General features: G+C 42.7%; 1 protein-coding gene across 2 annotated transcripts; it reads left to right on the top strand.

Moving 5' to 3' along the window:
• The first annotated feature begins 23,908 nt into the window (after positions 1–23,908).
• Positions 23,909–57,834, top strand: CCR3 (C-C motif chemokine receptor 3). 2 transcript variants are annotated; one of them, XM_061397023.1, is made up of 2 exons: positions 23,909–24,006; positions 54,185–57,834. In XM_061397023.1, exon 2 carries the CDS (start codon positions 54,196–54,198, stop codon positions 55,270–55,272), a length of 1,077 nt encoding a protein of 358 aa, XP_061253007.1. In that variant the 5' UTR covers positions 23,909–24,006; positions 54,185–54,195; the 3' UTR covers positions 55,273–57,834. The 2 variants fall into 2 exon arrangements, with proteins under 2 accessions (XP_061253007.1, XP_061253006.1); XM_061397022.1 differs by lacking the exon at positions 23,909–24,006 and adding an exon at positions 42,805–42,988 and having other exon boundaries at positions 54,185–57,833.
• The last annotated feature ends 14,255 nt before the right edge of the window (positions 57,835–72,089 follow it).

Genomic DNA, 72,089 nt, shown 5'->3' with positions numbered 1-72,089 from the left:
TCAAGGTTTCTTGGTTAGGGAAGCTTGTGTCGGTGTTCTGGTGGGTGGAGCTGTATTTCTTCTCTCTGGAGTGCAATGAAATGTCCAGTAATGAATTATGGGATGTCTATGGTTTTGGGGTGACTTTGGGCTGCCTGTATCTTGGAGCTCAGGGCTGTGTTCCTTGCTGCTGGAGAATTTGCTTGGTATGTCTTGCCCTGAAACTTGTTTCACCCAGAGAGGTTTACAGCGTTATGTGGAGAAGAGAAGAGTGAGGAGGGAGTTAGAGGTGACCTGAATGAGATGAGGTGGAATCAATAGAGGAGAGAGTGGGCTATTCAGTAATCTCTTCCTTATGTGCACTTCACAACTGGACCGCTCAGAGTTGTTCACAGAGTTATACAGAGAAGAGAAGAAAGAGGAAGGTGGCAGAGGTGGCCAGGAGGATAAATGGGGGGAATGAAAAGAAGGGAGACAGATCCAGCCAGTAATCAGTTCCCTAAGTGTTCTCCACCATCTGGAACACACAGAAATTCACAGAGTTGGGTAGAGTAGAGAGGGGTTAGGGAGGAGACACAGGCGACCTAGTGGAGAAAAAGGAGAGTCCAAAGGGAGAGAGAGCAGTTAAGCCAGTAATCTCGCTCCCTAGTGAAAAATGGGTACTGAAGATTGGGTTCTTAAAGGTACAAAATTGGTAACAAATACATAAAAGCAAAAATTAAAAATCTAGAGTAGAGTTTGGAATTTTAAAAATACGATGTTAAAGAAAAGAAGAAGGAAAAGAAAGAGAAAAAATGAACAAACAAAAATAAACAAGGTCGCAAAAATTATAAAGAAAATATAGGTACAAAATTGATAACTAATACCAAAAAGCAAAAGTTAAAAATCTAGAGTAGAGTTTGGAATTTCAAAAATACAATGTTAAAGAAAGAAGAATAAAAAGAAAGAGAGAGAGAAAAAAACAAACAAGAACAAACAAAGTCGCATAAATTATATAAAACAATACAGGTACAAAATTGATAACAAATACCAAAAAGCATAAATTAAAAATCTAGAGTAGAGTTTGGAATTTCAGATATACAATGTTATTTAAAAGAAGAAGAGAAAGAAACAGAGAAAAAGAAAAAGAAAAAAGAAAAAAGGGTCACAGAAATTATATAAAAACAAAAACAAAAACAAAACTATAGGTACAAAATTGATAACAAATACTAAAAAGCTAAAATTAAAAATATAGAGTAGAGTTTGGAATTTCAAAAATACAATGTTGAAGAAAAGGACAAAAAAAGGTCAAAAAAATTATAAATATATATATATATATATATATATGAAGTTTGCTTTAAAAAAATAGGGTCTTCTTTTTTTTTCTTTTTGCAAAGTAATCGGTTATAAAAGTGGAAATTAAAGGAATAATAGACGACTTAAAATTTTTTTTCTAATTAAAAAAAAATAATTAAAAAAAAAAAGAAAGAATGATCGTACAAATAGTAAAAATATATCTAGGACTTTCTCTGGTTTTGTTGTGAGTATTGTGGGTTCAGTTCATTTTTGGCTACTTCCCTGGTCCGACTTATATTTCTCAAGATCTATAGGCCCCTTCCTATGTAGATGGTAGTAACCACAGGGTCTTAATCTATAGCCTGTAGCTTCCAAGGCGGTTCCCTCTGTTATAGCTTCTTCTGTTTGCTGGTCTCTTCAGTGTCTGGTTTCCACCCTGACACAAAGGGGACGGTGGAGGACATTTTTTTTTTTTTTTAGGCTCACTTGTTCAGTCGCGCTGAGGGGAGGTAGGGAGGGATGCTGCAAACAAATAACACTGGCGTGTGCTTGCAGTACCTCAGCCACACTGGGTCTGCCCCCCCGTTCACGGCGCGTGTAGCCTCTGCCCACGCTGCTCAGGCTCTAGGTTGTTCCGCAGGGAACCATCCACGGCCGGCCCTGGGCTGCCTGTACTTCCCAGGTCCAAGCCGCTCAGGTTCAGGCACTCGGGTAGTCCTCAGAGGCCCAGACTCTCGGTTGGGCCTGTGTTTTGTGCCCTTCCCAGATCCGAGCAGCTCAGGTGATGAGGTGTTTTGCGTGCGCGATTGCTGCGACTTATCACCTCCCCGCCGCTCGGTTATCTAGTTGTGCACCGGTACACCTTCTCAGGTAGATGTTGACCGTCCAGACCCCCAAGAAGTTTTAGTTAGCAAAGAAGCCTGCTTACAGTTTTATAGATAATGTCTCTCTGGGGCTGCGATTGTCCCCTTCCGGCTCTGGCTGCCTATCACCGGAGGGGGATGGTCTGCCGCTGGCTATCTCTGTTCAGTCCTTTGTTCCGTGCGCGGGCCTGGCGGTGTCATAGGTTAGGGCTGGCTTTTCGCGTGGTAGATATCCCACAGTCTGGTTTGCTAGCCCAAATTATTTCGCTCAGATAGTGCTCGGGGTATTCAGGCCAGATTCTTGTGATGCAGCCCGCGCGGCGCCTCCCTGCCCAGCCCCCGCTTGCTAATGGCGGATGCAGGCGTCTGCGCTGCTTCTCCCCTGGGGGAGTTACTGTAGGGCTCGCAATGTGCGGGTTTTAATTATTTATTTTTCCTCCCTGTTATGTTGCCCTCTGTGCTTCCAAGGCTCGGCACAGATTCGGCAGTGAGGAGGTTTTCTGGTGTTTGGAAACTTCTCTCTTTTTAAGACTCCCTTCCCGGGTCGGAACTCCGTCCCTCCCTCTTTTGTCCCTTTTTTTGTCTTTTATATTTTTTCCTACCTCCTTTCGAAGACTTGGGTTGCTTTTCTGGGTGCCTGATGTCCTCTGCCGGCATTCAGAAGTTGTTTTGTGGAATTTACTTGGCGTTTAAATGTTCTTTTGATGAATTTGCGGGGGAGAAAGTGTTCTCCCCGTCCTACTCCTCCGCCATCTTAGCTCCTCCTCGAAAGTCTGCTTTCTTCCAGACCAGAGGTTCTTAAGGTGAGGGCCCTAGACCAAAAGCATCAGCACCTTGGGAACTTGTTAGTGGTGTGAGATTTCGGCTCCTCCCCAGACTTACTGAATCAGAAATTCTGTGTTTTAGTATGCCCTTGACTGAATGTTTGAGAACCACGGATCTGGTTTTCCACCAGGCATTTGGCCCAATGTTTTACATGATCTCTCTCTAGGAGACCTGGGCTGGCCCTGATGTGAGTTGAGAATTCTTTTGCTTTCAACTTGAGGCTGAAAGAGGAAGCTGCTCAGTGGCCCATTCTGTTCCCTCTTCCTGTCACCTACACCCAGGGCCCCATGACCTTTCAAAGCTGAAAGGCAAACTTGTTAGTGCAAACACACATACGTACCTGCACACACACACACTTGGTCTTTTTGTTTTTAAAACACAGGTGAGCATATGATACACATTTTCCCCCATCTTCCTTTTGTCACTGAACATCATACCCAAGAGATTCTTCCCAACCAGCACACAGGACCCTGCACTTAGGCAAAGGTCCTGTTGTAGTGGAAACGGAGAGAGTAGCAGTGAGGCACACACCACATGATTCTGACCCTGACTTTGTCTAGGACTCTGATTCCATGCTTCAGCACCCCGTCCAGTGTCAGCCCCATCCTGGCCCACTGGTCCCTCCAGTTTGATCTCACAGACTTCCTTTTTACGTCTCACCATGACATCTAGTCCTAACACAGTCCTGTTTCTGCTTCTCCTTTCCTGTCACAACAACAACATCCCAGAAAGCTTATGCTTTGTGTAACCAACACAGGGTGAGGCCAGGCTCCTTGGCTCCAGGGAGCCCACTTGTCAATGAGGCACACTTTTCAGATTCAAATGCTGCACCAGCAGATTAATTTCCAAGAGAGGGGATACAGTGTCATGACCTTGGAGAACTCTCTGTTGTCTAATCCTGGGATGTACTCTCTATGTGGGGAAAGGAGGTGGCTTCTGCTCCCAGGTCACATTCAGACTCCAAAGGCCGGTGAGTGTCCCACAGATGAAGAGGAGGGCCTTTGAGGCACAAGAGTGGATCTTCGGACGTAACCCACCCCTGTCCCCTCCACATCACCTCATTTCATCCCAGGCCCTCCTACCCTGTTTTTCTTTGTCTAATTTCCTTCCCTAGTCTCCTTTTTCACCACCCTTCCTCACTCCATATTTCTCCTCTCTCCTTAATCTCTGCCTCTCCCTACCGACTTGGCCTCTCCCAGGCTTCTTGCACGCCCCCAGAATTGTACAACCCCCAACCTGACAAACCACAGGGAAAGGTCTAATAGTCCCTCTGCTCTGCTCAGCTGCCCCCTTGTGCTGGGTCTGCTCCCAAAGCAAAAGAGGGTGTTGGACATGTCCCGGGTGATGCCTCTCATCTTGCCTGGATTACCCAAGAGGACACCTCCTCCATGAAGCCTTCTGACCCTCTACAGCAGGAAGTCATTAATGACAAGTAGATGCTGGAGCTCGGAGAGTTTTAAGTTTTTTTGGGGTGGTGGTAGATTTTCTCTTATTCACACCTAGTTGTATAGGTTGGACATTTGGACAATAAACAGCAAGGCATCAAAATAACTCAAAAATGAGAAGGACTACAACCTATAATTTTCTGGGCTTTTCTGGTTGTTCAGCAGGGAAGAGGGTTTGATTCCTGGTCCAGGAGGATCCCACATGCTACAGAGCAACTTAGCCCCTGCACCACAACTCTTGGCCCTACCCCAGCTGCCGAAGCCCACATGCTAGAGCCGGTGCTCTGTGACAAGCAAAGCTCTCAAAGGAGAAACCTGCACACTGCAACGAGAGAGTAGCCCCTGCTCACCACAGCTAGAGAAAGACCAATCAGCAATGAAGACCAGCATGGCCAATGAATACATAAATAAAAAGAAACTTTAATTTTCTAAAAACCTTGGCTGGTAGCTCTTGTTTGGTACCACTCTATAAAGTTCTCTTATACAATTGTTCATTTCACTATCTATATACCTCTCTGTCTTTGCAGCCTAATAAACAATCTCAAAACTTTGGGGCTTAAAGTCACAAGGAGATTGTTCTATGATTCTGTGAGCTAGGCAGATGTTCCCACATAGCCTCAATCCTACGTCTGATGGTGGGCACTGCTTGCTGACTGGAGTGCCTCAGTTTTCCACGTGGCTCTCGTCTTCCAGTTGGCCAGGCTGGCTTTATGCATGATGGACGGTCTCAGGTATGAGAAGAACCTATAAAGCATCTCTAGGAAAAGTCTCTGAGGCCACAGAGGATCACCTATGCTGCAGTCAATCACTCACAGCAAGTCACAGAGCCAAGCCACAGACAACGCAGTCAGGAAATAGAATCTGCCTTTTCAAGGGAAGAAATAAAGCCACATTGTAAAGGCCAGTGTGTACTGAGATGGAAGGGCTCTGAAGCCATATTTATCTTCTAGCAAAAGCACAGGCTTCCTCTAGTTGCCTCACCTGGGGTTCCTGGAATTCCTGTCCTCTGATGGGCGTGTCTTGCCCCATCCTTAGCCACTCACTCCATTGATCCTCCCTAATCCTGGGATTTTACCATCATCCACATCTGTGTCCTTTCTGTCTCAGGTCCCGACACCCCAGCCCCTCGCGCCCCATCCACATTTACTCCTCACTACCTCGAGCATCTCAGCTCCAGTGGTTCTCGGGTCCCAACACCCCAGCCCCTCGCGCCCCACCCACCTTGACTTCTCACTCCTCGAGCATCTCAGCTCCAGGGCTTCTCAGGTCCCGACATCCCAGCCCCTCGAGCCCCGCCCACCTTTACTCCTCACTCCTCGATCATCTCAGCTCCAGGGGTTTTTGGGTCCCGACACCCCAGCCCCTCACACCCCTCCCACCTTTACTCCTCACCGCCTCGAGCATCTCAGCTCCAGTGGTGCTTTGACCCCAGTGTAACCACTGACGTGTCAGTTTCTCCTGACCCTCAGCCTCCTCGTGCCCTTACTTCCATCACCTTAGAGTCCAGGGGCCATCGTCACAGTCCCTCCCGTACACACATCCTCAACGCCTTCAATCTTTTCTGATCTGGTTGTGTCCACCTGGCACAAACCCAGTCCTGATCAGATCTGAATCCCCACTGGCACTGTGAAGTTGAACGTGGCTGGAGGAAACCATACAATGGAACTGACTGGGACCCCCCTAAATTACTGATGGCCACATGCAAAGGGTCCCTCATGCCCATCAATAGCTTTCCCCCTCTGAGACATTATGTCACACTTTCTGCCTTTTCCCTGAACCTCCAGCACCACCTCCATCATCCTCAGTCTTAGCTGATGACCTTGTTCCCCACGTCAGTGAGAAGACAGAAGGCTTAGAAGAGACTGTTTACACATCCCACCTCCCTCCTTCCCATCCACCCTTCCCTGGCCCTTCTACCTGCTTCCCTCCTGCCATGTGGATGGATTCTCCATGCTCCAAGTCCATCTCGTCCACGCTGCCTGGGATCACATCCTCTCTCATCAGCACGAGGACATCATTCTAGTCATCTTCTCCTGTATCACCAGTTTTCCTGCTTTGTTGGGTTATTCTCATCAGTATACACTCATGCTCTCACTTAATCTGAAACATATAAGCAAACAAAGAAGTAAGCAAGCACAGTCTCCTTTGATTCCACTTTTGTCTTTAACTACTGAGTCATTTCTTTAAAAAAAAAAAAATTGTTTATTTATTCCACTGTGCTGAATCACAGGTGTGGCACATGGGATCTTCACTGTGAGGTTTGTACGTTGTAGCATGTGGGATCTAGTTCGCTGACCAGGGATTGAACCTGGGCCCCCTGCCTTGGGAGCAAAGAGTCTCAGCCACTGGACCACCAGGGAAGTCTCATATGATTACTGCTTCACTTCTGCACAGCTTTTTACAATACAGCGTTGTGTTTATTTGTATCCAGCTCCAGTCCACCCAAAGTTTCTGGACCCTGCTCTCCCCCTAACCACCAATGATTTTGGGAGGTTCACCAGTGACCTCCAGGTGGCTAAATGCAATGGTCAGTTCTCAAGCCTCGTTGGACCTGACTGCTCAGCACATTTTACACCATAATTGATCCCTTTTCTTGATACTCTTCCTCTGTGGATGCAGGACACAGTTTTTCCCTGGTTTTTCCATGATTCACAGGCAGCAGGCAGCCCCTTCTCCACACCCACTGCTTTCTGCTCAATATTCCAACTTCCTAACCTTGGCATGCCCCAGGCATGGTCCTTGAATCCTCCCCTCTTTCCGATCTACAGTCACACCTTTGGTGGCACCATTCTCTCGTGGGTCCAAACATCACGTTGACACTGAGGACGCCCTAATGTACATCTCCAGCCCACCCCACCCCTCAAATCTAGGCTCATACCCAACACTCTGCTCAGTGCTTTCACTTGGGTCTCTCAAAAGCATTTCAAATCAAATTCCTGATCTTTTCCCCAAATTTTGTCACTGTCATGAACATCTAGAGGTAAATGGCAGCTCCATTCTTCTGATGGAAGCTACCAAAACCTTGGAGTAACACTTGAGTCTACTCTTTTGAACCTGACCTGTGATCTTCTTGCAGAATTTGTTGACTCCATCTTCAAATATATAAAGACTCTAATACCCTCTTACTTCATCCACTGGCCCCACTTTGATCCAAATGAACTAAGACCACAGTTTCTTTCCAATACAGCAGCTGGAGGGACTCCTCAAGGGTTACTTCAGGTCAGGCACACCTCCTCCAAGTCCTGACATTGGCCTGCAAGGTGGTTCACCGCCTGCCCTCCTCCCCTCTCTGACTTCATCTATTAGTTTCTCCTTTGCTCACTCCGTTCCAGCCAAACTGCCTCCCAGGGTGCCCCTGAACATGCCAGGTGCCTTTCCACCTCAGGGCCTTTGCACGTGCTGTTTCCTCTGCCAAGATGCCCCTCCCCCACATGCCCAGGAAGCCTGCTCCCTCACCTCCTTCATTTCTACACACGTGCAATGCTTTCTGAGGAGGTGTTCTCTAACCATCTTATTAAAATTGAATCTCCTCTTCTCCCACCTTAGAAGTCAATGACCCCCTTCCCAGATTTACTTATTACTTTCTGGGTTACATATATTTAATACGTAGTTATTGTCCAGTTTCTCTCAATGTAATGACAGCTTCCTGAGGAATGTTCCCTGTTTTGTTCACTGCTGTAGCCTCACACAGCAGGTGCTCAGTAAACATTGTTTTGGCCATGGTGTGCAGCATGTGAGATCTTGGGTCCCTTACCAGGCATGGAACCTGTGCCCCCTGCTTGGGGAGGGTGGAGTCTTAACCACTGGGCCACCACGGAAGTCCCCCAATAAACATTTTTGAATGGATGAGTCATAAGAAACATAGAGTCAGGATGGTCACACAGCTGGTTAATAACAGCTCTGTGACTTATCCAGGACCCAGGGCACTTCTATGTTTCTAGCACACACAGACCAGCTCTGCTCACGGCCATGAGATGGTGCAGCTCATCCAGGCATGATGACATCTAACAGAAAAAAGTGCTGTCTCTTCCGGTCGTCAGTTCTTAGAAATAAGGAAGCTCAGAGCAGAGACACTGTGGGCAGGTTTTGAGTAGTTATGGACAAAGGAGGAGTGCTGTATCTCCTCATGGCCTCTTTTCACCCCTTCACAACCTGCTCATAAGCACAAGGATCTCTGGGGGTGGTTCCTGCTGGTATAGAGCCCAGGGTGTGGCCACTGAGCCCATGAAAGCTGGGGCCAAGGGCTGCTAACCAGACCATGACAGCTCCCTGAACCAAGTACCCGCAAGCACTGGGTACTGGCCCATTGTGGGCTGAGCCTGGTGTGAAGGCAGGGAGGAAAGAAGAGGCTGACTATGACCCTCTGTACCTCAGTTCTAAGCTGCAGACTGTCACATGTGTATGTACGCACCCACTGACTCATCTATCTGCTCTGAAAGCTCTAATTACATGGCTGATGCATGCTGGTACTGATTCCCATCCAGCTAATTTCTCACATGCTTATCAAACACCCCTTTTCTCTGCCAGTTAAGGGTTTCAAAGTTGCATTAATCAAGACCTGGAACTCATGTTAACTCAAGGTCAGGTCTGTGGGCCAGCAGCAGCAGCAACACCTTGGGAGCTTGGTGGAAATGAAGACACTCAGGCGCCACCTTGTGACTTGCAGAATTTCAGCATGTGGGGGTGTTGGATTGGGAAGCTATGGTTGAACAAGCTTTCCACATGCTCCTTATTGGTGCTGGAGTCTGAGAATCAGTGCTGGACCCTTGCTCTTAAAGTGTGATGAAGACCTGAGTGCTTATCAGAAATGCAGACTTTCACCCCATTGCAAACCTACAGAATCTGCATTTTTTTTTTTTACCAGTCTCCCCAGGGATTTCTTCACATATTACAGTGTGAGACACTCTTGTCTACAAAGTCACAGTCTGGTTAGGACAGAAATCTGGTTGGGTTCAAGAGATGCACAGAGGAAAGTAGGCGGGGTCCAAAGTGTTTTGCAGAGACATCGCATTTGCAGAGACTTAATCTGATACAGACCACGAGCAGGAGTCTATCAGAGAAATAGGCAGAGGACTAGGGTGTTGACGCCAAAACTCATCCTCTCTTCACCAGTGCTGAATGTGAATAAAGAGACAGAGTTTTGGGTAAAGCAGAAAACAGTAGCTTTTATTGATTTACCAGGCAAAGTGGCCACATCGAACTAATGCCCAACCAAACTGACTACACTGAAACCTTTTACTAAGAATCTCAGATTGGACTTTTTAAAGGCCTCTCAAGGCCAGTAAAGCCATGCCAATGGCTTGCCTTGCCTTCAGATTCTGCCTGGGATATCTACAGATTGGGTACATTTATCTCTTTTTCAGGTCCCCCCAAAAATCTAGACAATTTCATTCCAGAAAAACATCCACTTCTGCTTCATTGAATACCCTAAAGCCTTTGACTGTGTAGATCAAAATAAACTGTGGAAAATTCTTAGAAGAGATGGGAATGCCAGACCACCTTACCTGCCTCCTGAGAAATCTGTATGAGGGTCAAGAAGCAACAATTAGAACTGGACATGGAACAATAGACTGGTTCAAAATAAGGAAAGGAGTACACCAAGGCTCTATATTGTCACCCTGCTTATTTAACTTCTATGCAGAGTACATCATGTAAAATGCCGGGCTGTATGAATCACAAGCTGGAATCATGATTGCTGGGAGAAGTATCAACAACCTCAGATATGCAGATGACACCACCCTTATGGCAGAAAGTGAAGAGGAACTAAAGAGCCACCTGATGAAAGTGAAAGGGAAGAGTGAAAAAGCTGGCTTGAAACTCAACATTCAAAAAACAAAGATTCATGGCATCCAGTCCCATCACTTCATGGCAAAGAGAAAGGGAAAAAGTGGAAGCAGTGACAGACTTTATTTTCTTGGCTTCTAAACTCACTGTGGATGGTGAGTTTAGAAATGAAAATCAAAGACGCTTGCTCCTGGTAAGGAAAGCTGTGACAAATCTAGACAGCTTACTAAAAAGCAGAGACATCACTTTGCTGACAAAAGTCCATATAGTCAAACTATAGTTATTTCAGTAGTCATGTATGGATGTGAGAGACGATAAAGAAGATTGAGCGCTGAAGAATTGATGCTTTCAAATTGTGGTGCTGCAAAAGATGCTTGAGAGTCCCATGGAGATCAAACCAGTCAATCCTAAAGGAAATCAACCCTGAACATTCATTGAAAAGACTGATGCTGAAGCTACAATCCTTTGGCCACCTGATATAAAGAGCTGACTCACTGGAAAAGACCTTGGTGCTGGGAAAGACTGAAGGGAAAAAGAGAAGGGGGTGGCAGAGGATGAGGGGATAGACAGCATCACGACTCAGTGGACATGAATATGAGCAAACTCCAGGAGATAGTGAAGCACAGAGGAGCCTGGCATGCTGCAGTCCATGGGGTCTCAAAGAGTTGGACATGACTTAGTGACTGAACAATAACAACAAAATATCTATTAATAGATTCCTGCACATGCCAAGCGATAGCCTTTCCCATTCACCTGATAAGGTTGTTTAGAACAAGGGTCTCCAATTTCTGGAGGAATCAGATAGAAAAAAAAGAAAAATATTTTAATTTTACCCACAGGTGTAAATTACCAAATTGTTGTAAATCATGAGTAGTGTGAGGAAGAGGGCTTTTCTATATTTTAAAAACAAAGATCAGAAGCCAGCAATGGATTTCTCTGGTGGTAAAGTGGTTAACAAATGGCCTGCCAATGCAGGAGACAAGAGTTCGATCCCTGGTCCAGGAAGATTTCACATGTTGCAGAGCAAGTAAGCCCATGCACCAAACTACTGAGCCAGTGTGCTGCAACTGCTGAAGCCCATGTGCCCTGAGCCGGGCTCTGCAACAAGAGACCAAACTGCACTGAAACGCCTGTGCACTGCGACTACAGAGTAGCCCCACACCCTGCGACTACAGAAAGTCCAGAGGCAGCAACAAAGACCAGTACAGTGAAAAACAAATAAATAAAGAAGCCAGGAATATGCGAGACAAGTCACAAGATTATGACCACTTTCAGCAGTTCATTTAATTCCATATAATTATCTTTGGTCTGCCTGAGTCCAGAATACCACTAGTTTTGATGAATGGATAAAGAAGATGTGTTACACACATTCAGTGGAATATTACTGAGCCATAACAAGAACAAAATGATGCCATTTGGGGCAACATGGACAGACCTAGGGATTATCACACTAAGCGAAGTTAAGTCAGAAAGAGAAAGACCAATATTATAGGATAACACTTATATGTGGAACCTAAAATACAACACAAATGAACCTATCTATGAAACAGAAACAGAATTATGGATGGAAAATAGACTGGCAGTTGCCAAGGGGGAGGGGTTTGGAGGAGTGACGGAGTAGAAGGTTGGAGTTAGCATATATAAACTTTTATATACAGAGTGGATAAACAAGGTCCTACTTTATAGCATAGAGGACTCTACTCAATGTTCTATGATAAACCATACTGAGTATTTGGAAATGAGTATTTTTTTTAAAGAATATGTATAACTGGATCACTTTGCTGTATAGCAGAAATTAATATGGCATTGTAAATCAACTATACTTCAAGAAAAAATATTAAAACTAAAAAAAACATATTAAGGAAAGACTTGCACCTGGATATTTGGAGCAGTTTTATTGACAATTACCAAACCTAGAAGTAACCAAGATACCCTCCAGGGTGTGAATGGATAAATAGCCTGTGATACATCTAGACAATGGAATATTGCTACTGTTGTTGTTCAGTCGCTCAGTCGTGTCCGACTCTTTGTGGCCCCATGGACTGCAGCACGCCAGGCTCCTCTGCACTTCACTATCTCCTGGAGTTTGCTCAGATTCATGTCCATTGAGTCAGTGACACTATCCAACTATCTCATTCTCTGCTGCCCCCTTCTCCTTTTGCCTTCAATCTTTCCCAGCATCAGGGTGTTTTCCAATGAGGCAGCTCTTCACATCAGGTGGCCAAAGTTTGGAGCTTCAGCCTCAGCATCAGTCCTTCCAGTGAATATTCATGGTTCACTTCCTTTAGGAGTCACTGGTTTGATCTCTTTGCTGTCCAAGGGACTCTCAAGAGTCTTCTCCAGAATCACAATTTAAAAACATATTATTCAGCATTAAAAAGAAATGAGCTATCAAGCCATGCAAAGAAGCTTTAAAAAATGCATATTACTAAGTGAAAGAAGCCAATCTGACATGGGTATATATTGTATGATTCCAACTATAATACTTTCTGTAAAAAGGCAAATTCTCGGGACAGTAAAAGATCAGCAGTTGCCAGGGATTCAGGAGAAGAGATGGAAAGGCACAGCACGCTTTTAGGTGATTTTTCAGGTTGGGAAGGTGATACCATAGTGACGGATACCTATAATTACACATTTATCTAAACGCATTAGACTGGATGACAAAGGGTGAACCCTACTGCAAACTATGGACTTTGGGTGATGATGAGTCAATGTAGGTTCATCAGCTACAACACAGCCCCACTCGGGTTGGGGATGTCAGTAACGGAGGATGCTGAAGGTGTGTGGGGGTAGCGGGTGAATGGGAACTCTCTGTCCTTTCCCCTGGGTTTGGCTGTGAACCGGAAATGGATCTAAATAAATAAAGTACATTAAAAAAAATCTTATGAGGCCACAGGTAACTTAGATATAGTTGAAGTAACTTTTCCAGAGGTCCCACAGCTGGAAAATGATGGAGCTGAAGGCAGAGCAGACATGGACACCCTGTCTTGCTCCAAGACCTCATCTTTTTTTTTTTTTAATCAATTTATTCATTTTAATTGGAGGCTACTTATTTTACAATATTGTGGTGGTTTTTGCCATACATTGACATGAACCAGCCATGGGTGTACATGTGTCCCCCATCCCGAAACCCCCTCCCACCTCCCTCCCCATCCCATCCCTCTGGGTATTCCCAGTGCACCAGCTTTGAGTGCCCTGTTTCATGCATCAAACTTGGACTGGTGATCTATTCACATATGGTAATATACATGTTTCAATGCTGTTCTCTCAAAACATCCCACCCTCACCTTCTCCCACAGAGTCCAAAAGTCTGTTCTTTATATCTGTGTCTCTTTTGCTGTCTCACATATAGGGTCATCATTACCATCTTTCTAAATTCCATATATATTCATTAATATACTATATCGGTGTTTTTCTTTCTAAATTAATCCACTCTGTATAATGGGCTCCAGTTTCATCCACCTCATTAGAACTGATTCAAATGTGTTCTTTTTAATAGCTGAGTAATATTCCATTGTGTACATGTACCACTACTTTTTTATCCATTCGTCTGCCGATAGACATCTAGGTTGTTTCCATGTCCTAGCTATTGTAAAAAGTGCTGCAATGAACTGGAGAAGGCAATGGCAACCCACTCCAGTACTCTTGCCTGGAAAATCCCATGGATGGAAGAGCCTGGTAGGTTGCAGTCCATAGGGTCCCTAGGAATTGGACACTGAGCAACTTCACTTTCACTTTTCACTTTCACCCATTGGATAAGGAAATGGCAACCCACTCCACTGTTCTTGCCTGGAGAATCCCAGGGACAGGGGAGCCTGGTGGGCTGCCGTCTATGGGGTCGCAGAGTCGGACACGACTGAAGTGACTTAGCAGCAGCAGCTGCAATGAACATGGCGGTACACGTATCTCTTTCAATTCTGGTTTCCTCAGTGTGTATGCCCAGCAGTGGATTGCTGGGTCGTATGCCACGGCCTCATCTAATCAATACATCCTGCAGCTTCTATGGATCTGATCAGAAGCTACCTTTCTGTGTGACTTGCCTTTATTCCTTCTGCACATGAATCACCTGTGCAGACTGCAATCCATTTGGAGTGGGACCCGACAGCCTGCATTTCTAGGGAGCTCCCTGCTAACAGGGATGGAGCAGGTCTTGAGGGGACACTCTGAGTCACCAGGGCTTGTGTTCCATCCACACCGACCTGCTGATTGAGTCCTGCACACACTCCAAGTTTTATCATCACTGTGTACGGTGATGCTTACTGATGATACTTGCACCCAGAATTAATATCTCTGCTTATAAAAAATCATCATCTCCCTTAGATACATAAATTAAAGTCCACTCTCAAGATAAATCAGCACCTGACCCTCACCCACCCATGGGAGGCAGAAGTGATTTCTCCCTCTGACGTGTTTCCCTTGCCTTCAGCATCATTTCTTGCAGCACTTGCTTCTCCTTATTAACTGGTGCCTCCCTGCTCACTGACTGTGCATCTGTTCACTTCTGCTATTTTGAAAGCAACCTGAGGAGAAGAATTCTCTTTCATCTTTACCGGTTCCTTAATAGCAAGCAGGGCTTTTTACACAGAAAGGAACATGACCCTGCCTTGCCCCTTCTCAAGTTCAGTTCAGTTGCTCAGTCATGTCGGACTCTTTGCGATCCCAAGGACTGCAGCATGCCACGCCTCCCTGTCCATCACCAACTCCCGAAGTTTACCCAAACCCATGTCCATTGAGTCGGTGATGCCATCCAACCATTTCATCCTCTGTCATCCCCTTCTCCTCGCATCTTCAGTCTTTCCCAGCATCGGGGTCTTTTCCAGTAAGTCAGTTCTTCACATCAGGTGGCCAAAATATTGGAGTTTCAGCTTCAACATCAGTCCTTCCAATAAATATTCAGGACTGATTTCCTATAGGATGGACTGGTTGGATCTCCCTGCTGTCCAAGGGACTCTCAAGAGTCTTCTCCAACACCACAGTTCAAAAGCATCAATTCTTTACCACTCAGCTTTCTTTATAGTCCAACTCTCACATCCATACATGACTCATGGAGAAACCATAGCTTTGACTAGACGGACCTTTGTTGGCAAAGTAATATCTCTGCTTTTTAGTATGCTGTCTAGGTTGGTCACAGTTTTTCTTCCAAGAAGCAAATGACTTTTAATTTCATGGCTGCAGTCACCATCTACAGTAATTTTGGAGCCCCCCAAAATAAAGTCTGTCACTGTTTCCCCATCTATTTGCCATGAAGTGATGGGACCAGATGCCATGATCTTAGTTTTCTGAATGTTGAGTTTAAAGCCAGCTTTTTCACTCTCCTCTTTCACTTTCATCAAGAGGCTCTTTAGTTCCTCTTTGCCTTCTGCCATAAGGGTGGTGCCATCTGCATATCTGAGGTTATTGATATTTCTCCTGGCAATCTTGATTCCAGCTTGTGCTTCATCCAGGCCAGTGTTTCTCATGATGTACTCTGCATATAAGTTAAACAAGCAGGGTGACAATATACAGCCTTGACATACTCCTTTCCCTATTTGGAACCAGTCGTTGTTCCATGTCCAATTCTAACTGTTGCTTCCTGACCTGCATACAGATTTCTCAAGAGGCAGGTGAGGTGGTATGGTACGCCCATCTCTTTCAGAATTTTCCACAGTTGTGATTCACACAGTCAAAGGCTTTGGCAAAGTCAATAAAGTAGAAACAGATACTTTCCTGGAACTCTTGCTTTTCCAATGATCCAACGGATGTTGGCAATTTGATCTCTGGTTCCTCTGCCTTTTCTAAAACCAGCTTGAACATCTGGAAGTTCACGGTTCACGTATTGCTGAAGCCTGGCTTGGAGAATTTTGAGCATTACTTTACTAGCATGTGAGATGAGTGCAATTGTGAGGTAGTCTGAACATTCTTTGGCATTGCCTTTCTTTGGGATTGGAATGAAAACTGACCTTTTCCAGTCCTGTGGCCACTGCTGAGTTTTGCAAATTTGCTGGCATATTGAATGCAGCACTTTCACAGCATCATCTTTCAGAATTTGAAATAGCTCAACTGGAATTCCATCACCTCCACTAGCTTTGTTCATAGTGATGCTTTCTAAGGCCCACTTGACTTCACATTCCAGGATGTCTGGCTCTAGGTCAGTGATCACACCATCGTAATTATCTGGGTGATGAAGATATTTTTGCATAGTTGTTATGTGTATTCTTGCCACCTCTTCTTAATATCTTCTGTTTCTGTTAGGTCCATACCATTTCTGTCCTTTATTGAGCCCATATTTGCATGAAATGTTCCATTGGTATCTCCAATTTTCTTGAAGAGATCTCTAATCTTTCCCATTCTATTGTTTTCCTCTATTTCTTTGCACTGATCACCTAGGAAGGCTTTCTTATCTCTCCTTGCTATTCTTTGGAACTCTATATTCGGATGGGTATATCTTTCCTTTTCTCCTTTTGCCCCTTCTTATCTCTTTGATATTGGTTCTCTCTCCTATATAATGGGACGTCTGTACTGTGGTGAGGTTTAAATCAAAAGTCATGTGTCAATGTTTCGCTCATAGTAAGCCCCTGATAAATATTTACTGAACTAGATTTTCCTCTTTTATTATCTGCATAAGGAAAGGAGGTGGGCATGAAAGTGAGTTAATGAGAGAGCTGGGCCTAGTAGCAGGTAATTTCCCCACTCAATCAAGCTCTCCTATACTTCGTTTTGGTTATGTGAGTACCTCTCAGTCACTTATGTGACTAATATTCATCAGTATTTACAGAAGAAACCTAGCATATTGTTTCCTGGTTTCACATTTCCTGAAAAAATCACTGGCTAGAATTCAGATTGTTGTTGTTCACTCAGTCATGTCCAATTCTTTGCGACCCCATGGACTGCAGCATGCCAGGATTCCCTGTCCTTCACCATCTCCTGGAGCTGCTCAACTCATGTTGGTGATGCCACCCAACCATCTCATCCTCTATCTCCCCTTCTTCTCCTGCCTGCAATATTTCCAAGCATCAGGGCTTTTCTAATGAGTTGGCTCTTTGCATCAGGTGGCCAAAGTATTGGAGCTTCAGCTTCAGCATCAGTCCTTCCAATGAACATTCAGGGTTTATTTCATTTACGATTGACTGGCTTGATCTTAGTGCAGTCCAAGGGACTCTCAAGAGTCTTCTCTAACACTATAGTTCAAAAACATCACTTCTTTGGCACTCAGCCTTCTTTACGGTCCAACTCTCACATCCACACATGACCACTGGAAAACCATAGCTTGGACAGACCTTTGTCAGACCTTTGCTGACAGACCTTTGTCAGCAAAGTAATTCAGATAGGGTTACAAACAAAGGAATTGATGTATCTTTACAACTTGGTAAATAGTAATGTAATATAATATATTTAATATCCATCTTGAGCCAGGCATCCTGGAATGTGAAGTCAAGTAGGCCTTAGGAAGCATCACTATGAACAAAGCTAGTGGAGGTGATGGAATTCCAGTTGAGCTATTTCAAAGCCTGAAAGATGATGCTGTGAAAGTGCTGCACTCAATATGCTAGCAAATTTAGAAAATTCAGCAGTGGCCACAGGACTGGAAAAGGTCAGTTTTCATTCCAATCACAAAGAAAGGCAATGCCAAAGAATGCTCAAACTACCACACAATTGCACTCATCTCACACACTAGTAAAGTAATGCTCAAAATTCTCCAAGCCAGGCTTCAGCTATATGTGAACCGTGAACTTCCTGATGTTCAAGCTGGTTTTAGAAAAGGCAGAAAACCAGAGATCAAATTGCCAACATCTGCTGGATCATTGAAAAAGCAAGAGACTTCCAGAAAAACATCTATTTCTGCTTTATTGACTATGCCAAAGCCTTTGACTGTGTGGATCACAACAAACTGTGGAAAATTCTGAAAGAAATGGGCATACCAGACCACCTGACCTGCCTCTTGAGAAACCTATATGCAGGTCAGAAAGCAAGAGTTAGAACTGAACATGGAACAACAGACTGGTTCCAAATAGGAAAAGGAGTTCATCAAGGCTGTATATTGTCACCCTGATTGTTTAACTTCTATGCAGAGTACATCATGAGAAATGCTGGGCTGGAAGGAGCACAAGCTGGAATCAAGATTGCCGGGAGAAATATCAATAACCTCAGATATGCAGATGACACTACCCTTATGGCAGAAAGTGAAGAGGAACTAAAGAGCCTCTTGATGAAAGTGAAAGAGGAGAGTGAAAAAGTTGGCTTACAGCTTAACATTCAGAAAACTAAGATCATGGCATCTAGTCCCATTCCTTCATGGGAAATATATGAGGAAACAGTGGAAACAGTGTCAGACTTCATTTTTGGGGGCTCCAAAATCACTGCAGATGGTGACTGCAGCCATGATATTAAAAGACGCTTACTCCTTGGAAGGAAAGTTATGACCAACCTAGATAGCATATTCAAAAGCAGAGACATTACTTTGCCAACAAAGGTCCATCTAATCAAGGCTATGGTTTTTTCTGTGGTCATGTATGGATGTGAGAGTTGGACTGTGAAGAAAGCTGAGCACCGAAGAATTGGTGCTTTTGAACTGTAGTGCTGGAGAAGACTCTTGAGAGTCCCTTGGACTGCAAGGAGATCCAACCAGTCCATCCTAAAGGAGAGCAGTCCTGGGTGTTCACTGGAAGGACTGATGCTGAGGCTGAAACTCCAATACTTTGGGCACCTCATGTGAAGAGTTGACTCCTTGGAAAAGACTCTGATACTGGGAGGGATTGGGGGCAGGAGGATAAGGGGACGACAGAGGATGAGATGGCTGGATGGCATCACCGACTCGATGCACATGAGTTTGGGTGAACTCCGGGAGTTGGTGATGGACAGGGAGGCCTGGCGTGCTGCGATTCATGGAGTCGCAAAGAGTCGGACACGACTGAGCGACTGAACTGAACTGAACTGAATATCTATCTATAATGTAATATATGTCTGTGTAACCCAAAACAACCAAATTTAAAAATAGGAAATGGTTCCAGATTAAACATGGTCATATAAGAAAAGATAAATGATTATGATCAACCACAGTGATTTCCACTCACTAGACACCTTGGCAGTCTCACTTGATTTCTCATTTACTTTACCTGTAAAACACAGACACTATTAATATCACCCCCTACTTGCTTCTCAGAATCCATGAAATGTGGAAAAAATTGCCAATTTAAGGAACTGCTATAAAAATATAAGAAATATTTTATGTACAAAAAATCATTAGCAATATCATTGGGTATAATCCAGAGGTGAGGGAAAGGCAATTTATGTAAAACATATAGAAAAGTGGAATAGGATTAATGGTACATGGGACATTGCAGAAGAAATAATTAGTGAACTTGATGACATCAATAGAGAGTATTCAAAATGGAACTGAGAAAAAAGAATTTAAAAATGAATTAAAAATCATCAATGAGATAATTTTAAGATGTGACCTAATGGATGAATAATTAGAGTCCCTAAAAATAAGCAGTGGTGAAAAGACAATTAGAAGTAGTGGCTCAAAACTCACGTTTAATTGAAAATATTAATGCGCAGATCTGAGAATCTTATTGATATCCAAGCACAAGTAACCTGAAGAAAACGACACCACAGCATAACATAATGATGATATTTCTGATTAGAAACAACTCAAATGAGGAAATACTAGAACAACACATTTAGAGTAATGAAAAAAGACTCAACTGAGAATCTATACCCTGAAGAATTATCCAAAAAATTGAGGGTGAAATAAAGACGGTTTCAAACAAAAGTTGAATTAATTCATCACCAACAGAACAGTGAGGGTTCAGGATGGGGAACACAGAATGCCTGTGGCAGATTCATTTCGATGTATGGCAGAACCAATACAATATTGTAAAGTTTAAAAATAAAATAAAACTAAAAAAAAGTTAAAGGAAGAACTTCAGACAAGAGGAAAATTATATGAGAAGTGAATTTGATCTGCACAAAGAAATGAACAGCACTGGAAATGAGTAAATATAAAATAACTTTTCTCTAGTATTTAAGTCTTTTTAAAAACATAACCCTGTATACGAGACAGCAAAAGAGACACTGATGTATAGAATGGTCTTTTGGACTCTGTGGGAGAGGGAGAGGGTGGGATGATTTGGGAGAATGGCACTGAAACATGTATAATATCATATATGAAACGAGTCACCAGTCCAGGTTCGATGCACAATACTGGATGCTTGGGGCTGGTGCACTGGGATGATCCCGAGGGATGGTATGGGGAGGGAGGAGGGAAGACAGTTCAGGATGGGGAACACATTTATACCTGTGGTGGATTCATTTTGATATATGGCAAAACCAATACAATATTGTAAAGTTAAAAAATAAAATAAAACAAACAAAAAACATAAACTTCTAATTTTGGAGTAATTTCAAACTGACATAAAAGTTGCAAAGTTATTATGAAGATATTAGATAAATGCTGCCTTTAGATACCAACTTCACATATTAAGAAATAGATTTGTTAAAAGTAAAAGAAAAGAGAAACATATAACATCAGTGTTCATTAAAAAAATACAAATTAAAATATGATATACCTCTATTCCTTTGAGTGACTAAAATGGAAAACCATACTACAAAAGAGACAAAATATACAGGAGAAAATAACAAAATACCTGGAGGGAAAAATGGATGAGATCCAAAATGTGATTAATAGGAATCAACTAATCAGAGTGGAAGGAATTATACAAAATTGAGATTGAGGACTTTCCAGATTAAAGGAACAAAAGTGTTCAGATTGAAACAGTCTATTGAGTTCTTAGTATCATGAACAGCACCCAGGCTTAGACACATCCTTGGGGACATTTCAGAAAACCAAGGATGCAGAAAGGTTCTTTCTGAAAATAAGAATGGATTTGAAATAATATAATGAAATATCATTAGCTACAGAGGATGCTAAAAGATGATAGATGGTTTTTGAGTTCTAAAGGAAAATAACTTTGAGCCAACATTTCTCTGCTTAATCAAACTATCAAAGTATATAAGGTATGAAGGCAGGACGAAAACATTTCAGATGTGTGAGGATTCAGAAATCCTATCATTGTTCTCTCATTGAAAGTTACTTAGGTCTGTACTCAGGCAAAGCAAGAAAGGAAGATGGAGGGCCCGGGAGCCAGGGAGCCCCACCCAGTAGGAAAGAAGCTTCCAGAGGACAGTGGTGTGGCCTGGAAAGTGGATCCAGGTCAGGACAGTAATGATGGGGAGCTCTTAGAAGTCATTTCCAGCGGAAGGAGGACTTGACTGAATAGAAACTATACTGCAGAGGTTGGGGGAAGGTGAAGATGTGAAGAAGGCCAATCCTTAAAAGGCATGAGAATCACCAGGAAAAAAAAATAAACAGTATAATAAAAGAAAAATAAATAAATAACAAATATACTAAATGTTGGTGAGGATGTAGAACAACTAGAACTCCCACACTACTGATGAGGATATAAGATGGTACAGTCACTTTGGGAAAGAGTTGAGCAGTTTTTAAGAAACTTCAATATGCATCTACTATAAAAGTCCAGGCATATATCACCCCTAGGTATTTACTCCAGAGAGAAGAAAGCTTATGTTCAAACAAAGATCTGTTACACATGTTCATAGTGACTGTATGTGTAGCAGCCCCAAACTGAAACCTGCCTCCATGTTCATCAGCAGTCCCAAGTAGGTGAGCTCAGAGAAGGGTGTTCTGCACTAGGAAACAGAAACGTCTTACACAGCAAATGGAAGAGCCGATGTGCATACAGGATCCTGCGCTAAGTATGCTGTGCCCACATGTACTTGTAACGATGCTGGTTGATCGGTCATTTCCAAAGAAGATTTTACATGTGGTTGAAGTATTTGAAAATGTGAAAAAGAAAAAAGTCCAAAATGAAAAACTCAGCTTAAATAAAACCAATAAATGAATTTGATTGTTGCATAATTTACACTCTACTGTGGCCAAAAGTTCTAGGAACTTGCTCCAAGCGCTCTCACTCCATTACCACCATAGAGCCAACAAGGCAAACTTCTTTTGGACATGCTTTTAAATCCCATTCAAGTTGCCAGGGTTCTGATTAGGTTATACTTCTTATGGAAAGCTTCTGGCCTCCTTCTCTTTACTCACCAACATCGGTTTCTTCTGCATGTTCATTGCTAACCCTCATCTGCTTGGATTGGTTATGCACTATGATTTTTACCCCTGCAGTCAAGATAAATTCTCTTCTCCCATTTATCTGATGATAAGTGCTGCTGGGGCCAACGAGGTAGTGTAGCTGTGGTTCTGTGCTCACAAGTCCTTCAAGCACACCTAACTCAACAGTTGAAATTTAAAAACAATTTGTGGGTACTATAAATACACTGGTCTCCAGTGGACTGAGGTATTTTAGAAGGCAAGAGACAATGAAAGCAATATTCTTCACTAGGACACTGACATGTCAGATTCTATTAAAGCATGAGTTATTTCTGGAGCATTCTTAAAGAGATGGGAATACCGGACCACCTGACCTGCCTCTTGAGAAATCTGTATGTAGGTCAGGAAGCAACAGTTAGAACTGAACATGGAACAACAGAAAGGTTCAAAATAGGGAAAGGAGTACATCAAGGCTGTATATTGTCACCCTGCTTGTTTAACTTATATGCAGAGTACATCATGAGAAACTCTGGGCTGGAAGAAGCACAAGCTGGAATCAAGATTGCCAAGAAAAATATCAATAACCTCAGATATGCAGATGATACCACCTTTATGGCAGAAAGCAAAGAGGAACTAAAGAGCCTCTTGATGAAAGTGAAAGAGGAGAGTGAAAAAGCTGGCTTTAAACTCAACATTCAGAAAACTAAGATCATGGCATCTGGTCCCATCACTTCATGGTGAATAGATGGGGAAACAGTGAAAGACTTTATTTTGGGGGCTCCAAAATCACTGTAGATGGTGACTGCAGACATGAAATTAAAAGTTGTTTGCTTCTTGGAAGAAAAACTGTGACCAACCTAGACAGCATACTAAAAAGCAGAGATATTACTTTGCCAACAAAGGTCCGTCTAGTCAAAGCTATGGTTTTTCCATGAGTTATGTATGGATGTGAGAGTTGGACTATAAAGAAAGCTGAGTGGTGAAGAATTGATGCTTTTGAACTGTGGTGTTAGAGAAGACTCTTGAGAGTCCCTTGGACAGCAGGGAGATCCAACCAGTCCATCCTATAGGAAATCAGTCCTGAATATTCATTGGAAGGACTGATACTGAAGCTGAAACTCCAATATTTTGGCCACCTGATGTGAAGAACTGACTCACTCACTCGCTGGGAAAGACTGAAGATGAGAGGAGAAAGGGATGACAGAGGATGAGATGGTTGGATGGCATCACTGACTCAATGGACATGAGTTTGAGCAAGCTCCAGATGATGAAGGACAGGGAAGCCTGGTGTGCTGCAGTCCATGGGGCCACAAATAGTCACACACAACTGAGCAACTGAACTGAACTGAACTGAAAGATCTAAAAGCAGATTTTGGTATGACCAGCAGACATAGCTAGATATTAAGGATGCATTAATGATTACCAAACCAGCCACATAGGGTATTCAATTTTTATTCAGTATAACTCTGATTTTTACTTGGCAGAGAAGAACACGGGAAATGAGTTTCCAAATCCCTTATCATGTCCATTGTGAAGGCAGAGAAAATGCAGACACTGCTTGTCTCTTGATAACCCTTCTGCAGCGCTGCGGAAGTATTAAAATAGGGCAGCTCTATCGGCCTTTGACTGTTGACACTGCTACTTAAGCTGTGACTCACACTCTTGGGCCTCTGCTCTTGTGGACCCTGACTGCTTGGTCTTCACCCAGAGACTCTGGAGAGGAGGCAAGGTAGGTTGTGCTCCATCAAGGTCAGTGTAGTCATGGGAATGTAGTGGTTTCCTCTCCTACTTCCTGCAGCTCAGTGTTCTGTGAAAGCACCATGGGGCCAACCCAGGCTTGTAAATGAGGCCAAGCAAATGAGACCTGGGTTCCTTCTTACCCAGGGCAGCCCTATTTTTGCAATTTTATGGAAGATATCAGTTAAAAAGTTTCAGTGCTGAAAAAATGTTGGAGAACCACCAGGCTACTTTGGGACAGCATAGTTCAGTGGTTGAGATTATGGTTCTGGAGCTTGAAAACATGGGTTGAAGTTCAAGTTCAACCACTCCTGGATTCTGTGTGCCTCATGGAGCAAGTAAATCCACCCTCTGAACCTTATACACCTATTCCGGGTCCAGAATAGGAATCAGTGGTGGTTATTAACCCTACTGTCCGGTTCTATTAGTAAGTAAAGAGCTAGAGGGGAACGGAGCTAAGATTCAGGAGGAGAAGGGGAAACAGCTCCTGGTTTGTGAAAGACTTGGGGCCTGACTCCCCTGACAGGTCTGAAATAGAAACGGGTTTACTTGTGTTCTTTCTTCTAATGATAAACTCTCCTTTCATCATGTAAAAACAGGTCTAGAGAAGTTGTGACTTATACCAAAGTTAAATTAGAAATGTATATTCTATATTCTGTTTCTGTATGCATGTAGCTGTTTAATGTTCTTCTGGAAGTCTCAAACTTTTTCTTATTCAAATAAACAAGGCAGTTTTCTATACATGAGGACCTGATATGAGCTTAGGGAAAAGCTGCAGTCTGGAATAAAGTGAAAAAAAGTGTTAAAACCTAGGAGGGGGTAGAGTTGAGGCTGACCAGATATAAAACTAATATTTAATATATATTCTATGTGTGTGTTGTGCTCAGCTGCGCCCAACTCTTTTCGATCCCCTGGACTATAGCCCAGTAGGCGCCTCTGTCCATGGAATTTTTCAGGCAAGAATACTAGAGTAGGTTGCCATTTCCTGCTCCAGGGGATCTTCCTGACCTAGGGATCAAACCTGCATCTCTTGTGTCTCCCTGCACTGGCAGGCAGATTCTTTACCACTGTGCCATCTGGGAAGTCCATATTATATATAATAGATGGATTAAAAATGAAAACCAATATGCAATTTTTAACCCATTACATCAATAATAATGATATAATAGTACAGACTTTATTAAAAAAATTTTTTTCATATAGTAATTCTCAGAGCAATGGAAGCCAGGTCAATATAAACTTAAAGAAAGAAACGTCTCCCCCTTCTTTGTTATTCTGTACTGTCACAGTGAAAAATCTCAAGCATCAGCTCTCTTTGGCCACATCACACTTACACTGCAATACACAGAGAAGAGACTCTGGTGGACAACAGGGTACAAGAGCCAATGGCATGTGCTCTGAAGGATGCTTCCAGAAGCCTTTAATTACAAGACCTGGCCTTTCTCCACTCGAGCCTTTTCATGAGAATCACAGAGTTCACTAAGTTCTACATACGCTAAGAACACAGTATTAGATTTAGTCTGCTCCTAACAGAAGGGGGGAAAAGAGATGAGGGCAAACGTACTCTACTCTGAACTGCAACAGAGGAGCGACAGAATGTGATTCACTCAGTCTACAGGGAGGGCACCACGCCTCTGTGGAGTCCAGGGTCGTTCCAACTCCACACCAGAAGGAGAAACTGTTGTGAGTGCATTAAAACACCGAGAGTGACCTGTGTCAAAACAAAGTCTCCTTACGGTCGGTTTCCCTGCCTGTTAAAGGGCTTTCCTATCTGCCCTTCAGTCTGAACCTAACAATCCAGACAAATGAAAGCAGAAATGCTCCTGCCAGCTGCTACCCTCTCTTAGGATGTTTACTTGATGCTTTCTCTTCCCCTCCTCTCGGAACAAAGGATGTTGGTATTAAGGGTCAAAATTAAGCCACGTAACGTTCTGACAGAACCTCCGATGGCAGGAAACTCTGTTAGCATTTTGACAGAGTGAGTCACTTGGCCACGGAGCCCCAGTGCAGTGACTGTGGTGCCACCAACACGATGCTGGAAAACATGAGGGAAATCCAGGGCTTTTTTAAAAGGATTTTTTTAAAGAATCCTGTTTTTCCCAAGAGGTACAAACTAAAAAAACAAGTTGGCACTTTTTTTTGCCTATAAAATTGAGAATCATTAAAGAAGTTAAAGAAATAGTATGGCGATATCTGATGTGCTGACAGTGTGAAAAAAAAGACACTTTCATGAACTGCTGTTGGGAATACTGCTAAGTCGCTTCAGTCGTGTCCGACTCTGCGCGACCCCATAGACAGCAGCCCACCAGGCTCCCCCGTCCCTGGGATTCTCCAGGCAAGAACACTGGAGTGGGTTGCCATTTCCTTCTCCAATGCAGGAAAGTGAAAAGTGAAAGTGAAGTCGCTCAGTCGTGTCCGACTCTTAGCGACCCCATGGACTGCAGCCTGCCAGGCTCCTCCATCTATGGCATTTTCCAGGCAAGAGTACTGGAGTGGGGTGCCTAAAGTTACACCTTAAATGCAACTGTTTGGCAGAGAAATCTGGCAATAATGTATCAAAAGCTTTCAGAGGGCACAAAGTTTTAGTAGCAAGTCCAGTGAAACAATCAGAGATGTGCACAACACTCTGTGAATAAGGATGTGTATCACAGCCTTATTAATGACGGAGTAATACTTTACCCGATCTAAGTATCTAATAATAATGGACCACCTGAAAAATTAGTAAATATATGCACATGATACAATGCTTACCAGCCATTAAAACTGGCATTGCAAATCATTCTTCTAAGAATATTTTGTTATTTTTTTCTTCCAGTTTTATCGAGATATAATTGACATACGGCATTGTATAAGCTTAGGGTGTACCACAGAATGATTTCACTTACATACATCATGAAGTAACAGTAAGTTTAGCGAATACTCATCATTTCAAATAGACATGATTAAAGAAATAGAAAAAAATTTTTTTCTTGTGATAAGAACTCAGGATTTACTCTCTTAACACCTCTCATGTATAACAGCAGTGTCAATTATATTCAAAATGTTTTACATGACTAGTATTTTTTTATTTTGTAACTGGAAATCTGTACCTTTTCACCACCTTCATCCAGTTCCACCTTCCCTTTCTCCCCACCTCCCAACTCCCACCTCTGGTAACCACAAAACTGACCTCTTTTTCTATGAGTTTGAAATTATTCTTTTTGGTATGTGTGCAACTTGGGATTTTCTGAGGTAGGACATTTTAAACTTTAGGAACTAATGGCATTTTCCCAATAATTGTCCCAGAGGGAACTTCTAGGAATATCCATTTGTTTGAATTTTATGTTGATAAATTAAAATGACCACGAACTGTAATACAAAAACAAAATCCCAAACCAACCTGCCCTGTGACCCTCTGGGCTCGAGTGTCTCAATGCCATAAAGTTTCAGAGTCAAGTCAGTTAAAAAAGTCATAGAGCCAGGACTCAAAATCACATATTTAAATAAGAAAATGAGTCCCTGGTGGCTCAGTAGCAAACCTGCAATGCAGGAGACATGAGTTTGATCCCTGAGTCAGGAAGATCCCCAGAGAAGGAAATGGCAATCCACTCTAATATTTTTACCTGGGAAATCCCATGGACAGAGGACGCTGGCGGGCCTCCAGGTCCCAAAGAGTTGGACATAACTTAGTGGCTAAACAACAACAATAGTTACAAGTAAACATCGTTTTAGGACACAGAGCCCATTTGCTAAATCTGTAAATGTTTGACTCATGGGTGAGGCATGTAATACTTTCTACTATAAAGATTCTAGTTTGGTCTGAGTTATTGTGAAAATAGAGTCATAATGTACTTTCACAAAATTATTTGTTAGGCACTTGCTTCTGTTGTTCAGCCACTAAGAGGTATCCAACTCTGTGACCTCATGGACTGCAGTACACCAGGCTCCCCTGTCCTTCACTATTTCCCAGAGTTTGTTCAAATTCATGTCCACTGAGTCAGTGATGCTATCCAACCATTTAATCCTTGTCGCTTCCTTCTCTTGCCCTCAGTCTTTCCCAGCATCAGGGTCTTTTCCAATGAGTTGGCTCTTTGCATCAGGTGGCCAAAGTATTGGAGCTTCAGCTTTAGCATCGGTCCTTCTAATGAATATTCAGGGTTTATTTTCTTTAGGATTGACTGCTTTGATCTCCTTGCAGTCCAAGGGAGTCTCAAGAGTCTTCCCCAGCACCACAATTTGATAGGTGTTTGTTATCTGTTTTCTATTTTGGGAACCACTGAGAATAAAACCAACACCCATGTGTACACAGTGTTCTAAAGTAAAAATACATAAGAGTGAGAGGAAAACATGGAATGGAGCTGAGTTTATGGCCACTGAGTGCCTCATGAAGATGTACTTCTTGGCTTGGCAACATCCTTTGGCAGCAAGGTATTCTCTCCTGCTCAAGGTTTCTGCCCTCAGCATCCCATGGGTGTGGTATTATCTAAACCTCAACACGTGCTATGATCTGGCTTAAAGAGCAGAGTTTAAGAGAAGTCAGTGAAATCTGTTTTGGGATATATGGAGAAATTATGGCCTTGAGCCCTGCTCTGCATCTTACAAGGTCTGTGCCATAAGAAATGCCTTTCAAAGAATTGTATTGAAACTGCAGGCATAGCCACTTCTTCTCTAACTAGGTTCATGTCAACAAATGCTTCATTTTTTCCACATCAAAGCAAGGAGCCTCTACCTCATACATAACAAGGATATGATAATAATAACAATATTGATAGTAATAAATAACAGTTATTTATTGATCATCAATTGCATAAATCTATACTAGGGGTCTTACATAGGCTATCCAATTTATTGCTCATAAAATCCTCTCATAAGACTAAGAAAAAAAGAAAAGGCTGTTTATGCCAATATCAAAAAAGCTTCAGAACTACTGGTCTAGAGCAGATCAATTTTAATTGATTTTAAACTCCTCTTTCCACCAGTAAGTAGCTAATGACACAGGGTAAGTAATCTATTTTTCTGAGCCTCACTTTTTTCATCTACGAACATTTATCCAACGATGCACATAAAGCACATAAGGTAAATGCAACACTATGGTTGTTTAACCCCGTGGTAAGCTCAGGCTGCCCAACTCCACCTTCGGTAACCTTAAGTCAGCAGCTTGAACTTGGCCACAAGGAGAGTCTTTGCACCAGGGAACTGGAAACCAGCAAACATTTCAATGCCTTTTTTGTTTCTTTCTTCCTAGTGGATTGTTAAAACACTTACCAGCACATTACTGCTATCTACACACCATGAATGTACAGGTATTTCCATCTCTTTCATCTTCAATCTGCAAGGACAAAGGGATCTGATAACATAACAGATTTTGTATCTGAGTCCACAAATCTTTGGTTTGGGCAGAAACCAAATGCTTGCCTTTTATACAGCTAGCTGGCGCTCAATTTCTTATTTGCAGGGGGATTCCCTTACACTTGGGACGTACCAGCTCATGAGACCACTGCTAGATCAGTCCTCTTTCTGGAGGGAGGCAGGGGTCTTGCCGCACTGCCATCTTGGGGTGGGCTCTGCTTCATGCCACACAAACAGAAGTTCAAACCATGGGCTTGTGCCTGTGGGGTGAGGCATCTTGTACTCAGTTCATACTTCCCTTTTCTGAACTTTCTAGTCTCATTACTATCTTCCTTTTCCCTCTGTGGGTTTTCTTGAGGGGAGTAAGCTGTGGTTGGTGGTATTTTGTTGTTTTCTGGCCTTCATTTTTTTTTTTAATTGAAGCATAGTCGATTTGCAGTGTTGTTAGTTTCTGGTGTACAGAAAAGTGATTCCGTTTTTCTGTTTTTAATTTTTAAAAAAGATTTACTTATTTATTTTTTGGCTGTGGTGGGTCTTTGTTGCTGCACACTTGCTTTCTCAAGATGCAGCAAGCGGGGGCTGCTCTTCATTGCAGCGTGTGGGCTTCTCACTGCGTGCCTTCTCTTGTTGTGGAGCACAGGCTCTAGGCACACGGGCTTCAGGAGTTGCAGCCTGCGGGCCCTAGAACTTAGCAGTTGTGGTGCACGGGCTTAGTTGCTCCGAGACATGTGGAATCTTCCTGGAGTAGGGATCAAACTGGTGTCCCTTGCATTGCAAGGTGGATTCTAAACCACTGGGCCACCAGGGAAGGAAAAACTGGCAGATTTAAGCACAAAGGGCCAATCTGAATTCCTGCTTCAGAACGATGAGACGAGAGGAAGGAGGAATGCATGGCACTGCCAGGCCACAGCAGCCCAGCAGCCACAGTTCCATGGTATGGCATAGCTAGGGCACTCCTGGATGGCAAGGTGGAGGTGGAGGTGGGGTTTCATAGGACAGATGGACATCCAGCCAAATTGGGCACATGAGACACTGAGCATTATTTTTGGGGAAGTTACAGGAAGGGGGGAGGGGTGACAGACCACCTCGCTGTGTTACTTTCTCTTATCTAATCTGCTTCCCTCTCGCTTCTGCCTTGCTATCCGAAGTCACCACTCAGGCCACCCTAGGCCTCCCTTGAAGGGTTGGCCTCTTCTACTGGGCCCTGCCTCAGAGACCCGGTACCCTAGGACCTGGGCTTTAATCTCTGACATTGAGTGGCTAGGCCCACTGTCCCCTTCCCTTTGTTCAAGCAACAGGAAATGGCCGTGTCTCACAGCAAGCAACAAGAGCCCCAGTATGTCAACCTGCTTTGAATCATGGCTCTATTAGATGCCATGTCTTTTTCTTTGCCTGAGCCTCCATTTTCCCATGGGTAACACAGAAGCAATATCATTCCCTTCTCAGAATTGTGGCAAGAATTAAATGTGATTTACTATGTACCTGGTACTTGGTTGGTATTTGGTTGATGGGTGTTATGTAGCTATTTATTTCTGCAACCTAAGCCTCACTCAAACCAGCCAACATGTGCTGAGTATCTCCTACATGCAAAAAAGTTGTCCAAGAAACCCCTTTTCCCCATCCCCATGCTGAAAAGGGGAAGGAGAGACTATCTTAAGGAAGTCCTCTAAAAACTTCCCATCCAGGGCCAGCTTGAATTAGCACTTATGGTCTTGCATGCCCAGTTCTAAAACTCTTTGATTCTGAAGAGTTATGCTATGTACTATCTAACACGCATTATTTTACTGAATCACATAACCTGTATTATGCCTTTTCTTCCCAACTTGATTGTAAGCTTCTTAACAGCTGGACCCATGTCCAGTTCTCCTTTGTGGGTTTCCCACAGTGCCCAGCATTGAGCTGCATGCATACGAGGCGGCTGATATGGAGACTGGTTGATTAAGTTTGATGCCTTGATGTGTGTGTGACCACAGGTGAGAGTATAGTTTGACATCTTTAATTCCGAGTATGATATTATCATGTACCTGCTTGAATAAACTTATTTCCTCACTTCATTCTACCTCAGGGAACAAGAAATCTTACTGCTTCTGAGAAGTAAGTGAGAGATGAAGGGATCAAAGACAGAGAGATTTTGTTTACGGCTGGCCCAGAATCTGGGCAGGGGCGAGCCGTGTGCCTGTAGGAATCTGAGACACTGACAGAAGCACTGGAGAATTGGTTGGTGACTCCAGCAGGGTTTGGAAACTTAAGCCTAGAGATGTTTGCAAATAGAATCACTATTAGGAGTGATCAGGGTGCACCAGAAGACTGGTAGAAAAAATCGCAAGTGCCTATAGCCAGAAACAGATCAGAGATGCCTCTCTTAGGTAAAGGGCTCGTATACAGAATAGGTTACAAACTCCCACAAGTCAATATTGAAATGACAAACAACCTAATTATTTTTAGACCAGCAAAAGATTTGATCTAGCACTGCACAGAAGATGATAACCAAATAACCAACATATATGTGAAAAGATAATCAATATCATTACTCATTTGAGAAATGCAAATTAAAACCATAATGATATAGCAGCCCATACCTTGATATTTGGCAAAACTAATACAATTATGTAAAGTTTAAAAATAAAATAAAATTTTAAAAAAAGAAAACAAGAAAAATCTCTAATAGGCAATACCAACTATTGACGAGAATGGAGATGAACTTGAACTCTCACGTACTGCTGGCAAAAGAATAATAAATTGGTACAACCACTTAGAAAACCGTTTAGTAGCATGTAAAGCTAAACAATGCCTTCTCTATGACCCCAAAATTCTACCTCAAAGTATGTACTCCAGAGAAAGAAGTGTATATGAACTCTAAAGATATACACCAGAATGTAGCTACTAATTTTACTCAGAACAGTCTCAAACTGAAAACCCCCGATTTTTATCAACAATAAAATGGGTAAACTGGGTGCTATGTGCTGTGAGCTCAGTCGCTTCAGTCGTGCGCAACTCTTTGCAACCCTATGGACTGTAGCCCGCCAGGCTCCTCTGTCCATGGGATTCTCCAGGCAAGGATACTGGAGCTGGTTGCCATGCCCTCCTCCAGGGGATCTTCCTGACCCAGGGATTGAACCTGGGTCTCCTGCATTGCAGGCAGATTCTTTACCACTGAGTCACCAGGGAAGCCCCAAACTATGGTGTCTTCACACGATAAAATGCTATGTGAACATAAAAGAACAATCTGCTATTACTACACACAGCACAGCCAGAACTAATCTATAGTAATAGAAACAAAACAGCAGTTGCCTCTGTGGATACAGACTGGGAAGAGACACTAAGGAATGGTCTGGGGTTCTGGCACTGTCCAGTCATGGTGGTTACACGGGTGTGTATACGTGCAAAAACTTGGATTAGTATGCTTTAGGCATTTTATTACACGCGTGCCACATTTCAAATCTAAAATCTTCAAAAATGCTTATTTTGAGATATCTGCCCAGGAATGTGACTGCTAGATTGTGTTGTAAGCACGTGTTTTGATTGTGTGCTCAGTTGCTTCAGTCGTGTCCGACTCTGTGTGACCCTATGGACTGCAGCCCACCGAGGCTCCCCTGTCCATGGGATTCTCCAGGCAAGAGTACTGGAGTAGGTTGCCATTTCCTTCTCCAGAGGAGCTCCCCGACCCAGGGATCAAATCCAAGTCTCTTACGTCTTCTGCTTTGGCAGGTGGGTTCTTCACCATTAGTGCCATTAGTCTTATAGGAAACTGCCATATTCTTTTTCAGAGTGTCTGTATTATTTTATATGCCTGACATCAATGTAGGAGTGATCCAGTCTCCTCCTTATCTTCTCCAGCATTTGGTGTTGTCACTGCTTTTTATTTGTCGTTCTGATACGTGTGATGGCAGTTTTAATCTGCATTTTCCTAATGACTAATGATACTGAATGTGTTTTCATGTGCTTAGCTGCCATATACATGTCTTCTTCAGTGAGGTTCGTGCCTTTGCCCATTTTTTTCTTTTTTCTTTCTAACCATATGTAGATTTCTTTATTCGCTTGAGATAAGTCCTTTTAAAATTTCTACCTTGTTGGAAAAAAAAAAATCTTTGTTTATTTTCTAATCAGATTGGTTTTTTGCTTTTTAATTTTGAGAATGCTTTATATTTTAGATATGAATATTTTATTGGATATATTGTTTACTGATTTTTTTCCTGAGGTTCTGGCTTGTATTTGAGTCTTTCAAAGAAGCTTTTAATTTTCATGAAGCCAAATTTATCAACTATTCTTTTTATGGATAGGGCTTTTGGCATCAACTCTAACAACTTTTCACCAAATTCTAGATTACAAAGATTTATCCTTTGCTATCTTCCAAAGTTTCACAGTTTTACATTTTACAATGAAGTATGTGATAAATTGAGTCAATTTTTGTATGTGTCTTTTTAAGTTTTTTATTGAAGTGTAGTTGATATTTATTTTTAAAAAATTATATTGAAGGATAGATGATGTAAAGTTTAGGTTAAAGTTTATTTATTTTCTGTCTATGGATATCTAATTGCTCCAGCATTATTTATGAAAAAGGCTCCTGTTCTTCTGTTGAAAGGTACTGTGCCTTTGTCAGAAAGCAGTCGGATATATTTATGAGTCTGGTTCTGTAATTTTCTATTTTGTTCCATTACTCTATGTGTATATCCCTCTGCCTAAACCATAGGCCTTTTTTTTTTTCCTTCTAACTTCATTTCATAGTTTTCATTGCAAATCTTGACTATGTTTTGTTAGATTTATACCGAGGTATAGTCTAAAAGATTTTGGAAGCAATTATAAATGGTATTTTAATTTTGGTTTCTAAGTGTTCACTGATACATAAAAATGTGATTGATTTCTGTTTGCTGATTTTTTTCCTGCAACTGAGCTAAACTTGTTAGTTTCAAGAGTTTTGGGGAGAATCCCTTGGGATTTTCTATGTAGACAACAACGTCATCCTCAAATAAGGGCAGTTTATTTCCTCCTTTTCAATCTATATGCCTTATATTTTGTTTCCAGTCTCATTGCTCTAGCTAGGACTTATGGTTGGAGAAAAGTGACTGAATGAACATTCTTGCTTTGTTCATGATCTTGGAGGAAAGCATTCATCTTTCATTATTAAGCATGAAGCTATCTCTAGGCTCTTTGTAGATACTTATTAAGTTATCAGTTCACAAAGGTTTTTATCATGAGGGGCTGAAATACTTTGTCAAATGTCTTATCTCTGTTAATAATCAACAAATTGGTCTGTTTCTCTTAAATTGTTGCATGTATAAGCATAAAGTTGTTCACGTGCTGTGTGTGTGCTCAGTTGCTTAGTCATGTCCGATTCTGTGTGACCCTATGGACTGTAGCCCACCTGGCTCCTCTGTCCATGGGACTTCCCAGGCAAGAATACTGGAGTGAGTTGCCATTTCCTTCTCCTGGAGATCTTCCTGACCCAGGGATCGAATCCATGTCTCCTGCATTGTAGCCACATTCTTTACCACTGAGCCAGCTGGGAAGCCCCAACGTTGTTCCCAGTATTCTCTTAACTGTCCTTTTAATGGCTGAAGAATCTGTATTCATTCTTGACATTTTTTCACTTGTGACATTGTCACATTGTGACATCTGATCTCTCTCTCAGATCTTGCTAGAGGTTTATCACTCATTTTTAATGACTTTTTGAAGAATCAGCATTTTGTTTCAGTGCTTTAATCTGTTTTCTGTTTTAAATTTTATTACTTTGTGCTCTTATCTTTGTGGTTCCTTCTTTCCGCTTAATTTGGGCTTATTTTGCCCTTTCTCTAGTTTCTAGAGGAAGAAACTTAGATTATTGATTTGATTCCGCTCTTCTTTTCTAATGCAAGCATTCAATGCAGCAATATGTTCCTCTCAGAATGGCTTTAGCTGCACCCCACATATCTTGATGTTGTATTTTTGTTTTCACTTAGTTCAAAGTCACTTTTATTTCCTTTGAGACTTCCTTTCTGATCTGTGGATTGTATAGACGTGTGTTTTAATTTTTCACACGTTTAGAAATGTTTGTCATCTTTCTGTTTTTATTTTTTAATTGACTGCATTTTGATCTGAGAATATATTCTATATAATGCAAATTTTAAAAACTTTTTGAGGCTCTAGATATGGTTTATCTTGGTGAATGTTCCATAAGCACCTGAAAATATTTACTAGTTGTCAAGGCATTGGAATCTACATTAATTCCCTTCCTGGTCAAAATACCTAGAGAAATATAGGAAGGTTACATCCCACACTGCACAAAAACCCGCCTTCAAACCCTGCTGAACTTTCTGTCTTCTTTTCCTACATCCTTTCTCATCTACTGCCCCTTTGCTTGGCACCTTTCCTTCTCCCTCCTGGCCCCACACAGCCCTCTCAGTCTCCCTGGTGCCAGCCTCATCGTTCTTCCTAGACTTCATGTGACACCCACTCTGCATTACACCCTCTCTCTTCTTACCTATTTTTTTTCCTCTCTCAAGTTATTTAAAAAAAAAATGTGTCTCCTCCCTGAACCCCTGCCATCATCACCCTAAGAATTTTCTTTGTGATTCAGCCCCCTTAGAACACAGAGGGGATGGTAAACAGCCACGAGCTTTCTCACTCTCCTAGGGCTGAACGTGACCCCACCCTCGTATCTGTGGTGCAGGTGCCTGGGTGGCCATCTGCCCTGAGGTCTAAGATGTGGGAAGTTTATTTACTGCTCCTTCTAGAATCTCTGAATAATGACAGACTCTTGATGCCCTGGATTATGTTGAAATCTGCTGCTGATAATTCATAGCTCTCACTGAAGTGGGAAAATGCTGTAATTGATTTGTTCTGCTTTATGCTAACTGTAGAAACTTAGGCATCAAGAAAGACCTGGGCACACATTTGTCCTCTGCCATTTGGTAACCACAGCTTTATAATCTCCTACTGCTTTGATCTTCATAAGGAAATTGCATACCTGTAGAACTGTGAGGATAAATGTCATAAAGTACGTGGCACCAAACTCCTCAGAAGATGATAATCACTCTTACTGTTTGTCACTTCATAGTTATGTTGTTGCATTTAATGTTATTAAAATGGCATTAAGTGTCAGTGTGTCTTTTATCTTCCTCTTTTGAGCTCGTTCTTTTCTGGTCAGATAGTTATTAACACATGCATACACATAAGTATTATTAATTTCTAGACAGACAGACAGACTACATTCTAGCTACTGACGCATTCATGGGTGGCCACATGACTTAGTCCTAGCTGACGGAATGTGGACAGAAATGATATGAACGATTTCTCCACCAGCTCATAAAAATCCTTCCATGAGCATTCCTTCATACTCTTCTCCTTCCTCTCTGGTTGATGCAGCTGTATACATTTGGGTCTTGAATGCCAACTTCAGTGATGGTAGACACTGTATGTAGATGCCTAGGTGCCTGAACTAATGATTAAAGGCAGACTGCCACCAATAAACCTGATTGCTGTACATGATCAAAAAATACACTTCTAGACGTTCAAGCTCATTGTACATTTTGGAGTTTTGTGTCAGCTAGCATTTTCTAAGCTAAAATAGAAATTGGTAATTTTAAGTAGTGCCATACAAAAATCAAAAATATGTAACACTGGCTTAAAGTTTAGGCAGCAGGCTGCAAAGAAACTGATCTTAGGAAGTGGAAAGATGTGACTGCCGGGAAGTGGGGCTGGAGGGAGGGATGGAGTTCAAAGGGGCATAAGGAATCTCTTGGAGGGGATAGAAACACTCATATCTTGACTATGGCAGTTGTAACCCAAAGGTATACGACTGTCAAAATTCATCAAACTGTAGACATTAAATGGATATACTTTATTGTCCAAAAGTTACATCTTAATAAGCTGTTGAAAAATCAAGCAACTTCCATCTATGTTAAATGCCCTATCTTATAAGGGCCCAGACCCTGAGGGGAGGATTCATGTGTGAGTGATTTATTCAGTGGGTGCTCTCAGAAGACACCAGCAAGAGAGTGAGGGAACAGGACAAGAAGGGAGGAAGCAAGCAGCAGGATGTGGTCTCAGGCAGAGATCCCCCAGGGCCTCTGCCTGATCCTGAGCGGGCCCTGGGACAGGAGCCTCACAGTGTGTCCTGCCTCAGAACAAGGCAGTGAGAGGGGTTCCTCCTGGCTCTATGAAGAAGACTGGGGCTGAGGAGTCGGGGGCACGATGGTTCCTGAGCCTGATAGCCCTCCACAGCCAGTCACAGGTGCCAAGGCTGGAAGCAAAAGAGCACAGAGGCTGAGGAAGGAGAGCCAGAAATGGGAAAGGGACTCAACGGGATCCAGCAGAGCTCTGCCAACATATGTCATATTCTCCTAGAAGGAGAACGTGTTCCTTATTTTAATGAAGTGTAATATGCCTGCTTTCTTCAGATTTTTTTTTTCTTAATGTTGAATTAAAGCAAAGGTGTTCTGACATAAAAATCACCTGTTGAATCTTGGTCATGGACCGTTGGAGTGAATTGAAGGGCCAGCACCAACTGACCCACTGCCCACTCCTTGGGCCTCATCTGCAGACTCCTGGAGGAATAGCGGACACAGTGGTCAGAGGAGAGAGATGGAAGCATACAGAGGTGTGGGTTCCAGAATAAGCCCCACCATTTTCTAGTTGTGTTATCCTGAGCTGTTGCTTAACCCACTTGTCTCAGTTCCTCCTCTGAGAAATGGTAAAAAAAACAAACTCATTTACCTCACAGGGTCACTGAGAGGCTTAAAAGAGACAAAGTACATAAAGCCCTTAGCAGATCCCTGGTGTGACATGTGACACAAGTGTGCAGGAAGTGTTGTTTACATTTTTGAACGGTTTCTCTCACGTAACTTGCCCACCCCCAGGGCAGCCCCCACCCTGTCACTCCTGGTCACTGTCTGAGTTCACTGATGCTGCCTGGAGCTCAGGACTGATACACCTTTCCTCCAACCCCCTCACTAGCTCTCTCATCTTTCCCAGAGTAGATGCTCTGGCACATTTGAAAATTCGCTCAGGATTTGCACGGCTCAAAACAGAGGCTTGACACGTTTAGAAAGTACCCAGATTAATCTTGGGGGTGAGAAACGGAATGTTTCTTGCCATATCAATAAACGAAGGATGTCACAGTCATCAGTGATTGCAGCCCTGCAACCCCTGAACGTGAGCCAGTGAGGCCTGAGGAAACTCAGGAGGAAAGGAATACCAGCCATGTAGCAGTCCTAAGACTGCAGCCACTCCTGATGGTGAGCCCCAAGGGAACCAGGATGCGAGCCCAGACTCCTGCACTTGCCCATACACAGAAAAGCACTAAAGTCCTTAACTTGGAGATATCTGGTTTTTTTTTTTTTAATTAACAATCATCTTTTGATGTACCAACTATCTGCCCTTTGTTGCCAAACTTCTATATAACTTAGCTCCCCTCATCGCCTCCTCAGAGCAGTTCTCTCAGGGTTACTTGAGATGCTTCCTGGGCTTGAAGTCCTAAAAGTTCCCACAAAATAAAACATAACTCTCTTTTAGGTTGTGAACATTTTTTGTGTCTACAGAGATGAGATGCAAAACAACACCCCAGAGGAAAACAAATCATCTAGTCCTCTCCATCCCAAGTCACACTTCTAGGTGTCCTTCTGGCCACTGGGCTTTATAGAAGCCTCTATAACACTGTGTCACATGGTTGTGAACAAAGCAGAAGCTAAATTTTCTCATCTGGTAGAAAATTTCTGTCTGCCACTTGAAAAAAAAGGAAGAGACTAACTTAAATATCTATTATCTCTCTATCCCTCGTATCTCCTGTTTCTCTTGTCTTTTTATCTATGCTCTCGCTCTCTCTTCTCTTTTTATATTTCCAAGGGCCCATCTTATAGTTCAAGATATTGTGGAAGAAAAGATGTCATTTACTCCACTTGACAGACATCTGGTGAATTTTCTGTTTATGCAGAGATGCACTGTAGTTGCACCTCATTAAGAGGTACTTCCCATATCTTGGGGAGAAAACTGTTATTTTCTGCATCATTTCTAAATCATCGTTCACTTTTTTCTTCATCATTTATTTTCTAATTTTGATACTAGATTTTTTTCAATGTTGACAAGAAAGAAAGAAAAAGTGCAAAATGAAACATACAGAATAGTCAGATCAACAACCACCCAATTTTTCCTGGAAATGGCCTAAAGGGACCTGGGCTCTATTCTGAAGCTAGTGTGAATATGCAGGGTGTGATAGTGAAAAGCAAACACCCAGCAGGCCTTACACCTTTATTACAGGAGGTACCTATGAGGGAAAATGGGCAAGAACGGTCAGGCCTCAAGTGAAACAGGGAGCAAGGGGAGGATGGCAGATGATTCCCAGCCTGTTGTGTAGACTAAGGGGAGTTTAGCATGTCTACTTGGGACTTCTCCAGCTAAAGGCAGCCATCAGTGGAAGCCTTGTCTCGCAGGAGTGGGCCTGCCTCAGGTTCCATGCTGGATGGGTCAGGGGTGGGGCAAGCCACAGGAAGTTTGGCTTTGGGGAAAGCAGAGTGTTGGTTTCAGAGCCCAGCAGCAGGGCTTGGTCAACCACACACCCTGCACTTGGAAGTGTGCCAGGTGCTTGCAGCTGTCCAGTGGGTGGCTCACTGTATCCTTGGTTTAATTCTAGATTTGAGTTGCAGGCCAATGCTAAGTGTAGACCCTGCTCTTCTGTTCAAATCTTGAGATGTCCACTACCTCCCCAAGTAATACAGCTTCCACATGGTCACTCCAACTTGTCTTGTATTAACAGTCTGGAGGGAGGCAGCCCTTTTTGTAAAGGTTTGCTTCTGCTGATTTGGGGGTTTACAGAAGGGCAGGGTACTGTCAATGGAGACAACTCGGAAATACACTCGACCACCAAATGCCAGAGGCAGGCACCACTGACTGCATGAATCCTTCCATTAACTCCCCTGGGAGTTAATGTTCCCCTGGGAACATGTCAGTAAGAGAAAGTAAATGGCTGGAACCCACCTTCCTGTCCCAGGACCCTGCAGCCAGGAGCTGGTGTTGAAGATAGGATAAAGGAACCCAAGTACTTCTTCCTGATGCTCAACAACCACTTCCTTTCACACGCTCAAAGCCACAGTTGACCTGAGCTTGCCTGCAAGAAATTTCTGACCTTTCATATAGCTTCTGCACATCTTTTGTTTGTTTTTCCCTCAGATGTTCCTATATTCCTAAGCTGTCTTCTGTTTGGTTTGTTGTCGATGTCATTATTTTGGTTGTTTTCTCCAAAATGCTTCTGCTTTAGTTTTATCTACATTAAGAATCTGAAAAGATCAGAGGTATTAGAGTTCGGGGTCAGGTTTTTCTGTGTACCTTGGAAACTCATGAGCTGACTGTCTCAAGTAGCCTGAAGGAAGCACCAAAAATCTCCTGCCCATCCTGGGAAAAGTCAGACCAAACAAGCCACTCTGGACCTCAGGGAAGTCACTCTGGTTCCACCTTTACAATCTGCCATCCTTATCTTCAGCTGAAAGCACAAGTCCTTCAGATGGTGATGCAGGGCAGGAAAAATGAGCACCAGTGAACAGTCTAAACTCTTGAGGTAAGGGACTTCCCCGGTGGTCCAGTGATTAAAACTTTGCCTTCCTGTGAAAAGGGTACAGGTTCAATCCCTGGTTGGGGAGCTAAGATCTCACATGCTTCATGGCCAAAAACTCAAAACATGAAACAAACAAAATCAGTAAATACTTTAAAAAATGGTCCACATAAAAATACCTTAAAAAAAAAAAAAAGAAAACCCTAAGGTGGAACCTAGCTCTGTCTTTTAGTCTCTGCAGTGTTTGCCAAGTTCCTTGTTGAATCTCAGTTTCCTTGTCTACAACAGCATCCCCACATACCTCGAGGGGCTGCTTAGGAGACCCTTGTCTAAATGAGAAGATGGGCCAGAAGCGGGTTGGCAACTGTACTGTGCTGTGCCCACACGTTGACTAGTCATTAGACAAGCACCTGCAGCATTCTCCTACCCAACCCCAGTCTTGAAGTATATTAACAATTGTTATGTGAAAAAAAAAAAAAAAAACACAATGTTTTCTCTACCTTAACACTAGGTTTGAGGAATGCAAGGTTAACCAAATTGAAACCTATTCCTCACTGAGGCTTTCTCAGACACTTTAACGTCCTGTGAAGCAATCTCCATGAGTGTTTTCCACACAGTGTCCGAGAGGCCCTGAGGGCTCCCACACCACACCCTTTGCTGGAATGCTATATTAGATAACACAATGATCCCTGAGAGGAGGATGAAGGTGTCAGACTTGGTGTCACCTCCAATGCTAATGCCTGGATCATAAGAGACTGGAAAGACAAATGAGTACATTTAACCAATGAAGGGTTAATGCAGGGCTACAACCTGGAATGAATACTCTTGATACCAAAAAAAAAAAAAAAAAAAAACCCACAGGAGAAATTCCCAACATACATGACAAATCTGACCAAGATCTCTCAGAGTTACCAGTGCCCTTCCAGAGTTTACACAGGCCCCCGAGTCGCATTTCTAACAAGAATCCTATGTGATCATGATTCTCAGAGAATAACTGGCCCATGGGAAAGGCCAATTCTATAATAACAAAGCAACGGTGACTTATTTTCTCATATTCAGAGGAGAGGCTTCCAGTTCTCCTAACTCTTCTCTGACTGTCTCTGCTGACCACCTGAGCCGAGATGCTGACTATCAAGCTTCCTCAAACTGGGGCCCCAGGATGCCCATGAGCCCTCCCAGCAAAGTTGTTGTCTTTCCTTCCTACCTTTTCTTTATCATTTGAAGTATAAAGCACATTCCTGCATATACAGCAGATGTCTGATGAACACTTGGTGAACTTCATTGCCTTGTCCACTTTAGCCACTGCATCACAGATTGCACCATCCATGGTCAGACTTCTTCCCAAAACATTGGATGAGCACCTGCTCTGTGCCCAAGACCATCCTGGGTGCCATGGACACATCAGCACATGGAGCAGGCACATGGCTCTTCCCCGTGAGGCTTAGGTCTCAGTGGTATTCTACTCATCCCTTACATTTGCTTAGCTTTGGACAGTCCTCAGAGACTTATTGCATATTTATCTTAGCTAGTTCCATGGCAACCCTATGATGTAGTTATTATCATTCTAAGTTGACAGATGAGAAAGCTGAGGTCCAGCAAGATTAAACGATTAACCCAGGCCATGCAGCTGTGGGTGCCCTAACTGAAATTCAAGTTCGAGTCGTCTTGGGTTGTTTAAACCCATAGTACAACTTGCCTCATCTAAGTCTCCCATTCAGCTCTGCAGAGTAATTACAAGGAAATCCCAATTTCATTTTTTATCCTGTCTCCTGACAGGTCAATGCATGCTTATTCAAGAATTGATCCCTCTTCCAAAACAATGAGCAATTCCAAGGGAAGGCAGAATCCCCCAAACAGTTACTGACATCAACAGCATTCTTCTCAAGGATTACTCAACTGAGGGCTTGCTTAGTGTGTGATCTCAATCATAGAAAAGAAGAACTACTCCAGACTTGATTATCTTTTCAAAAACTTGCAAAACCTGAGAAGCTAAGACTCTTTGAAACAGGAAGCTGTGTTGTTTCCTACCTTACTAATGTCTCTGGTGGTATCAGATGGTATCTCCGTTTCATGAGTGGCAAGACCTAAGCTACCACTGGACGCATAAAGGACTTTGCTAAATTAGCAGGTACCATCATCTTCTTTTTGTTCTCATCTGGGCAAGAACCTATTGAATGCAACAGAAGTGGTTTATTCAGGAGAGGTTTCCAGGAAGACAGTCAGGTTTCTAGGAAAAAGGAGATGGAGCAAGGAGTCTTGGCAGGTGGAAGTTACACCTCCCAGGAGTGCTCTTGGATGGACGGCGTGTAGAGGGAGGTCAGCTGTGCTGCAGTAGGTAGTATGGGGCCAAAGTGGGATTGCTGATTGTAAGATATGTCCATTTTCTTCTCGCTTTTTCCCATTTTGCCTTTCTCTCACCTGTATCATGATGTGTTTGCCTTTCCACTCATCCAAACTCAGCCTTTTACCCTCTTCAGTCAACCTGTCCACAACTGTGTCCATGTTGTCTTCCCTCTGCTTTCATAAATTCTCAACAATTGAGAGGATGGCCACTCCAAAAGGGTCCTCTTTAGTAGTTTTGCGTTCGTAATATTGATTAGTAAGAAGCAGTGAAAGTATAACTGACATATGTGTGCACATACATGTATATTACATTTGTATATATATACATTTTTATATTTCACTGAAAATCCACTCTAAGTCAGGCTGTCAGATGAATCAGCTGATCGGTTGATTTGGTCTTTTTATGTTTGGATCTACGAAGTTGACTGCTTTTCTTGGATCTATATTAGAGGGTAGGGATAGAAAGTCTTTCTGATCTTCTGGGAAACCTTCAACCAGTTGGAGATGAAAGTTAACTGTGTTCGGCAAGTGTTTTAAGGGGAGGGAGTGGGAATATGGGGTTGTTGGTTCATGGAAGCGATAGGAATTGGAGCATGTCTGCAACTCATTTCAGAAAATGGTGACGATTATCATGAACTATGCAGGCTGAGTTATTTCTCTAGGGAGGGGCTGCATGACTCAATAAGAAAAAGGCAGATATATCCAGCAGAATAAAAAGGGTAAAAGGCACAAACAGATAATTCACAGAAAAGGAAATACTAATGACTAATAATTACAGCTAAAAAAAACCCCTCAGTTATTAAGTATTAGTTACATAAATAATGACACCCTTGTTACCTGTAAAATTGGCCAAGTAATTTTTTTCTTTTAGATCTTGGTATTGATGGGTGCTTGTTGAGACTGGCACCAATACGAAATAGAATACAAATTGTTATACAACTTCTGGAAACAATTTGGCAAAATGCACCAAGAGCCTTAGAAATGTGACTAGAGGTAGAAATTATCCTTTGAGAAATCCACTTTACCAAACTAATAAAAATACAAAGACATTTACTGCAGCATTATTTGTAAAGGTGCAAGGGAACAACTTAATCACACGACAGTAAGACAATGATTAAAAAACCATAAATATACAGTATGTTGAAGTCATTACAAATTATATTTTCATATAATTTTTAACTACATGGAATTAGATGCAGGTGGGGCTTCCCTGGTAGCTCAGTGGTAAAGAATCCACCTGCCAATGCAGGGAGATACAGGTTGGATCCCTGGGCTGGAAAGATTCCTTGCAGAAAAAATGGCAACCCACTCCACTATTCTTGCCAGGGAATGCTATGAACAGAGGAGCCTAGAGGGCTACAATCCATGGGCTCATAAAGGAGTCAGACACGACTCAGTGACTGAACAACAGCAATAAAATTTTAAGTACCAGAATACAAAAGGGTGTGCAAATGTGATATCAACTGTAACAAATATGCCTAGAAAAGAGGCAATGGTTCTCTCTTCAAGACACAGGTGGAGGTGGAAATACCAGGGGCCAGGAAACTGACCCTCAGTACACTGAACACTCTTGCCATGTGTACTTTGACTGCACAGGCATAATTTCCCCATAAAACACTTTTCAGGATCATCTATTTCAATGAAATCACGTATCAGCATGCATACAAACATTAAACATCAGCCACACTGGAAAGACCTGGTATTAGAACATAGTGAGTAAATCTACTCTTTGAACAAAGAAGTTGGTAAAAACTATTCCAAGTTACTTTGCAGGTGGATGAAACCAAGTCACTTAACTGACTACATTCCAAGAATGGAATATAATCTTTGCTCTAATAATATTAATGACTGGAAGCTGAGGAAGTCCATGTGCTGCCCTAAAATATAAAAGCTGGGAGATGCCTGCAGCTGGGAAGAAGACTTCATCTATTCAAGATTTCAACCTTCAGAGGTGCTTGTGTATTTCCAGGGAAGGAGCTCATTGGCTCACAAGGCAGCCCATTCCATCCTGCACAATGTGGTTCTCACCAAGGTCTTTCCCACATGTGACTGAATGTAGTTTCCTCTACTACCATCAAATTTCTGCTCTCTGTAGAGTCTGCTTCCTTTTTCTACAGCAGAAGCTATCACATTATAGATTTTCCCATCTCAAGGGAACCCAGGACATTCTAATCCAATTCTCTTTTTAAAAAAAGATTAGAAAACTTTCAGTTCAGTTCAGTTCAGTCGCTCAGTCGTGTCCGACTCCTTAGAAAACTTTGGTCCAGATCAAAGATGTACACATATTGGGATAAAAAGAAAACAAACTAAAATAAACCTGAAGACTTTTATTTTTTATATAAAACATTCCAAGTTCTGTGAAATACCATTGATGTTTCTAGACCTTTATCATCCTAGCCTGTTCTATGCTGCAGGTGGATACCAATGCTCATAAGATGTGGTACCTGAAGAGAATCTAACATTTCAAATGCATAATCTGAAAAGTGAAAAAAGGTAAAATTTTTCTGCTCCATCCTTCTATCCACTTAAGAGGCATTTATTAGGCAGCTATTACTTGTCAAGCATTGTACTGGGCAATAGTCCTGCATTGTCCAAGAGAGTGGCTACTTGCCACATGTGGCCATTCCAATTTAACTTAATAAAATTTGAATAAAATGAAAATCTCAGTTCTTCAACAGCAGTAGCCACATTTCAAGTGCTCAATTAGGTGCTTTACTGAACAGCACAGACACAGAACGTTCCATCACTGCAAGAAAGGTCTACAGGATAGTGCTGTACCAGATAATTGTTTTTTTCTGACTATCCAGGTTTTCTGCGGAAAGAAATGAAAGGGAAGGAGGATTGGCTTAAGATTGTGTACATGGGAAGCAATTCAAGGTGCTAGATGGACAGATAATTGGATGAATACATGAAGGGGTAGCTGAGAAGAGAGGTGGATGGAAAATCAGACGGGTAGATTTCCTTTGTTCTGGATGATCTATTAATATTGATGAAGACTGAACCAGCTCTTGGGATTGGCTTCTAAAGAGCTTGCAATTGAGGATACTCTCAGTTCAACTCTTAAACTTCCTCTTTTCTTCCAACTTAAAAAGGTTGGAGGTATGTAACTCAGAGACAGTAAAGAGATTCAAAAACTTTAGGAGAGTACAGCCTGTCACTTCTCTCTCTCTCTCTATTCCTGTCATATTTGTGAAAGATAATTATTTCTTTGTGAAAGAATTATCAATAATTCTTCATTGGAATGTCAGTAAATAAATGGATTAATATATTCTTGGGTTCCTATTAGGCTATTTAATTTGGTACAGATCCAAAACCATTTGTAGAAATTCAAACTCATTTACTGTAACTACAGATTTTAATGAAGGCTGCAATACCTTTTTAAAACATTTTGGATACCAATCACTGTGTTTTCTGTAACTCTGAGTAATGGGCTACAGACTGGTGATTTGTGGAAAGCTAAGAATTTCTCTTTAGATGGAGGAAATCCTATTTTGGAAAAGATGTAAGAAATTCTGAAAAGGGCTGAAAACTTGAAAAAGTAGAGAATGTCAGTGAGTAGAGGGAGAGGGAGAAGAACTAGCCTGCATTTGCCTGGCACTGTGTGCTGATGTTCTCACATGGGTTCATGTAGTCCTCACATTACTCCCCCCTCCTTGCAACACTTTCTTTACACAGCTTCAGGGACACCAGTTCTGCGTTTTTTCTGATCTCGCTGTCCACCCTTTCTCAGTCTCTCTTTCTGTGTCCTCCTCATTTCTCCGACCTCTGACTTTTGGCATGCCTGGAGATGCAGTCCCTTGCTGTCTACACCTATGTCTCGGTGCTCTTTTCCAGAATCAAGGCTTTACATCTATGTGATGACAACTGTCACTTTTGTATTTTCAGTCAACAGTTCTCCCCGGAGCCGTTTGTCCAACTGCCTACTGCACATCTCCACTTGGATGGCATATAATCAATCTCAGACTTGCTTGCCCCAATTCAGGCTTATTTTGCCCCAGACTTTATCTCTGTTGATGTCAACTCCATCCTTCCAGTTGCTCAGACAAAACTCTTGGAGTCGTCGACTATTTCTCACTTACTCATACGCTGTAAACAAATCCTGTGGCTAGCTTCCGCATTTATAGAGAATCCGTCTATTCTCACCCTTTCTACCTCTACTGCCAAGCCCTGCCCAGTGTCACATCTTCCCTGTATTATCATAAGTGCCTCTTTCAGTTCAGTTCACTCGCTCAGTCGTGTACGACTCTTTGCAACCCTATGAACTGCAGTACACCAGGATTCCCTATCCTTCACCAACTTCCAGAGCTTGCTCAAACTCATGTCTATCGAGTTGGTGATGTCACCCAACCATCTCATCCTCTGTCATCCCCTTCTCCTCCTGCCTTCAGCCTTTCCCAGCATCAGGGTCTTTTCTAAGGAGTCAGTTCTTTGCATCACGTGGCCCAGTATTGGAGCTTCAGCCTCCTTACTGGTTCTTTGTTTCTAATTGTGCTTCCATAGTCTATTCTCCACATGGCAACCAGAACAATCCTTACAGAATATGAGGAGCATAATGTCAAGTTTAATGGAAACTTATCTACAGTCCCTACTCCTTTCAAAGAAAAGCTGAAGTTCTTCCTGGCTGCATAGCTCCACAGAACCCCTGCCCACAGCTCCTCATGTCTCTGTGACTCCCTCTCATAATACCCATCCCTCATTTCTCTTTCGGCCATACTAAACCCTTCTGCTCCTCTAAGAACCTGTCCAGCCACTCTCTCACCTCAGGATATTTGCACTTGGTGTTCCTCTTATCCCCCAGAAACCTGTTCAACTCACTCTCTCGCCTCCCTCCAGACTTTTCTCAAATGTCATCTCATGAGTTTCTTGTTGACCCTCTCCAGTTTAAACTGCCTCTCTCCAATCCCACCCTACTGCTGCCTTCTCTCATCTCCTTTACCTTTCTCTGCAGCACTCATGACCATGTGAGACACTGTAGCTTTTGGCTATCGATTATTCCCTGACTAGAATATAAGCTTCATGAGGTCAGAGAGTTTTGTCTATACCGTTCACGGATGTGCCGTATCGCTGGAACAGTGCCTGGCATGTCATAGGTTGCTATTAACTATTTGCTGAATGACTGACTGGAGAACCCCATTTGCTGAATTAATGAGGCAGTAACTCTTCTTATCACTAGGTTACACATACAGATTCTGAGGCACAGAGAGGGTAACCTACTTGCTCTATGTCACACAGTCCATTTCTTCAAACTCAGGAATTCAATCAGTATCCTATACTGAAAAGGACCAAGGATATATAAGCAAGAAAAATCTTATGACTATGATTCCCTGGCACCAATACCCATGAAACCAAAAGTATCTAGGGCCTTAGGCTTGGAATCTGATCTTAACAGCAGGTGGTCCTGCAGAAATGCTGACCACTTGGAGTCTGTGGGCAGAGCTCTTCTAGATGGACAGGCAGATTCAGGATGGTAGGCAGTGACTTCACAACCTCCTCTCTTCTCTATATTCTTTTTTTTTTTTAATTTTAAATTGGAGTATAATTGCTATACAATGTTGTATTGGTTTGTGCTGTAAGTATACATTGGTCCCCTCGCTCCTGAGCCTCCTCGACCCCATTCCAGCCCTCTAGGTCATCAAAGAGCAGCAAGCCGAGTTCCCTGTGCTACACATATGCTTCCCGCTAGCTTTCTGTTTCACTCACCCTAGTGTACACATCTCAATGCTACTCTCTCAAATCGTCCCACCCTCTCCTTCCCCTGCTGTTATATATACTTTAGAAGATTCATCAAGTTCACCTGAGAGGCTGATCCCCCTCAGAGAGACTCAACACTTAAATACACACACACACACACACACACACACACACCAGATTACTGATGTTACTAAACTGGGATATCATTCAGCACGTGGCCCTTTTTCAGACATGACTGAGTTCAACCAAACTCCCACTACTGTCAAGGATCAGCACTCTTCATCACAGGCATGGCAGTTTTCCACTTTAGTAAAGTTTTAGAATAAAACAGATTTCAAATTAATAATATCTTTTTTGTACTTTGGGGACTTTGAAAGGTTGGAGGGTGGATGTCTAACTATAGTCAGGAACCAGAAACACCACTATTATTTAACATCACTGTGGAAGTTCCCACCAAAGCAATAAGGTGAGAGAAACAAATGAGAAATACCAGAAAGGAGGATATAATTCTGTCAGTGCTTCACAAATAATTTGATTATGGACCTAGTAGTCCTAAAGGAATTTATTTTTAAAAGTCGGTAAGGTAGTCAGCTTAAAACACGTATTTTCTTTCATACTACCAACAATTGTTTAGAAAATTTGTTAGGGAAAAGTATCTCATTCACAATAACCTGAGGAATATAAAGGTAGATAAAAATGTAAAAAGAAACGTGCAACACCAAAAACTTAAAGCCCTATGGTAAGCAGAGTAATCAGACATAGTATGTTCCCAAATATAAAAGCCTGACATGTAACGTTATCAATTCTTCCTAAACTTATTTACAAATGTAACAAAATTTCACTCAAAATTATGTTTTTGTAAGTATTGACTACGGGATCCAAAAGTTTATCTAATAGGACAAATGGTTCTAAAAGATAAGACATACTGGAAATGAATACTGAAACGCAGTTGTTTAATCAGATAATATACATAAATAATCTAATAAATCTACACAAACAATTTGGAGGCATCCAGGGAGCTGGTGTCCCACGGGCCACCTGTCTTCACGCAGGTGCCCACTGCGGTCATCTGACCTGCCGTCTCACTCTTCCCGTGGAGGCTGGCCGAGCCCCTGCCAACGCAGGTCCCAAGACCCGAAAAGACACCTCCCCTCTCCAAGTCTAGGTGGTTGGATGCCAGCTCAACCCAAGATCAAAGGGGAGAACCTAGCCCTTAATCTGAAACAAATTTCAGATCTCTTAATCTGAAAACAAAATTCAAATGCTTTGCCTAGTGTGCCCTCTTTTTTAAGTTCCTTAGATTTCAGTTTGTGGTTTCAAGTTCTGATGAGTAAACCCTTCATCTTGTAATTTGCCTAGGTTTTCACCCTAGAAAATGTCTGCCAAATCTTCTAGCAGTGCCTGCCTAAAAACATTAGCTTTCAGGGACAGTTTAACTGATAAGGAAATACAGAAAATTTTAAGATTTTCAGTTTTAAAAATGATAATCCACCTACCTCTCACAACTATTTTGATTATTTGCCTGTTGCCTTTTATATGTACATATAATTTCACGTTGTTGCAATCTTTGTTTGCATTCTCTTCGTTCTTATAAACATTTGTCTGTGATTTTATCTGGTATCCAAAACTACTTTTAATGACTACATAATAATCTATTCTTTAAACGGACTACAATTTATTCAAAACATCCTTCATGTGTCAAACATTTAGACTGCTCTCATTTCTTGTTTTCTACTATGAGAACAATGCCACAACGAACATCTTTGTGCACATTATGTGTTGGTAATACATTTTCGACCTTTTCCCCTCAGGGTAAAATCACAGGACTAGAACTAATGGATTAAAGCCATGTGTATCTCGATGGCTCATGTTAGATACAAAATTTATTAAAACAAGTTACATTGCACCAGCAATGAGTAAGTGTTCCAGCAATGAATAAGGTTCACTGCAAACTCACCAGCATTGAGCGTCACCATTAGATTTTTTTTTATATAATCAGAATGACATTTCAAACTTAAATATATTTTCTAAAGAAGGATCCCCAATTCTAAATATTTTTTTTTCAATTCAACTTTGCAACACTCACTAAAATTTTACACTGGTGAATGTGAATTTATGAAGTTTGAGATATCCATCACCTCATCCCATTTATCATAGTATAGATGGAGGTTGCATATACAGTTATTGGAGCTGGCCAGACAAGAATGGCAGGGAAAGGGCTCCCCGACTTCTGACTTCAGAAATTATAAGAAAAGAGACCCTGGAAGGAAGCAGTCACAGCTGTGTGTCCTATCTCTCCCATCCAGGCTTTGACCAGAGTTAGGGGGTTTGGAGAGCTGTTTGATAAACTAGGGGACTCTCAAGAGGATATCTCTCTGCAAAGTATCTCCTTACCCACATGGGGTGGCCAGAGCAGTTAAGTTGGTGGTCAGGCAGAAAAAAGATCTGGTTTGCAGTCTTGCGTGTCCCTTGGTTTGTACAGGACATGCACATGGAGTCAAAGAGGAGCATGTCTGACGGGCGCCTGCCAGTTCAAAAGAAAGAGTAGAGCTTGAGCCAGGAACTTGATGGTGGTGTGGTTCTCCATTCTACAGGGCTGAGTGAAGACTCCATCACCTTGGAGAGGTCACTGTGTCTGGGGAGGACTGAGAATGAATGGATCCTGAGGTCATTACTACAAACACTGCAGCAGATGCCAGCACAAAGACTCAGGGTTGGGACTGGGTCGACCCCCACCTTAGCAGACACCAGTCACGTCAATCAAGAACCAACAAGAGATTAGAGTACCCTCTTCTCCCTCTGCCCATGCATTGAGTCATGCTGGCCCTTCTCTACTGCCATCTTAGAAAGGACCAATGAGAGGAGACAAGGAACTGAAATTACAAGCTGATTAACAGAGTATGAGTAAAACCTAAAGTTATCATTCAAATGAATGGAAGGATAAGACTAAATTTAAACCACTTATGACTAAAATTTGTGAATACTGTTTTCTTTTACCCAGCAGGTGGGAAGCTGGTAAGAGATTCAGATAGTTTTGGAAACTAAAGAAACTTCATTTACATTGCACAACCAAATTGTACTATGGGCATTTTTAGTGAATCAGCTAAAGGAGTATGATGTCAATTTATGTAAAACTTTGTATCCACGTATGCATATATAGAGAAATGTTAATGGTAGTAAACTCATCATGGTGAGATCTGGGGTGGTTTTTACTATTTTTTTCCTTTTCTTTATGATTGATGTTGTTCATTTATTATTACTATATTATTTTTCCAAACTGCAAGGACTGTGATTAGGAATGCAGACAGGTAAAAATTCTATCTGTTTTTGTGTCTCTGATCTCATGTAACTAGGGGTCAAGGACTTGACTTCTAACTCTACTTGTTTTCCAGTGCTTTGCAGTCTAGGCCCCTTCCCCCTCACAAGATTCTATAATCTTACACTCATCATGTAGGATTTATGGAAATGACACATGAATTAAAGATGATCTTCAAGTTGGAAAACACTTCAGTGAAATTCTTTTTTAAAGTTTGACTTGTTTTCAGATCAGTCTGTGAGAAAAGGAAAGAAAATATAAATAATTAATGATGAGTAGAGGCTCTTTCCACTCTTGCCTTAAACATTAAGGTTTAGAGAGATACTCTCATGACCGAAAATGCATAACAGACCAAATGATGGGTACTTTTTCTCAGCTGCTGTGTATTATGCCATTGGGAATTTTTAAAAAGCTGGTAAGATCATATAAGTCAGTTGCTACTCAATTCCATTTTTAACCTCGAAAGCCTGAATGTGTCACTGATTAGTAGATGATGGACCAGGCCAGAGCTATGAAAATAGATCAAGTTCTATCCAAGAGCCTCTACTTTTTCCCGATTTCATGTGAAACCACTTCTCATTGCCTTTCTTTCACTTCTGCTTTCTACCATACAGTTTTTTCTTTTTCTAGTTTAAAATATGATCTCATGTAGACTCTCTGATTTGATGCTCACCACATCAAACGGGTGGCTACCATGATCCTTATTTTGGAGATGAATAAACGAGGCTCAGAGTTAAGGGCTTGTCTGAGTCTTCTCACTGGCAAGCAGAATGGCCAGGAACCGCTCCTATGTCTCTCCTCTCTACAGTCACTTGGACCACACAGAACCCCAACAGGTGCTGACTTTAGGGTCCCAGTATTTTCTTAGGAAAGCAAAGACAATCCTTGCCATCGGCTCCAATTACTGCATTTCTAAGCCCTGCCTTGAGAAATACCTGCTGACGTATGTTCATGACCTCACACTTGTGCTTTCACAGAAAAGAGAAGGTTAGCAGGACTCCTGAGGAAGCAGGGTAGGGGTTAGCTGCCTTTCATGGACTACTCCCTTGTCTCTTTTTCCTTCTTCTCCAGCCAAGGCTGTAATTCTAAGAAAAGCAGGCACTGACCCTAGGGATCCTGGTCTAAAAAATCCAAAATCTAAGAAGTAGTCCCATTGGTACATGCTCAGCCTCTTTATGAGGGAGAAACTCTAAGGGGTCTGTTGTAGAAACATGACTGGCTTATGTCAGCATTGTCAGGAACAGGAAAAGGGGACGCTGCTTACAATTGTTACAACAGTTAATAACTACTACAACAGCTAATTATAATAATTATTATAAGTTAAAAATCACTGTAACTTGAATCCAGTGATGAGAGAATTGAGCATAGATACTGAAGATCTAGCCTGAACTTTTGAAATTGCTTACTAAAGGATTTTAGACTCCTTATTAAATTTCTTTGAGGTTCAATTTCCCCATTACTGTATTTTTAAATTTTGCATTTTATGTTATGCAGCCATGGAAAGGGTAGTTATTTCTAAGGATAATAATCACTATTATTAGCATTTGGTTTTTAAATGGATGATTTTGAAGGTCATATGTAAACCATAAAACATAAAACAAAATTTTTAAATACAGTGATAATATCATTATTATAAGATTATTGTTAACATTACCCAACCTATCTCTTCCTGTTTTGTATTTCTTCTTCCAAATGCTTTCAGGATCAACATCTCCACTCTTCACTACCATCCACAATGTTTGTTTCTTTTCCCATGATGGATCATGCTGACTCTCAAAACATTGCATCTTTCACTCCTAACATTTCTCCCCGCCCCATGGCATATCTGATACACCTTTGGAAATATATGCTGAAGAATGTATAGGCTATTTATTCCGTGTGGTTTTAGTGGGTAAGTGAATAAACTGACTGGTGTGGGTCTCAAGGAGCGATCGTCGTTAACTGTGGGGTTACTTTTGCCTTCTTCTATCACAGGGACAAGGGAAATGGCGACCTCAGCTGATGGGATTGAAACTGTAGGTGAAGTTGCTGGGACCACACCCTACGACTATGAGGCGGCACTGCCGTGCGAGAAGAGCAACGTCAAGGAGCTGGCGGCCCAGTTCCTGCCCCCGCTGTACTCCCTGGTGTTCGTGACCGGCCTGCTGGGCAACGTGGTGGTGGTGGTGATACTCACAAAGTACAAGCGGCTCCGGATCATGACCAACATCTACCTGCTCAACCTGGCCATTTCTGACGTGCTCTTCCTATTCACGCTGCCATTCTGGATTCACTATGTTAGGTGGAACGAGTGGGTGTTTGGCCACCGCATGTGTAAGTTGCTCTCCGGGCTCTATTACATGGGCTTGTACAGTGAGATCTTTTTCATCATCCTCTTGACCATAGACCGGTATCTTGCCATCGTCCACGCCGTGTTTGCCCTTCGAGCCCGGACAGTCACTTTTGGTATTGTTACCAGCATCTTCACCTGGGTCCTGGCAGGGCTAGCAGCCCTCCCTGAATTTTTCTTTCATGAGACCCAAGAGGAGGCTGGACAGACTTTCTGCAGTCCTCTTTACCCAGAGGATAATGAAAATGCCTGGAAGCGATTCCATGCTCTGAGAATGAATATCCTGGGTCTCGCTCTGCCTCTGCTTGTTATGGCCATCTGCTATTCAGGAATTATTAAAACACTGCTGAGATGCCCCAGTAAAAAAAAATACAAAGCCATTCGACTTATTTTTGTAATTATGGTGGTCTTCTTTATTTTCTGGACACCCTACAATCTGGTTGTCCTACTCTTTGCTTTTCAAATGCACTTGAAGGCTGATTGTGAACAGAGCAGACAGCTGGACCTGGCCATGCTGGTGACAGAGGTGATCGCCTACACGCACTGCTGTGTCAACCCCGTGATCTATGCCTTCGTTGGTGAGAGGTTCCGGAAGCACCTCCGCCACTTTTTCCACAGATATATGGCCACCTACCTGGGAAAATTCATGCCATTTCTTCCTAGTGAAAAACTGGAAAGAACCAGCTCTGTCTCCCCATCAACAGGGGAGCAGGAACTCTCTGCTGTATTTTAGGTCAGATGCAGAACATTGCCTAAAGAAGATGTACAGAACAGATGAAGCCAACACATCGACCTCTTCACCAGTCCTTTGGACTTCCAGCACAATGGCCATAGCTCTTGAAGCCATTAAAATATATACACAATGGTGACGGTGTATCTATGCACCCCAAAGTCATTACCAAAGGTCAACGGCTGGACAATGACTTCTTATGAACCCTGAAAAGCAGAGCTTTGCTTGATTCACTCGAGTCACATAATTTTAATGCGCCTGAATGTTAGATGGTTACTATATGCAGCTATAAACTAGTCAAGCTTTTTATATCTTAAATCTTAACTTCAGCCAGTTATTGATATAAATGAAACATAATAAACATAAATGAAATATTAATAAATCAATTACATTTCTTCTTACTATTACAATGTAATAAATCAGCTTATTGCAAGGACTGATGCTCAAGCTGAAACTCCAATACTTTGGCCACCTGATGCAAAGAGCCAACTCACTGGAAAAGGCTCTGACACTGGGAAAGATTGAAGGCAAGGGGGAGAATAGAAGAAGAGCAATTTGGCATTTTCAGTACAGAGAATAACCCACTCCAGTACTCTTGCCTGGAAAATCCCATGGACGGGGGAGCCTGGGAGGCTGCAGTCCATGGGGTCGCTAAGAGTCAGACACAACTGAGCAACTTCACTTTCACTTTTCACTTTCATGCACTGGAGAAGGAAATGGCAACCCACTCCAGTGTTCTTGCCTGGAGAATCCCAGGGATGGGGGAGCCTGGTGGGCTGCCGTTTATGGGGTCACACAGAGTCGGACACGACTGGAGCGACTTAGCAGCAGCAGCAGCAGTACAGAGAATAAAGGTCCTGTTCATAGAAACTTCTCAGAGCCCTGAGATGTGTGGACACTATCTTAATTTACCCCACTCTCACTGTTTATCCAGTAACTGTGTGTTAGGTGATACAGGCAGGATGCAAAAACATTGTCTTAGGTTAAGTGAAGGATGCCAAACTGTATTAGACAAACACGTTCCTTGCCCCCATGAAACGTTCCCTATAGTAGAGGATGTAAGACAGAAACAAATAACTCCAGTGCAAAGAAGAGCATACTCAATGCTACACCTGGGTCAGGAAGAAAGACCATTTCCACTGGAATCTGAGGGAGGAAGACTTAATGGAGGAAGTAGCTTTTGAGCAGGTCTCTGAAGAAGTGGGAGGTTTGGGGGGAAGGCTCTGTAAGCCAGTGAGGAGAGGGGAAGGCACGAATGTGGGTGGATGGCAGAGTGAGGTGGGGAGGCTGGGATGGGGATGATGTTTAGGCAGAGTACCTCAGGCTTTATTGGGGAAGGCATGGGGAGCAAGGAAATCAAAATGGTGTGTCAGGAAGATAATTCTGGTATCACATGGAGGATGGAGCAGAGGCCCCAGAACTGTGGAGGGCGCTAAGTTAGGAGACAAGTGCAAGTGTGGAGACAAGGAAAGATCAACGACTGATCAAGAAAGGTGCCAAGAGCACCCTGAGGAGAATCTGGCCAAGAGGCAGTGTGAAGGAAGAGTTAAAACACTAGGAGCAGTATATGGTTGATGCGGGGAAAAAAGGTGGGGGCAAAACAGAATGTTAAAAAACGAAAAAGAGACACACACATTTTTCATTGTGTTTAGAAGCGCTGACCATCTTCTTAAAATGGATATAAAGGAAAAGAGGAACAATGGTTGTCTTTAGGGAGGGGCATGTGTAGAGAAGAGAAGGAGGATAGTTCTCTGAACACTCTTCTGCATCTTTTGGACTCTGAAACATGGGAACGTGTTGTTTTTTTTTTAAATAAACATTTTAGAATTATATTTTAAAAATGAAAGACTAGGCTACTATTCATATATAGTATCCATTCTACTAGCCATAAAGAGATTAGATGTCCTCTGCCATGAATGAACCTCTGACCTGGTTAGATTATTTCTAAGATCCTTTATAGCCAAAGTAAACTCTGATCTTGATAAAGTTTTAGAAAGTAGATGCTCAAAGTCTACAAAATACATTGCTGTTGTTGTTGTTTTAAAAGGAGGTGACACAGTGAACAATTTTACAGCATCACCTCCTACTGGCCATGACACCAAGTGCAGTTCCTGTGCTCACTAAGGTATACTCAGTTTTCACGTGTTCAGTCATTCATCTGGTCATGTATCCATTCATTCAAAAAACATTTGCTGAGCACATGTCATGTTCTTAACTAAGCCCCTCAGGAAGCTACTGTCAGACTGAATTAGACACTGCTTTGTCCTACGCTGTCCAAGTTCAAAATCATGTCTTAAAAACTGCCAGTGCCTAAATTCAATCCAAATGACAGAGACTTCCACTGTAAGACCAGTTCAGTTCAGTTGCTCAGTCATGTCCGACTCTTTGTGATCCCATGGACTGCAGCACACCAGGCTTCCCTGTCCATCACCAACTCCTGGAGCTTACTCAAACTCATATCCATCGAGTTGGTGATGCCACCCAACCATTTCATCCTCTGTCAGCTCCTTCTTCTCCTGCCTTCAAGACCAGAAAACACTCCAACTCCAGAACATTTCACATTCTAGTCAAACGCTTGGAGAAATGATGTACATGCTCTTAGCTAGCCATGCAATCCAGCCTCAACTGCTGGTGAGTGGCCTTGAGGTTTCTTACCTTCATGTGACCCTGTCTAAAAGGTCTTACCTCAGTCCAACCCTAAATGGACAGCACAGGATATGAACTGTGGAACACTAAACCGCACAACATGAATCTCAATTTGGCTAGGAAACTCTGAAGTTACTTTTTCTCTTTTTTGTGGTTCAGCCAAAATGTAAATGAAGCAATCATGTACAAACTATACACCTCTGATTCTCTCTTGCACTATGAAGAATCTGCCCTTAGATAACCGCAAGTGCAGGACTATAGGTGCTGGTTTATACTCCCTTGATCCTGAAAGCTTTCAGTTCTGTGGCCCACACAAAGCTGCACAAAACCAAATCATGGATTCAGCATGCTCCCACCCTGCTCCCCATCCCCATGCTGTCCAATGGAACCAACTGCAATGATAGAAAAGTTCTACATCTGTGTTGTCCAATGTAATCACTACTGATCACATGCACTTACTGAGCACCTGAAATGTGGCTAGTGAGACTGAGGAAGTGAAGTTTTCATTTTCATTCCATTTTAATTAAATAGCCAACATGCGGCTAGTGGCTACTTCATGTGGTTAGTGGTGCAGCACTAGCCTCTTCAAACTTGCCTCTTCATCTCTGCTCTGCCTGTACATCAAGCCTCCTGTGGTCAGCAATCACATCTTGAACACTGTGTGACAGGCTAGGGAAAATGCCAGTGATGCAAACATGAATAAGATTCATTTCTGGAAAACTCACCATTCCGTGGAATAGACTCAAGTGACTATAATGAAATGTGACAGGTGCCCAAAAGCCCCTGCAGCAGAAACAGAATGAAATCATTGAAGAAAAGTACACAGAGAAAATGCTATTCTGATTAGGCTGGGTTCCCCCCAAGGCAATTCCTGAGCAGGAAGTGGAGAACAAAGAGTTTATTTGAAAGGAAACTCCAGGAGGGAGTGGGGAAGTTCAACAGGAGAGGAAGATGCCAAACAAGGGTACATTACAGTGTACCTTCCACTGAGGGGTAACTGGAGCTCAAAACCACTAGAAAACTGTTGGGAAACAGTGTAACTCACAGTCCTCCATTATCCCATGTGAGGGGGAAGAAAGTTGGGGTATTAACATCGTACTCCGATTGGTCATTGGCTGACTGGCACTAATTTACCAGGACTTTCAGCCTGCCTGGTGCTCAGAGCCCTTCCAGCTTTGGGAAAAGCTCCCAGGCAACAAGATGCAGATATGGATGCTGGAAGCCAGCTGGGCACACTCAGTTAAGGCTTGAGGGATAAAGTGTTTGCTACATATTTGAAAGACTTTTTCATATACCAAAGAGGGGAATCAAGAGCAACGTCCAGCCAGGTAGGTCAATATGCTGGCAGCCACGACGACACAAAAGTGCACTAGAGAGAGTCTACTGTGGTGAAGACTAGGGTGACCTTGACCATGGCAGGTGACCTTGAACACACCACAGTGCTGACTTTCCTGACGCTCCTCTTTTTTTGCTGAGAATCATATCCTGGTGGTTTAAAAAATACGATCCTTTTCCAGCTTGACTTTTTGAAGTTTTCTTCAAATTCCAGAGCCAAATTTCTAATCTTCACACCTTCTGAACAAAGCAGGTTTATGTCCTTCACAGTCTGTGGGCTTTCAATCACTGAGGTTTTCGCCACTTTCTGCCCAGATAAACCCCGGGTTTAGTTAAGGCCGCCATTTCTCTTCTCAATTCACTGATCCAATCCAGGATTTGGTGAACTGTGACCCAGGGGCCAAACACAGCTCACTGTCTGCTCTGTGAGTAGAGTGTCACTGGAGCACAGCCATGCTCGTTTGCTTATGAGCTGTCTGTGGCTGCTGTTGTGCTGCCATAATAGAGCTGAGCGACTGTGACAGAGGCCGCACAGTCCACAAATCCTGAACCGTTTACTTTCTTGTCTCTACAGAATAAGTTTCCTGAACCTGGATAATTCATGCCCCACAGGATCTGTGGCTCTGATATGCATAGCCAAAATAAGAGAGACTAGACTTGGGGCAGGGCAGGGGGGTTACTCAGCACGTGAGGTTTGTAGACAAGCTGCCAAAATACGCAGATTAGTTCTAGCTTGACCATGGATGCAGTTCTAAACAATCAAAATAGGGTTAGACTGTATAGTAGTCAAATTCTGGTCACTAATGCAAAAATGCTACCAGTCTATACCAAGAGAGCACACTGAAAGTTTCAGCTGGGGCAGCCAGACCCCACAGATGCGGTATTCTAAAGCAGGCCATATGCAGAATGGACACAGGAATTGTTAAAACATATTTCACAACTCTTGAGACACTTCACCTCTACTCGGGACAAAGAAATTGAGTTGATTAAAATTAGGGAGACGCTTAAAAAGAAACTCTCTGCTGAGGTCTGCTGGTACCACCTCTCTCTCAGGGATGGGGAGGAAGGAAGGCATGGTGGGTGCTATCTCTCACCTCAAGCTTGTTAAGAGCTATGCCAATGGAGCCACACAAAGAGAATGATACAAGTCACTCAGGTTAAAGAAGATCTGACTCTCATTCAGGAAATGGGGAGACCAGAGACAGGCCAGCCATCTGCTCTGGGGCTGGAGTAGAGAAAAACTGCCACTACTTTGGGATAGACCTATGTTTTCAGAGTTGATTTTGGCAAAGAACGTGGGATTGTTTTCCACAGACCAAATGAGAAAGAGCTGGCTGGGGGATTTCTAATCTTGCCCAAGAAGACTGCCTGGATGGAGTTTGTCTGTAGGATGAGAAAAATATGTGTGCAGTGGACAGCCAAAACAACAGGATACTCCTGTTATGCTGAAGACGAATATTCCCAGGGACGTCTTTAATGCCTCCACAAAAGCAGTCCATGAGAGAAAGAATCAACCTTTACACCTGCCACTCTCACGGGTGGAGCTGGGGGTGAAGTCACCACCTGATGATAGGGTTAGTCAATCGAGAACTTGCCTTCCTCTCCCAGCGCCCACCAGTGGGGGGACTAGAAACCATGTTTAGCAAGCAGGGGGAGGAGCAGGAATGCCAAGGAAGGAGAGAGACAAGTAGGCTGGCAGCCCCGGTGCGTGGTTCATCCCTCCGCCAGCTGGGAGGTGGAGGAAGGTTTAAAAGTCAAAGCAAGTTGACCTTTGCTATTCATATGGGGATCAACCATTCAATTTCTGAATTGGAGCCCTCTCCTTTTAGTGAGTTCAAATGATTATGGGATTTTTTGCACCTAAGCTTGATGACAGAAGTCATGGGAAGGCGCAACTTTTCACTGGGGCTGGAAGAACTTCAGCCTCTAATTCAGTTTAAAGGGATGTGAGACATGAAAGTAGATTCTCATAAGCCCTATTGGTTCAACATACTGGCAGTAAATTCAAGGACCCCAAATTTCAGCTCTTGAGGTCCACAGAGGGCTTCCATGAATTTGTAGGACTGTTCTGCAGGACTTAAATGGATGTTAGAGCCCCCAGATCCTGGCTAAGAAATAAGGCAGAGAGAGAAAAAAGCAATGATGCTTAATACATATAGAGAGATATAAATACATGTTAATATAGGCTAAGGTAGAGAAATACTTAATAATGCCTTTACAGTTCTATACACCTACATTTTGCCTCGTGGCTAAGCAGGAGCTAATCCCCTGGCCACTGCCCAATGAACTCTGTGATGACCTAGAGGGTAGGATGGCTGGGGGAGGCTCAAGAAGGAGGGAATGTGTATATATAGTTGTGATTCATTCACATTGTTGTAGGGCAGAAACAACACAATGTTATAAGGCAATTATCTTCGAATTTAAAAATAAATTTAAAAAATAATAAATAAAAAAGAAGACTGGTTACCTCTTGTAATCTAGACTTTCTGAATTGAGGAAAGCCTCTCAGTTTGCAAACAGGACAAGATTCTTTGTGGCTTAGTTTGGGTCCCGGGAAATTGACCCCTGGTCTCAGGTTGCCCCTTACTTGCTAACGCCCGCTTCACTTAGTCGCAGTGGGAAATGTGAGCACTAGGGGGCCTTCGTCAACGCCAGAGCTGCTGCTAGCCCCATGCAGTCACTCAAGAAAACAGTGAAGCAGAAAAAAACGTCCATATGCTAGGTGGGAGGTGAGGTTTTGATGATGTCACAGCAAGAAACTCAGGAATGCCTATATCTGATCCTGTCTGACTGAAGTCGCAAAACTCTAGGAGTTGTCATTTATATCCCAAGGAATTGTGTGATGCAGTGGCCACAAGAGGGAGAAACAGAGGATAGACAGAAACACAGTTTCACTTTGTTATTACCAGGGCTAATTCCCAGTTTCCTAGTGTATGGCTTTGGTAAAGCTGGTTATCATTCAAGTCCTAAGAAATTACACTGCTGCTGCTGCTGCTAAGTCGCTTCAGTCGTGTCCAACTCTGTGCGACCCCATAGACGGAAGCCCATCAGGCTCCCCCGTCCCTGGGATTCTCCAGGCAAGAACACTGGAGTGGGTTGCCATTTCCTTCTCTAATTCATGAAAGTGAAAAGTGAAAGTGAAGTCGCTCAGTCGTATCCAACTCTTAGCGACCCCATGGACTGCAGCCTACCATGCTCCTCCATCCATGGGATTTTCCAGGCAAGAGTACTGGAATGGGGTGCCATTGCCTTCTCCAAGAAATTACACTATCTCCTCTTTAAAAACTCAGATCTAATGCCAGAGATCACATGCAAGCAATGGGTAGGCTGAAAACATGTGCTGCCAGAGGAGAGTAGGAGGATGGCAGAATCTGCCTTCATGGGGCCCACTCTGATTCCACATACAGCCTCTTGGAGGATGGAAACAGAGTAGACTTGCTGGGGCACGCATGGGACCTTTTAACATACAAAAGCCCCAGCTGCTAGTAAGTATGGCCCAATCTATATTCTGAAATCTGTAAATCAGAACAGCAACTCCTCTGACCCAGGACATGTGAGAAGGGACAGATGGACAGATGTTCTGCTCATCCTACTATTGCTCAATAAAGATGCTGTTCATTGGTCAAACCTCAGCTGGTCACTTCACTGAACATCTATAATCATCCTAGTCTTTATGCAAGGAGGTAAGTTCAGTTCAGTTCAGTCGCTCAGTCGTGTCTGACTCTTTGCGACCCCATGAACCGCAGCACGCCAGGCCTCCCTGTCCATCACCAACTCCTGGAGTCCACCCAAACCCATGTCCATTGAGTCTGTGATGCCATCCAGCCATCTCATCCTCTGTCATCCCCTTCTCCTCCTGCCCTCAACCTTTCCCAGCATCAGGGTCTTTTCAAATGAGTCAACTCTTTGCATGAGGTGGCCAAAGTATTGGAGTTTTAGCTTCAACATCAGTCCTTCCAATGAACACCCAGGACTGATTTCCTTTAGGATGGACTGGTTGGATCTCCTTGCAGTCCAAGGGACTCTCAAGAGTCTTCTCCAACACCACAGATCAAAAGCATCAATTCTTCAGTGCTCAGCTTTCTTCACAGTCAAACTCTCACATCCATACATGACCACTGGAAAAACCATAGCCTTGACTAAACAGAACTTTGTTGGCAAAGTAATATCTCTGCTTTTTAATATGCTATCTAGGTTGGTCATAACTTTTCTTCCAAGGAGTAAGCGTCTTTTAATTTCAAGGAGGCAAGGAGGTAAAGGGGATGGTTAAAACAAAACAAAAACATAGTAGCTTGTCTCAAGCAGATGAGAATTTATCAAGTTAGGGAGTGTGTGGATATTCTGTTGTCCCATCCAGATCCACTCTCCACCCTGCTCTGTGCCTGAAAAGCTGCCTTGAATGGACCAAATCAGTTTTCTCCCTTGTTCTCTGGACTAGGTCTATAGGGAACACTGTCAGGAGTCTGGAAGAAGGGAGAAGAGTGAGATCAGAGTATTTATTCCCCCAACCCTCTCCCTGCAGCAGCACTGGGGGCTGGTGGCACAGCCGATCCATTTCTTAGTTCTGGATCTTCCTGATTCCTCCCACCCCTCACCCCTTTTTACCTGTTGTTGCTATTCAGTAGCTCAGTTGTGCCCAACTCTTTGCAACCCCATGTACTGCAGCACACCAGGCTTCCCCGTCTTTCACCACCTCCTGGAGCTTGATCAAACTCATGTCCATTGAGTCAATGATACCATCCAACCATCTCATCATCTGTCGTCCCCTTCTCCTCCTGCCCTCAATCTTTCCCAGCATCAGGGTCTTTTCAAATGAGTCAGCTCTTTGCATAAGGTGGCCAAAGTATTGGAGTTTCAGCTTCAACGTCAGTCCTTCCAATGAACACCCAGGACTGATTTCCTTTAGGATGGACTGGTTGGATCTCCTTGCAGTCCAAGGGACTCTCAAGAGTCTTCTCCAACACCACAGTTCAAAAGCATCCATTCTTCTGCGTTCAGCCTTCTCTATGGTCCAACTCTCACATCCATATATGACTACTGAAGAAACCATAGCTTTGACTAGATGGAACTTTGTCGGCAAAGTGATGTCTCTGTTTTTAAATACACTGTCTAGGTTTATTAAAACTTTTGTTCCAAGGAGAAACCATCTTTTAATTTAATGGCTATAGTCACCATCTGAAGTGATTTTGGAGCCCAGAAAAATAAAGTCAGCCACTGTTTCCACTGTTTCCCCATCTATTTGCCATGAAGTGATGGGACCGGATATCATGATCTTAGTTTTTTGAATGTTGAATTTTAAGCCAGCTCTTTCACTCTCCTCTTTCATCTTCATCAAGAGACTCTACTTCCTCTTCACTTTCTGCCATAAGGGTTGTGTCATCTGCATGTCTGAGATTATTGATATTTTTCCGGCAATCTTGATTTCAGCTTGTGTTTCATCCAGCTCAGCATTTCACATGATGTACTCTGCATATTAGTTAAATAAACAGGGTGACAATATACAACCATGGTGTACTCCTTTCCCAATTTTGAACCAGTCCGTGGTTCCACATCCAGTTCGAACTGTTGTTTCTTGACCTGCATACAGGCTTCTCAAGAGGCAGGTAGGCTTCCCATCTCTTTAAGAATTTTCTACCATTTGTTGTGATCCACACAGTCAAAGGCTTTAGCTTAGTCAATGAAGCAGAAGTAGATGTTTTTCTGGAATTCTCTTGTTTTTTCTATGATTCAACAGATGTTGGCAATTTGACCTACAGCTGGTAACAAAGTTACTCATCTCAGGGGACTGCATTCTCCCCCCGACCCTACTAACCTTTGTAAATGGTCCCTTGATTAAACTCCTCTCAAACTGCCCAATTTGAGTGTGTCGTCTCTTGCTGGGACCCTGAGTGACAATGAGAAGACAATATATGGCATATGAAAACAAGCTGACAACAAAAGAAAAAGTATGGAAAATGCATGTTCAGTGTTCAGGGAAGACTTCCTGAAAGAGGAGGGGTGAAGCTGGGCCCTAAGTACAGGACACTACACCTCTGAGGAAAGCTGTAGGAAAGGGTTATGTATGCAAGGCAAAGTTGAGAATGAACAACAGATGTTCAAGGAATAGAGACTAACAGTCAACGTGGATGGGAGTAATCAACAAGTGAGGAAGCAAGGACACGCTGATGCTAAGGGTCTGGATGTACCCTACTGGCAACCGGAGTGACACTGCTACAGATTCAAACTGGGGTGGGGGTTGCTTGGTTCATAATGGCTCCTACAGTGATCATCACCAGGCTCCTCCTAGGTTCTCCTTAATTTGTCTGATCCAAGAGTGATAGATTCTAGCCTGACCTAAGCTAGGCCAATCAGAATCGAAAACTCAAACGAAGACACAAAGAGATGGGTGGCAGTGACTGCTCCTATGGCTGTGGCCTAGAATGGGGCTGCGTGATCTCCTCTGAGGTCCTTCTCACCTTTTCACCTTCCGTGAACTGTCCAAACCACAGGCATACAGTCATTCTTGACTCAAGTTGGGTCATTTATAAATCAAGACAAAGTGATGTAAAAATGAGTGCTAGAAAGCAGGCTGCAGGCATCAAAGACTTTCAGAGAGACGAGACTCACATCCATATTCCAGAACGAGAAAATGGCAGCCCATGGGCTAGAGCAGTGAACAGTTAGTCAGGCTACCACCTTGCACTGTGGGCCCACTGAAGACAGAGCTTGGCCAGGGATGGGGCAGGTGGCAGGAAGGTGCTACTATGCAACCTCCTAGAAGGATGAGGGATGCCAGAACCAGAGGGTAGAATGGCTGCTTCTGAAGGCACTGAGAAACTCAGGGCAATAAAAAAAAACACTCAAATACCAAAGTTTTCACCTTCAAGTTAGAGAGAAACAGCGTTTCTGTGACCACGTTGGGCTATTGGAAACCAACTCAGAGCCAGAACTGGCAGGTGTCTTAATGTAAACTGGGCTTCCCTGGTGGCTCAGAGGTTAAAGCATCTGCCTGGAATGCAGGAGACCCGGGTTCCATCCCTGGGTCAGGAAGATCCTCTGGAGAAGGCAATGGCACCCCACTCCAGTACTCTTGCCTGGAGAATCCCATGGAGGGAGGAGCCTGGTAGGCTATAGTCCATGGGGTCGCAAAGAGTCGGACATGACTGAGCGACTTCGCTTTCACTTTCTTTAATGTAAACTGAACTCACACATTTGCCAAAAAGCATGAATGAGTGTTAAGGCAGTAATTGAGACAGGTAAGAATGGGACTACCTGGACAGATGCAGAGGTCCTGGGAAGCCCTGACCCTCACTGCCCTCTGGCACACTCTCATCTACACCTTTCTTTCCAAAGAAAGCCACTTTTCCTTAGCATGACAAAGTTAACAGTTCACTCCATGTCCAAACTTTAAGGTTGCTCACCTAATAAACAGAATTTGAATTCAACACAACCCAAAAGATAAAATGCAGAAATCAGAGTAGGGAAGAAAATTCCATAAGGAATTACAGAAAAATTTCAATACATATTATCAAAACGCTGAATTTGGATTTTGAGAATACTTAGTAAAAGTGAGCAGAAGAGAATTTTAATTGGACTGAATTTATTTATATGTGCACTCATCAGAAATACTAAACTCAATGGCTGAGGTTCTGTGAGTTTGTTGACTGGGCAAATACAGACTTAGACCAAATGCTCATCCATGCTAGGTGAGTGTCACGCTAGGCCAGGGATCCCCTGGAAGAACCCAGAGGAAGACTATTCATTATATCACCTCTATCACGTGCATTCTGACTTGTCGACCTCACTCCCACTCTCTCTACTGCAGGGAAGACCATTCTCTCTTTTGTCTTGAAGACACAATTGGAGACAGAAGGTCATCTGCAATGGTGGTAGGATGGGCTATAATTAAAATAGTAATACAATTCTTGATCTCAGTAAGTTAAGGAGTATATTAAGTGTGGATGTTTTACCATCCAAAGAGACAATGTAGGTGTGGCCATTATGGAAGTCAATAGGCAAAGGATGGTGATATGGGCCCAAGGAGGGATCTGACACACCCAGAAAACTCTTACTCAAGAAAATTTCAAGTCTGACAAAAGTCAGATCTGTCCTGATTACTTTAGCTGAGAATGTATCCTCTGTCCAAATTCTCAGAAGCGAGTAATTTTACATAAACAGGGGCACTTGATTGATAAGAAAACTAGACTTCGTTGAGAAAACTACACTTCATTGAGAAAAAGCTTTAAAAAATTGCCACTTGTGAAAACCTTCACCCTCACCTTTCTCAAGTGGACCCTCAGCCAATTTTCTGGAATAACAGGCACTAGGAAAAGAAAAGAAACAGTCAAACAAGGTCTTCCTTGTAGCTCAAATGGTAAAGAATCTACCTGAAATGCAGGAGACCTGGATTTGATCTCTGGGTTGGGAAGATCGTCTGGAGAAGGGAATGGCAATCCATTCCAGTATTCTTGCCTGAAGAATCCCATGGACAGAAGAGCCTGGTGGGCTACAGTTCACAGGGTCACAAACAAGTCAGACACAACTGAGCGACTAACTCTACCACTACCAGGAAAAGAAATATACTTTTTAGTAGATGCCAATAGTAGAGTACAATAATTCCAAAAGACCCAAGGAATCACTGAGGTCAGCCTCAGAGTAGTGCTCATGAGAATCAGATGATAGAGTTTTGATGAATTTTGTATCACTGTGGACTGGATAGGGCCCTGAGCCTACCTTGTGATTTTTTTCCCCAGACCTCAAGTGCTGTGTAGGAAGAGATATACACAAAAGGTGGGATTCCCATACTGGCTTTCAGACAGTAGAGAATGGTTACTATGAGAGGAAGGTCCAAGTGGGAGTAATTGCAGGCCTCCTGTTCTCCCAATCAAGACCAGAACACTATCCTATGAAGAAAAGAGCAGAAATCAGTGTCCCATCACAGAGAACAAAGATGCAGGCATACTGATTCCTATAATAGTACCTCCTTACAATTCTCCAGTTGGCCGACATAAAAAACTGATGGGTCTTAGAGAAGAACAGTAAAATATTACAACTAAATCAGATAGTGCCTTTAATTGTATACATTCTTTTAAATTTGGTTCCACTGCTGAAGCAAACCATTACAGTCCTGGTAATTACCATGCAGATATTCATCTAGAATAGGGGTTGGCAAATATTTCTGAAGGACAAGTTGTTGCATTGTGTTAGTTATCTAGGGCTGTAAAATAAATTACCCCAAAACACAAAGGCTTGGAACAACAACACTCATTTATTATTTTAGAGTCAGGAATTCGGACAATGGGAACACCTAAAAACATTCGTATCTCATATAAATGCTCAACAAATGGAAAAGAGGTTCTGATAATATGGTGTGCTGGTTGCCCTCCTGTAACATATTTATCATGGGGCTCATGAACAAAGTAAACAATGGTACTTAAAAACATGGACTTCTACTTGTTGAGGCTACCTTGGTTCCTACCATGACTGTGTGCCAATTTTCCTTCAGGAAAAAATCAACCTAAACTCCAATATGGCACCATGCTCAGAGCAAACCAGCCAGCTTCCAGCTGCATTATGGAGGGGGACAGGATTTGTCTTTAGTGGGCTAAATATTCTGTAACTGGACTGTTTCCCTTACTCATGCCTCTGCTAACTCTGTCTACCCTTATACCTCCTGAAGGCCTTATACATCATCACAGTACCCTAACCATAGGCAAAGAGTTTATTTCACAGCATAAGGTGGAGGGGTTTAGGCTGATGCCCAATGTGGCCTCTTGGTCTTGGTTCTAGTATGAACTCACATTTATTTAGAATCAATTGGACCTGTAGAATGGTGGGAAGGCCTATTGGAGAATTTACTAAGAACAATGAGAAGCAGCTAGTTGAGCCCTTTAGAACTTCAGCCATTCTTGAGACTCAGGGGTACAAGTACTGTGGAAGCTAGAACTGAATCTCAAGGCTGAAAACAGGGCAGTAAGTTAAAAATCTGCAAAAGGAGTCCCCACACCCTTCTTCACCCTGCACAGACCAGGTGATTATCCTACTCATCCCCACAGGAGACCCTCATGTGTCTCCAGAGTAAATAAACTCAAGGATCTCCACACTCAGAGGCACACAGTGGAGGGCAGGGGTGAGTGCTGGACTCAAACCAAAGAGATTAGAGCACACCATCTCATGCCAAATACCGACACTGCTAGCCCCACTTCAAAAACACCAACTTTCAAAAACTCTCCAGCCAGGAAGAGCAGGAGATGAGAAGATTCTCCTCTGCAAAAACAAATGATCCCAGAGATAGATACCCACAGGTTGTGCCACAGTTCAGGGGTCCCTCAACAGAAGGATGAGCTCACTATCTAACACCTATGATAACACCACCCGTGGACAAGCTCTGCCCACTCAATGCTCCCCACCAGCTTTGGTCTCACTTGTAACTATAAATGGAATACCAAGGACTGCAAGACATTGAGGACAATAGCCTACTCGGGAGAAAGCATCTGGAATGAAAACCCCGGAGAAAAGGAACTCAGAGGCAAGGGAAACATGGGGACATGGAAAAAAATGAAAAAAACGAAAACTAAACAAACAAAAAACCCCACCACACATGTAATATACATTCTGAATTCTCAGAGAGATAAAAAGTATGGCTTCTGGAAGCAAGGAGAAAAGGGAAAGAGAGCGAGAACATTCAGAGAAGAGGAAATTAAAAATATAAATTTTAAAGAAAAGTTAACGGAAGGTATGAAAGATTAAGTGTAGAAAGTGAAGTCCTTCAGTCATGTCTGACTCCTTGTGACCCTATGGACTATAGCCTACCAGTCTCCTCTGTCCATGGAATTCTCCAGGCAAGAATACTGGAGTGGGTTGCCATTTCCTTCTCCAGCAGATCTTCCTGACCCAGGGATTGAACCCAGGTCTCCCGCATTGTAGGCAGACGCTATACCGTCTGAGCCACCAGGGAAGTCAAAGTTGAAAGATAAAGTTGAATAGAAAAACTAATAGGAAATAGATCATAATAACAATTTTTACTATTTTCCCAGGACCTGGTCGAAGGGTTTTATAAATTAACTCATTTAATCCTCGTAACAGTTCTCTTATGTAGAGATACTCTCCACAGCACTTCCTTATGAACTATAAATAAGTTTATTGAGAGCTATAAGAAGAAATAAGTAAGTATACTGGGAGCTATAAGGAGGAAAAATGGGTAACAGAAAAGAACAGAAATGGACCAAGCAAAGACACAACACTGACTGATAAAAGACAGCGGGGCAGCAGTTGCACCATTCTGAGAAACCACTACATTCAATCTGGAAATCTATACAGAGGCAGAGTTTTGATCAAGTATGAAGGTAGCATACAGGTACTTTTAGGAATGTAAGGACTTTGAAATTTACCTCCAATTTACCTGTTCTCAGGAAGAGACAAAAGATATGCTTCAGCAAAATGAGGACTAAGCAAGAAAGAGGGGGTCTCAGGATCCTAAAAACAGTTTAGCATAGGAGAGCGACAAAGGGAACTCACCCTCAGAGACAGTCCAGACTGGTCCTGAAGACAAAACATAGAAAATGTGGGGTCTGGACATTCTGAAAAATTACTATTGGGCAATAACTGACAGGTCAAACTGAAGAATTTTGGAAAACCGGTAAGGCGGATATAAAACAAAGTAGATGGGAGGAAGCCAATCAACTGCAGGAACACAATACATTGCTCCACAGTGAATACTATTTATGCAGTTTTCATGGCATGAACACTAACTAGCGGATTTAACCAGAAACCAGACAATTACCATATTGAGAAGATGTAGAAAGGGGAAGGAAGTGTGAGCGAGCTAGTCCTCCCCTACAAGAACAGGAAATCAGTAAGTAAGGCTGAAAGGTGTTAGACTGTAAGGCAGCAACTGAAGCATATTACTTAACAACTGTAGGTAAGCAGCAGGAGAACTGACCAACAGAGATGAAAATGGTTGCCTGGGAGGAGTGGGGCAAAGGTGGGGAGAAGTGGAGCAGAAGATGCTATTTGTAATTGCTTTTATTTTCTGTCCTCTGTGGCCAGCATCTAATTTTTTTAACTATGCCCTATTACAACTTTCATAAAAACAAATTTTAAAATTTTGATGTCAATATATGCGAAAATAAGTGCAAAAGGAAAATAAGAATGGGAAAGTAAGATTAAGCCATAAGCAGAATCCCTTACTCCATATGCTCTAAGGCTCTGACAACTGGAAAACCTAAGCTCAAACTTGACTGTGTGCTGGTTTTTTTATTAATAGTAACCCAAACAACTAACAAAACACTGTCCAAAACAGTAACCAAAACATATTTAGATTATCAGAACTATATAGTAAATTAGAGGCTAATTAATTACACATTTTGGGTGAACGCTGAATGGTCCAATGTTAGCTAAAATACCTGGCCACAGCTAAGGCCAAATGGATGGTCACTTTCAGAGGAAAAACTGCTGGGATTTACATACAATCTGAAACCTTACTTTAAATTATAATTATAATTTCAACTGTATCATTACAGGTGAGTGTTCTCATCTTTAAAGTCTGACATCATGGTGCAGAGATAATCACGTCTCTGCACTGTCAACATTCAGCAGCTCCTGTGGTCACTGCTGAAGGTGGCTGAGGACCAAGGTCTTGGGCTTACCATGCCAGTGTGGGAAAGTGCTCACAGTGATGTTGCTGTGGACTTTCTAAGCTTTCCTTTCCTTATCTCTAATGGTAATCAACTAAAGTAACAGTTTGTCTTCTCTTTAACTCCTGGAATTAAAGATACCATCACTGGTTGCTAATGCAATCTCACTATTAATGCACAGCTTCAAGAGGATGCCTTCTGAAGAGTGTTCTTAAAAGCTGACTA

Source organism: Bos javanicus, chromosome 22 (assembly GCF_032452875.1).
Source record: "Bos javanicus breed banteng chromosome 22, ARS-OSU_banteng_1.0, whole genome shotgun sequence".
NCBI lineage: Eukaryota > Metazoa > Chordata > Mammalia > Artiodactyla > Bovidae > Bos > Bos javanicus.
Note: the sequence above shows the minus strand (reverse complement) of the source record. Positions and strands in the feature narration are given on the sequence as shown.

Coding starts and splice junctions, on each gene's coding strand:
- CCR3 (XM_061397023.1), top strand. CDS start 54,196: ATGGCGACCTCAGCTGATGGGATTGAAACTGTAGGTGAAGTTGCTGGG.